Genomic DNA, 72,089 nt, shown 5'->3' with positions numbered 1-72,089 from the left:
ACATGTCCAAAATAACTTCGTCAATGGCCGACTTCAAATTGAATGTGAATGGGAAAGTGTACTTACTTTAATATCCCTCCACGTATGTCGTGATATCTTCATTAAGGTCCGGGATCATGATCTCCGAGGGGTCATATCTCCACTCACTGGCAGGAGGGGGTATCGGACTGACGTCCTAGCTACAATCAGATCGAACCTTAGGTAGGATCGCCTCGGTGATAGCCGTGGGGTAACACCTCCCGTCGTAACCTCGGTCCACATTGTCCCCCTTCGGGGGCTTCTGGGGAGCAAACTCCGAGTTGAAGTTATATGACAACGGTATCAAATCCCTTCCTCGACGTTCATAAGGAACCTCGGTATCTGCCTCGACAGCAGTATCGACGGCACGAGGGGAATCGGCCAGAGTATTCTCACGAGAGGAAGGTCTAGAACTTTAAGCCATTTTTCCAAGAAAAGAAAGGATGAATCTGGGGGAAAGTGAGTGGAAAAACAGAAGATCAAATAAGAAATTGGGCAAAATCTGAAGAAGTTTTATTGAAAGGTTTGAAAACGTTTGAAGATGAAAAGATTTAAAAGATTTGAAGGTTTTTCAAGATTTAAAGATTTGAAGGTTTTGAAAGAGAGAAGGTTTGAAGATTTGAGAGAAAGAAGGAAGCTTTGGAGAATCGGAAAATGGGAAAATGAGCTGAGAATGGAGTATTTATATAGGGGGAGGCACCGCTCCCCATTCGTCGCCTCCTAAACGACTGCTCGGGAACCGACGCATGCCCCGTAGTAGCCAATCGGGAACTAGCGCATGCCCCATAGCAATCAATCAGGAACCGAAGCGTGCCCCTTGTTAGTGTGAAGTGACATGATGGGACGTTCGGGTTTCCCGTGTATTCCCAATGAGATAAGTTTGAACGGGTTGACTTCGAGCCAAATTAAGTTCGGAGAAGACAAATCGAGCTACGAGCCAATTCAGAAACACAACTTTTATTCAATTAAGCATCCGTACAAGATTGACATTGGTCAAAACGGTCGTACAAAGCAAATCAACATAAAAGAAATCCTAAACTTCTGGGCTTTAGACCTCATCATCCTTGTTCTTGTCACCATCTCCGGATAAAGCTGCTTTAAGTCGCTCGTTCTATGCCCGGAGTCGGGCAATCTTCTCGAGAAAGTTCTTCTTTGTTCGGGCCGGAGGAGGAGCACCTTCACGGGACTTGCAACAGCCTCTTCTTCGGGATCGTCATCGATCTCCATGATCGGGGCGGGACCTTCCCAGGAGGATGCTCCCCGAGAGATCCGACGAGATTTGACCCTGGCACCAATTCTCGGTCCAACGGTTGATGCCTCCGGGATGAATCTTCTCTTCGGCGCCTTGGCTGAACCAGTAGCGCTTCTTTCTGCAGCGTCTTCGGGCTTTACTTTTGCAGCCCTCTCCGTTGGTGGCTTCTTCATCGGAAGACCTGATACACGAAAAAATAAGTTAAGTTGGAGAACTGTAAATAATGGTAGCAAAAGAATGGGATTTACCATGACTCTTGCCCCTCCATCCAATCGAGCCCAGGTCTTTCCAAGAACGACCTATGTGTTCAGCAGTGCCCAACACGGTGGTTACCCATTCAATGATCCCGAGTATGAGTTCGGGTTCAACAGCAGTTGGTTCGGAATGCCACTCCTCCGGTAAAGGATCGGGGTTGGTTCGTTGCAATTGGGTTGTTCTCGTCATGACGAACCGATACACCCATCCCCGATCAAAGTCATTCTTGGGGTCGATCAGACCCAGAGGGCCCTGAGGGATCAGATGCACAATGCCCCTATGGATGACCCAGGAATGTAAATAAGGATTAAATGGTCTAAGGTAAATGGGACTCTGGCCATACCGGCCAAAACATGGATGCAACAAACGAGTCACCATATCTGAGGAGCAATTTGCCCTACGCAAATCCAATAACGTCGGCACAGATCTTCGATTATCTGAGAAACCGGAAGCGTGGACCCGATGGCAAATGGATAAGTGTATACGAGAGAATAACCTGGGATGTGGTGATTAATCTGCATACATTGCCCGACGGGGGAAATCTCAACATCGTCGTCTAAATGGCACTCTCTCCTAACCCTGGGAATTGTGGCATCGACAACAAAAGAATTGAAATGCCTCACATGGTCGTAGTGATGGCCAACTTTGCAATCATCCTCATATTTGAACCCAGCCGGAACGATTTCAGCTGCTTGGAGCTCGAGGTCTTTCATGTCAGAAGGTTCAGTAGGAGATGGTGGAGGAGAATTTCGAGGTAGGGCAGTATCGGTCACCAATAATGCAGAAGAAGACATCATAAACAAGGGTATGGAAGGAAAATAAGCGTCAAAAGCTAAGATTTTCAGAATATGTGAAGAACTGATACAGTGCATGGCTTTATATAATGAGAAGGTTGAATTTGAAAAGGTCTCTAGTAACGTTAGAATGCGGAAGGCCAAAGGATTCTGACAAGTGCACGTTTCCAAGGCAGACGACGGCACAACATTAATTAGGCTCAGACTCAGGTTAGTCAGTTACGCGATCGAAATAAAGCACGGTCTTGGGGAAGAACGATGTCTTTTCAATCCATTTCCCGCATCCATTTCTTTACTCCGAAAAATGGAGAGACTATCTGTGTACGGTGAGAACTTGGAAAGTTCACCTCAGTTCATCAAAGGCTCATACGGGGAGATTATCGAGGGTCAGTCCGAGAAGACGGAGGGAATAAATCGAACCTGCACGAAGGGAGTCCGAGAAGATAAATCTGAGTTTATCCTTTTGCTGACTTCTCCGAAACTCACGCCCTCAACGGACGTGTCCGGTATTTCTGGAACTATTTACCCACGTTAAGCTTGAGTCATATAGTTAGTTTAGGACTCTAGCACTATAAATGCACATGTAACAGCCCTATTAGAGGGCGTCTTCATCTCATCTCCATCTCAAGTTAGTAGTTAACATATAAAAATTTCTTTTATAGTAAAGGCCCGATATTAGCTAAGTTTCGTCTATTTTAGTTTATTTTTGGTCCAAGCAAGGAGATAAAACCTTCTCCCACTCGGACCCGTTGCTCACCTTCATTACACAGGCTATCTTCTTTTAATTTTACATTAATTCTTTACTTTTCGATCATTCGTTTTATCTTGTTAACAAGCCCGGTCACATATCCTTTAAACTGCTTACAAATTCAATTGTTGCTCTCTTTTGAGGGGAAACACTTATATTGTATAGTCTATTTATCTCTTCACTCTTCGCTATCTTTACTGCAAAATTCATAGGCATAGTTTATGTTCTGTTAGTTTATTCTTCTTCCTTTTACAAAAAGAAAAAAAATGTAATCTATTTTTTTTTAATTTATTTTATATTTGATCTCTTTACTCAAATTAGAATTATTCTGGAGTGATTTTCATTTCAAAAGATCAAAATATTCTAGAAAATGAATATTACCTTGTTTTTGCTAAAATATGCAAGTTCTATCATTCAAAAATAATAATTTATTTCATCTTAAATTAGTTTATGCTAAGTTAGTTATTTATGTTACTTTGAAATTGTAAGTTTACTTTATAAGCTCTCCTCTTATAGTAAGTACATATTAGTTTTGTTTAAGTGCATATTACTTTATAAGCTCTATTTATGACTCTTCATTTTTACTTTTTTGTTTGGTAACTTAATCTATATCTATATTATTATAAAAGCACGAATACAAATACTGGTTGACCAAAATAGCTTTAACATATTTAACGTCTGTTGTAACCTTATTTGCCTTGAAGTGTGTGTAGACAACGGAATTTAAATTCGTAGGAAATTTGGATTATATTAAATTCAAGATATATTAGTCTAAATAAATTATGGGGTAATGTAATTGGATTAATTGTTTAAGTCCAATAAATATGGATTTAATTAAAAAGGTCCACATGCATTGAGCTATCCAATTAATTGGGCTATAAATGACGAGTCCATTTTGTTAAACCCAAGATGATGTCTTTTCCAGGAGGCCCGGCTTGGTGCCACATGTCAAATGACGTGGCACACCAAGTCAAACGAAGGAGCCAATAGGATCATACCATGTGTCAAAATGATGTAGCATGCCTAGTCAAATCAAAGGCCAATGAAGATACGCCACGTGTACAAATGACATGTTCCGGCCAATCAAATATCGACATGTCAGCTTAATTCTGATTGGTCGAAAGAAGCCTGTCCTTATGACAACTCCTCCATCCTACAACTATAAATAGGGGTCTCATAATTCAGAATAGGGGACAGAAGTTCTAACAAGAAGCCAGAGAGAGCTCGTGGATCAAACGCCGCAGATTTCTCTACAAGCTAAAAACATTCAAGTATTTCTCTAAAAGTTCTAGAGATCAAGACGCAGATTCAAGATCAAGCTCAAAAGCCCTTGAATTCAAGTCCAAGTCAAAAATAAATCCATCAAGTTCAAGATCAAGCTCAAAAGCCGTTGAATTTATTGTTGAAAAGACGAATTAGAGGAATCATAGAGATTGTAACACTCATATTCTGAAATCAAATACAAAGATTGTTGCGATATTTTCCTGTCTCGATTATTATTTTCTCAACGCGAATTTTATTGTCTACAAATTCTGGCACGCCCAGTGGGACAATCTCTACCTCTCATCTCAATTTTTCAATCATCAAAGTTTAACAACATCGAGATGACTTCAGAGAAGATCAACTCCAAATCAGTTTCCTCCAAGGTTGCTAGCTCCAAGTTCTCTGCTGATGTGGAAAGCATCCTCGACATTACCTTTGGTAGCATTAGACCAGTTACGAGGAGCAAAGCAAGTATGTTGGGACAACAAGTACTCCAAGTCTCATCCGTAACAACTCCTGTTTTTGGATCTTCATCTCCAAAAGGAGCGAGATCCTCTACTGATGCATCGGAGGAAGGAAGCAGCATTGCTGAAAAGATTAAGAAGACTCTAGCTCTACTTGATCTCTCTGGATCCAAGAACTCTGCTATGAAGGAAGACGATGATACTTCAAGTGACGGATCCTCTCCACTCACACCACATGAAATGGGCCAGTCAAAGATCAACTTATGCGATAATCCATGCTATTCTCCAACATCCCCAACAATCATGCAAGCAATGGTAACCAACGCTTCGTCAATGGAGGAGACACTGGCAAATTTGGCAAAGGTGATTGATGGCTTGGCCAAGCATGTACAAAATCAAGACGCCTGGATTGAGAAGTTGATGGACAAGATGGATGCATTGATGGAAGGAGAATCCATCCACGCACCTGGGAAGGGTCCAGAAGTACAAGAGACTGAACCTCGTGCAAAGCAAGTACCACCTACTAAGGAAATTCCTGTTTCTTCTGAAGGGATGATTACGCTTGACCGACTAAAGGAGTTCATCGAAGGGACTATCAAGGATAAGTACGAAGTTACTACCAAGTCTTCGTTTACTTACGGAAAGCCGTACACTACAAGAATTGATAGCTTCAAGATGCCCGCCGGTTATCAACCTCCCAAATTTCAACAATTTGAAGGCAAGGGAAATCCAAAGCAACATGTTGCACATTTTGTTGAAACATGTAACAACGCTGGGACTTATGGAGACTATCTTGTCAAGCAGTTCGTCCGCTCTCTCAAGGGGAATGCCTTTGACTGGTACACTAATCTCGAGCCTAATTCTATCGATAGTTGGGAGCAACTAGAGCAGGAGTTCCTCAATCGCTTTTATAGCACAAGGCGTACCGTGAGCATGGTCGAGCTTACAAGCACTCGTCAGAGGAAGGGCGAACCAGTTATTGATTTCATCAACTGATGGAGAAATGCGAGTCTAAACTGCAAAGATAGGCTCAGCGAAGCTTCTGCGATAGAGATGTGTATCCAAGGAATGCATTGGGGGCTTCACTACATATTGCAAGGAATTAAGCCAAAGTCTTTTGAAGAACTAGCTACTCGTGCTCATGACATGGAGTTGAGCATGTCTTCCACTGGGAATGAAGTAATGCATGTCTACGACCCTCGCAAAGGAAAGGACAAGCAGGAACCCAAGAAATGGAGCAAGTTCGTCCCCAAGAGTGATAATAAAGAATCCATGAACGTCAACGTCGCGCCTATAAAGTTTACTATGAAGGTGAGCAAGAAGAAAAGTATGAAAGCAACTTCCTTCCAAGACAACAAAAGCCGAAAGTCTACCTTGAAGGAGATGCAAGAAAGAGAATACCCCTTCCTGGATTCTGATGTCCCTGAAATTTTTGATGAACTACTTGAGTTGAAGCTCATTGAGTTACCAGAGATGAAGCAGCCCAATGAAACTGGAAGAACAAACGACCCGAACTATTGCAAGTATCATCGACTTGTGGGTCACCCTCTTGAGAAGTGCTTTGTCTTCAAGGACAAAGTTATGCAGTTGGCTAACGAAAACAAGATTCTGCTTGATGATGAGAAGGCAAGTTCGAATCAAGTCTCTATCACCTTTCGATCCGGTCCAGATATACAGCTTTGAAGAACATGAGGGAGGACCATTGAAGGAAGATAGAACCCAAGTTGATGAAGCCAATGATGAAGGTTGGATTCTGGTGACTAGGCGGAGACGCTGTAAAACAAGTCCACGAAAAGAATCATCTAAACAACCAACAAGGAAAAGGATGGTTAGAAGACCAACGAAGCAGAAATCAGTTGAGCGTCCAAGGAAAGCAAAAGTGGAGGAGAACTACCACCAAGAATCACGATGTCCTGTGACTTTGGGGGAATTCCTGCGAAGTTGGTTCCACAATAAGACTGCTCGAGACAACATTGAGGCATCATGCTTCAATACTGATAAAAAAGAAGCAAATGATGAAAATCTATCAACATCGTCTCTGTCATCATCTGAAAAGCCTGTTGAATCTTCTTCGAAAGAGGTACACAGATGTGATACAAGAATCAATCAAGGGGGGCAACGAGCCATAGGTGCTATCAAAGTAGATATCACCATCGAAGATTTGCGATCAAGTGCATGGATGCATGTCATCGACGCAAAGACTTCGTATAATATGTTGCTTGGCAGGCCATGGATACACGAGAACAAAGTTGTCCCATCCTCCTACTATCAGTGTTTGAAGTATCTTGAAGGCAGTGTCGAAAAGAAGATAGTTGCTGATGATAAGCCATTTACTGAAACAGAGTCACACTTCGTCGATGCGAAGTTCTACTTGAAAAACTACATGGTAAGAGAAGTAAAAGTCGATGACATCGCAACGACCAAGAGTGATAAGATCGCAACTGAAAGAGCTGATGAGACTATTGGAAAAGTTGAAGTTGGTGCTGAGGTGTCGCACTCCAGTCCCAATAAAGGGAACACCGTGTCTTTAAAAAATAAGAAGACAACTCCCGTGCTCTGCTATGTCCCAAAGTTGAAGAAAAGGGAAGGTCAACCATCTGAAGCTCAAGAAAATACGCTAGGAGGGCTAACTCTTCCCATCAGACGAGTTGATGCGATAAATTTGTCCTCAAAGTTACTTGGAGACTTCGTGGCTCAGAATCCGCCACAAAATATGTCACTCCCTACAAAACGTACAAATGAAGGCTTTAATCCAAATGTTTACAAGTTATTTGTCAAGGCTGGGTACAACCCTAACGAGCCATCAAAGTTAGGGAAACTTCCATCAGAAGCTAGCATGATACAATCACGTGAAGGTCTGGGATACAAAAAACCTCCGCCAGTTCGCATATCCATAAGAAGGGCAAGTATCAACTACATCACTGTGGAAGATGAGTCTGTTGCTTCAGTGTTTGATCGTCTTGGAAAGTCGGCCACAAAAGCTTCTGTATTTGAGAGATTAGGGCCATTAAAACTGAAAAAGAAAAGGAAGAACAAGTTCCACAGAGATTATCAAAGCGTGAAAATGCTTGCTTTGCCTGGAACCCAGAGGGATATACAAAGTTTGATTCCTTCTAGAATGAGACGACAAACAAAGCTTGTGGTTTCATGTGGGGAGGTGCTAAAAGAAAAGTCTCACACTGTAGTGTATACCAAGGAGCGTGACGAAGATGAGGAGAGTATAGGTTCTTCATATTATATTACCGCACAAAGTGATCAAGATACTTCATTTCAGATAGAGGTTGCCGAGAAGTTGGAGGACATTTCCTCGTGTTACCACATATCTTTCAATGATGGAGATCCTCGAGAGGATGAAGATGCCAGAGATGCTCCTCCAGAACTTGAAGAAGGGGTGAAGACCACAGCAGACTCTTTGAAAGAAGTTAATCTTGGTACTGATGAAGACCCAAGGCCCACCTACCTAAGTGCTTTTCTAACAGGTGATGAAGAAGACACTTACATGGAAATACTCAAAGAATATAGGGATGTTTTTTGCTTGGAGTTATAAAGAGATGCCTGGATTAGATCCCAAAGTACCAGTCCATCATCTGGCAGTCAAGAATGGTGCCCGTCCTGTTAAGCAGGCCCAAAGGCATTTCAGACCAGATTTGGTTCCTTCAATCGAAAATGAAGTCAACAAACTCATTGAAGCTGGCTTTATTCGTGAAGTTAAATATCCTACATGGATTTCGAGTATCGTTCCCGTAAAAAAGAAGACTGGCCAAATTCAAGTTTGTGTTGACTTCAGGGATCTTAACAACGCATGCCCTAAAGAGGATTGATGCTACCACTGGTTACGAGGCGATGTCTTTCATGGATGGTTCATCCGGCTATAACCAAATCCGCATGGCACCAAACGATGAAGAGCTTACTGCATTTCGTACACCCAAGGGTATTTATTGTTACAAAGTGATGCCTTTTGGTTTGAAAAATGCTGGTGCCACATATCAAAGGACTATGCAGAATATCTTTGATGATTTGCTCCACAAAAATGTTGAATGTTATGTGGATGACTTTGTGGTAAAATCAAGAAAGAAGAGTGACCACTTGTAAGACCTGAGAATGGTGTTCGAGCAACTTCGGAGATATCAACTTCGAATGAATCCATTGAAATATTCCTTTGGAGTTACTTCTGGAAAATTCCTTGGTTTCATTGTTCGACATCGAGGAATAGAAATTGATCAAGCCAAAGTTGATGCGATTTTGAAAATGCCCGAGCCTCGAAATATTCATGAGTTAAAAAGTCTGCAAGGGAAGCTAGCTTATATTAGGAGATTCATTTCGAATTTAGCTGGGAGGTGCCAACCATTCAGTCGTCTCATGAAGAAGGGCGCCCCTTTCAAGTGGGACGAAGCATGTACTAATGCCTTCGAGAATATCAAGTCATATTTAATGAAGCCTCCAGTTCTAGTAGCCCCTGTACTTGGAAAACCATTGATACTGTACATTTCAGCACAAGAAAGGTCGGTTGGAGCGTTGTTGGCCCAAGAGAATAGCGAAGGGAAAGAAAATTCTCTTTACTACTTGAGCAGAATGATGACACCTAATGAGCTGAATTACACGCCAATTGAAAAGTTGTGTTTCGCACTAGTCTTCTCGATTCAAAAGCTGAAGCACTACTTTCAAGCTCATAGTGTTAACCTCATTTCCAGAGCAAATCCCATCAAGTTTGTGATGTCAAAACCAGTCCTCAGTGATCGACTAGCAAGGTGGTACCTCCAGTTTCAACAATTTGAAATTACATACATCCCTCAAAAGGCTGTAAAAGGATAGGCATTGGCAGACTTCCTAGTAGATCACCCGATACCTGATGACTGGGAGCTAACCGATGAACTTCCCGACGAAGATGCAATGGTCGTTGAAACTCAACCTTCATGGAAAATGTACTTTGATGGTGCTGCACAACGTGATGGAGCTGGTGCTGGTGTGGTGTTTGCTACTCCACAGGGAGAAGTTCTACCATACTCCTTTACTTTGACACAACGTTGCTCCAACAATGTCGATGAATATCAAGCACTAATACTTGGACTCGAAATGGCCGTCGACATGAAGCAGTTGCAGTTGCAAGTCTTTGGTGACTCTCAGTTGGTGATCAATCAACTCTTGGGAAGCTACGAAGTCAAGAAGCCTGAATTACTCCCCTATCATGGTTATGCTCGGAAATTGATCGGATGGCTTGGTGATGTGACTCTTCAGCATGTTCCTAGGAGGGAAAATAAGAAAGTCGATGCTTTAGCTGCTCTAGCTTCCGCGCTTACTCTGCCATATCAAACACAAGTGACTAGCTGTCAAAAATGGGTAGTACCTCCGTCAAATGAGGATGAAGACACGGAAAGTGAGCTTGAGCATCTCGTAGCAGTTTCTGAAGTTGCAAAGGAAGACCGGCGACAACCCATCATTGACTACTTAAGTTATGGGATACTGCCAGAAGACTCAAGAAGAAGAACTGAGATTCGTCGTCGTGCACCTCGATTCCTTTACTATAAGGATACCTTATATAAAAGATCTTTTGACGGGATACTCTTGCGATGTTTGGGGGAGGATGAAGCAGTCCAAGCTTTGTAAGAAGCACATTCAGGAGTATGTGGATCACATCAATCGGGACCAAAGCTCCACTTCCACATAAAAAGGATGGGATATTATTGGCCAACAATGGTGAAAGATTGCTTGGACTATGCTCGAAGATGCAAGGCTTGTCAGTTTCATGCGAATTTTATACTTCAGCCGCCCGAAGCATTACACCCGACCGTCGCATCTTGGACATTTGACGCTTGGGGGTTGGATGTTGTTGGTCTGTTGCCGAAATCTTCTGGTGGACACTTGTACATCTTGGCTGCAACTGATTACTTCTCAAAATGGGCCGAAGCTGTCGCTCTTAAAGAAGTGAAGAAGGAGAATGTTGCGAACTTCATCCGAGTAAACATCATCTACCACTTCGGCATTCCTCGTTACATAATAACGGACAATGGCAAGCCATTTGATAACAAATTGATGAACAAGATTTGTGATCCCTTCGGCTTTAAGCAGCGTAAATCTTCTATGTATCATGCTGCCGCCAACGGTCTAGCTGAAGCGTTCAATAAGACTTTGTGTAACTTGTTGAAGAAGGTTGTCTCCAAGTCCAAAAGGGATTGGCATGAACGAATGGAAGAAGCCTTGTGGGCATATAGGACAACTTACCGCACACCAACGCAAGCAACCCCATACTCGCTTGCTTATGGAGTTGAAGCAGTCCTACCACTTGAGCGCCAAATACCTTCTTTACGACTTGCTATTCAAGAAGGGCTCACCGAAGAGGAAAATGCTCGATTGCGTCTTGCAGAGTTAGAAGCACTTGATGAGAAAAGGCTGGAGGCTCAACAAAATCTTGAATGTTATCAAGCCCATCTATCTCGTGCCTTCAACAAAAAGGTTCTCTTGCGGTCCTTCCAAGTGGGAGATCAAGTCCTTGCAGTAAGAAGACCCATCATCGTTTCCCATAAGTCTGGGGGCAAATTCACCTCAAAATGGGATGGACCATATGTCATACAAGAAGCATATTCAAGTGGCGCTTACAAACTGGTTGATGCGGATGGCTTGAGGATCGGTCCTATCAACGCAAAGTTCTTGAAAAAGTACTATCCTTGAAGCAAGATGACGCTCCTTAAGGCACGAGCATAAACTGCATGCAACTCCTAGCCCGCAAGAGTATAAATTGTGCACGGCCCAAGAAAATGTCCGCTAGGTTGAAAACCCCGCAAGGGGCGGCCTAGGCAAAAGTTAGGAAACAAGAAAAAAAATGTCCGCTAGGTTGAAAACCCCGCAAGGGGCGGCCTAGGTAAAACTTAGGACACAAAAAAAAAAAAAAAAAAAAAAACATTTTTCTGAACTACGGTATGACTTGATCCTCTTCACCGAGGTACGTAGACGCTTAGAGTTTTATTCTAAGTTCAGTCGCATGAGTAAAAAAAAAACGCATCCCCCTATGCGTTGTTCAAAATGAAGTTCGTCTGACCAGGCACATGGAGATCGTACATACAAGTATCCTTTTGCTTCAATTTGGACTTTCACTAAATATCAGTAGTCCAACGAAGGCAACTCTCCATGACAAATGGGTTTCTCCAATGGAATGACTGTAATCTCTTAGCAAGTGGTTAAATCAAGGAGTTAAAGTCTGCAAAATCATTGGTCTCCAAATTGAAGGCCTCAAATCCGGCAACTCTTTGAGTTGAAGTCCAAAGCCATCGTAACTGTAAGGCGAAGCCTTCAAATATGTTAGTCTTCAAGCTAAAGTTTTAAATTCACCATATCTGCAAGTTGAAGTCTTAGAATCCAGCAAGCCTTCAGATTCAATCCTTCAAATCCGTCAAGTTTTCAAGTTGGAATAAACAAATCTAAGGTGGATTTCCCGAATTTATCTGGGATGATCTAGAGGGTTTCCAACTTTGATTTTTGGATACATGTTATATTAGTAAATCTAGTTTCCTGAGAATTTAGAGGGTCATGATTTTGATGTTCCTACATCGAGATATGAATTTTTTCGACGAAACTGCACAAATCTGAAACTATCGACGTTTTAGCATGTATTGTCAACTTCTTAAATTTATTTGGGACTATTCAGATTGTTGTTGGCTTTGATTTTTGGATACATGCTAGATTTATGAGTCTAGTTTCTTGGAAATTTTGCGAATCGTGATTTCAACGCCCCTACGTCAAGATATGAATTTTCTGGCGAGACTGCTCGAATCTGAGAAATATTGGCGTTTTAGCATGTATAGCCAAATTCTTGGCTTTATCTGGGATGATATATATGTTTGTTGACATTGATTTTTGGATACATGCTATATTTATGAGTCTAGTTTCTTAGGAATTTTGCGGCTTGTGATTTCAACCCCCCTACGTCGAGATATGAATTTTCTGGCGAGACTGATCGAATCTGAAAAATATTGGCGTTTCAGCATGCAGAGCCAAATTCTTGGATTTATCTGGGATGATCTATATGTTTGTTGACTTTGATTTTTGGATACATGATATATTCCTAAGTCTAGTTTCTTGATAATTTTGCGGCTCATGGTTTCAACGCTCCTACATCAAGATATGAATTGTTTGGCGAGACTGCTTGAATTTGAGAAATATTGACGTTTCAGCATGTAGAGCCAAATTCTTGGATTTATTTGGGATGAGCTATATGGGATTTTACAACGAGCTAAGCATGGTAGCGCAGACGCAATGTTGGCATGATGATGGTTTGGTGCTTGGAGTGACCACATCTTGGATGATCGATTAGAATTTTGGGTTTTCTCCGACGTCCAATTTTCCATATGAAGCGGATTCCTCAAAGAAGGCCACAGACTCGCATATCGCCTAGCTAGTATGGTATCAATCAAGAATCTAGTTTGGTCCGCGCCATCTTCAGTCTCAACTACGAGATACCTTAGTTTGGTGAATAGGGAAGTGTTGTGTCTGAAGTAAACCATCTCTTCAAGTTGCAAAGGACAAGAGAAGTTATTAGTAGTAGACTTGGACGTATATCCATAGGTACAAAGACCTTGACAAATGAACTCCCTAAGTTCTTAGAGCGGGGACGAGTATCCATCCCTTTGCGCCGTAAGATTACCTTACCGTTCTTAAGGCGGGGACGAGTATCCATCCCTGTGCGCCGTAAGATTACCTTACCGTTCTTAGGGCGGGGACGAGTAACCATCCCTTTGCGCCGTAAGATTACCTTACCGTTCTTAAGGCGGGGACGAGAATCCATCCCTTTGCGCCTCAATATTACCTTCTTCATGCATGGGTCATTCTCTTGAACAAGAACTCATCATTGTCGTTTGGACAAAAAAAAAGGGAGAAACAATGCAATAAAAGTAGACGCTGAAAAAAAACATATTACCTGTCGGACGGCGCAATTGAAGCAAAATAATGGAGAACATGCTCTTATTTATAGATGGGCAACGTCGGTCACTGTAGTACCACTCCTAATCCAATATTAATTGGATATGGAGTCCTAGTTGGTTGGAAAGACAATACTTTATTTCAATTAAGGAAAGGAAAGGGGTTACGTCGGTGCAGCACCGGACGTCAAATATTTGCCATAAAAAATGGGATCTTTCTTTAATTAAAGGAAAGTGGAACCCTTGGTCTAATATGGGGTTCGTATGCCAAGAATTGCATATGTACGTGGTTTACAATTGTTAGTCCTAGCATATATACAAAAATGCATTGGCATTAAATTCTCAAACAGTCTGATGGACCTTCTCTTGACCCGAATTTTGAATTACGCTTCAATAATACTTCAAGACTGATCTTTTGAGGGTCAGCACGTCTATATCTCGATAAGTCTTGAAGTAGGGGGCATTTGTAGACAACGGAATTTAAATTCGTAGGAAATTTGGATTATATTAAATTCAAGATATATTAGTCCAAATAAATTATGAGCTAATGTAATTGGATTAATTGTTTAAGACCAATAAATATGGATTTAATTAAAAAGGTCCACATGCATTGGGCTATCCAATTAATTGGGCTATAAATGACGAGTCTATTTTGTTAAACCCAAGATGATGTCTTTTCCAGGAGGCCCAGCTTGGTGCCACATGTCAAATGACGTGGCACGCCAAGTCAAACGAAGGAGCCAATAGGATCATGCCATGTGTCAAAATGATGCAGCATGCCTAGTCAAATCAAAGGCCAATGAAGATACGCCACGTGTACAAATGACATGTTCCGGCCAATCAAATATCGACATGTCAGCTTAATTCTGATTGGTCGAAAGAAGCCTGTCCTTATCACAACTCCTCCATCCTACAACTATAAATAGGGGTCTCATAATTCAGAAAAGGGGACAGAAGTTCTAACAAGAAGCCAGAGAGAGCTCGTGGATCAAACGCCACAGATGTCTCTACTGTTAGGACTTAAATCCCAAATTCGACCTTTGTAAGCAGGTTCCCAGGAAAGATTGGAGGGTCACAGCTGGATCACTTAAATACCAACCTCCTTAGACAGAACCTACTTACGCCGTGATGTAAGCGAAGAATAAATAGCACACACAGATTTATAGTAGTTCACCCTCAATGTGAGAGCTACGTCCACGTTGCTGCTGCAGATCTTATTAAAGAAGAAATATTACAAGTGTTTACAACACTCAACCTCACAACCCCAATCCCAATTACACTCAAGAATTTTACCACAGAAAATTCTCTCAAAGACCTTCTCTTACTTAGGCCTTTCACTAAGAGTATTTCTCTTAGATTTTTTCTCTCTTGGGATGTGTATAGAAAATGATCTTAATGATATCTTACAAATGAACCATAAGCTATCTATTTATAGGAATGAATTTCCTATGATGAGGTAAGCGCTTACATCACGACTATTATGAGGTAAGCGCTTACATCACGACTATGTGAACAAAAGAATTGACTTGTTTGGCCAATTCCACACCTAACAAATCTCCCACTTGAAGACTAATTTTAATTTGTCTTCACACTTTGATCGATGCAGCAACTCTTTCCTACTTTCATACTTCGTGCAGGCCAACTGAAGTTGAGCATAGCTTCAGTTTGTCTATCGTCACTGCCTTTGTCAGCATGTCTGCTGGATTCTGACTCCCTGCGATCTTCTCAAGCACCAGCGCTCCATCTTCCAAAGCTGATCTAATGAAATGGTACCGGAGTTGTATGTGCTTCGTTCGAGCATGGTAAACCGGGTTCTTTGCCAAATGAATGGCGCTTTGGCTATCACAATATAGCACACTTCCCTCGTGGTCCTGATCCAATTCCCGCAGAAAAGATTGTAGCCACATCGTTTCCTTTGTGGCCTCCTTCACAGCAACGTACTCAGCCTCACAACTAGAGAGAGCTACTATCTTTTGCAACTTGGAAACCCAAGAGATTGCAGTACCTCCGAAGGTGTAAACATACCCGGATGTGCTCTTTCTGCTATCAATATCACCACCGTTGTCAGCATCAACATACCCTTGCAATCCTGTTTTTGATTTTCGGAAATACAGAGCTGAACTCGAGCTGCCTTTCAGATATCTGAATATCCACTTCACAGCCTCCCACTGTTGCTTTCCCGGATTGCTCATAAATCGGCTGACAACTCCCACTGCATGTGCAATGTCTGGCCTTGTACATATCATTGCATACATAAGACTACCGATTGCAGATGCATAAGGTATCTTGTCCATCTGCTTCTTCTCATCCTCGGTTGTCGGCGACTGATCCTTTGACAACCGAAAGTGTCCAGCCAAGGGAGTGCTGACTGGCTTGGCATCATGCATGTTAAACCTTTTGATAACTTTCCTCACATATTCTTCTTGTGAGAGTTTGATGCCCTCCTTGATTCGGTCGATTCTCATCCCAAGGATTTGCTTTGCAGCTCCCAAATCCTTCATTGCAAACTCTTCCGATAACCCTTTTTTCAACCGATCAATCTCCTGTAGGTTTGCTCCTACGATTAGCATGTCGTCGACATAGAGTAGCAGTATCATGTACGAGTCTTCAAATTTTTTGAAGTAACAGCAGTGATCTGCCTCGCACCTTGAAAAATCAGCTTTCTTCATAAAGCTGTCAAACTTTAAATACCACTGTCTTGGAGCCTGTTTTAGTCCGTACAGACTCTTTTGAAGTTTGCACACCAGATTCTCCTTTCCTTTGATTTTGAATCCCTCCGGCTGTCGCATGTAGATTTCCTCGTCTAGATCACCGTGAAGAAATGCAGTTTTCACGTCCATCTGTTGCAGATGTAGATTTTCCTTTGCTACCAGCCCAAGAACAGTTCTGATAGTCACCATCTTGACTACGGGAGAGAAGATCTCCGTATAGTCAATGCCTTCTTTCTGTTGAAATCCCTTTGCAACCAGTCTTGCTTTATAACGCTTGCTTCCATTGGGTTCTTCCTTTATCCGATAAACCCATTTGTTTTGCAATGCCTTTTTATCCTTTGGCAACTCGGATAATTCCCATGTATGATTTGCCGATAGTGAATCAATTTCATCCTTCATTGCCAGCTCCCACTTAGTCGATTCATCGACTTGCATTGCTTCTTCAAAACATTCCGGCTCCCCTCTATCAGTGAGTAGAATGTAGTTGAGGGATGGAGAGTACCTGTGAAGCGGCTTCCTGATCCTGGATGATCTACGCAGCTCTGTGATTGGCGTCTGTTCATTTGTTTCAGAATCAGCACTTTCATCAGCACCTTCTCGGATTGTTTGTTCCTCTGCCTCGGTTGTACCTGGCTGCGGCTCAGGTGCCGGAAAGTCCCTCAAATCGACTATTTCCGATTCCTTGTCCTGACATTCTGAATTCTTTTGCAGCTTGTCTTTGTACAGTACCTCTTCGTTAAAGACAACATTCCTGCTTCGGATGATCTTCCGATTTTGTTCATCCCAAAATCGGTACCCAAGCTCGGTGTCACCATAGCCAATAAAGTAACACTTCTTTGATTTTGGATCAAGCTTGCTTCTAGCCGTATCATCATTATGAACATATGATAAGCAACCGAACACTTTCAGAAATGAAAGATTTACCTTCTTGCCACTCCAGACTTCTTCTGGAATTCTGAAATCCAAGGGAACTGACGGTCCTCGGTTAATTAAGAAGGCCGCGGTATTGACTGCATCTGCCCAGAATGTCTTGGGCAGTCCAGAGTGTATTCTCATACTCCGAGCACGCTCGTTCAACGTTCGGTTCATTCTTTCGGCTATTCCATTTTGTTGCGGCGTTCCAGGAATAGTCTTCATCATCTTGATCCCATTATCGGCACAGTACCGTTTGAAATCACCATCGGTGTATTCTCCGCCGTTGTCGGACCTCAAACACTTCAACTTGAGGTTTGTTTCATTCTCGACCATGGCTTTCCATCTTTTGAATACACTAAACACATCGGATTTATTTTTCATAAAATAAACCCATACCTTCCTGGTTGAATCATCAATGAAGGTCACGTAGTAGTGTGATCCTCCAAGGGAGGGGACAGTGGTAGGTTCCCACACGTCTGTGTGCACCAATTCCAACTTCTCGACCTTCAACTCCCTGCCTGCATTTGAGAAGCTTACTCGCTTTTGTTTTCCGAGAATGCAGCTCTCACACCTATGAAGGTCCACCGTTTTCAGCTCCAGAATTAAGCCATTTGTCACCAACAGCTTCATCCCCTCCTGGCTTATATGCCCCAGCCGACAATGCCACAAATCTGTCTTCTTTGTGTTGTCAACCACAGCAACAGTATCACGACAGCTAGTCGTCATGTAGAGAGTGTCAATCTTCTTTCCTCGGCCAACTACCATAGCACCTTTCGCCACCTTCCAAGACCCATTACCAAAGTTGAGATCATATCCCTCATCATCAAGCTGACCTACTGAGATCAGGTTTCACATCAGCTTTGGAACATGTCTAACTTTTGTAATCTTCCACGAGGATCCATTTGACATCTTCAAATTAATGTCTCCCGTGCCAACAACATCTAGCGGCTCTCCATCGGCTAAATAAACTTTGCCGAGATTCCCAGCCACGTAGTTTGTCATTATATCATGATGTGGGGTCGTATGAAAGGACGCTCCTGAGTCAAGCACCCAAGAGTCTATCGGGCTGTCAACCGATAGCAACAACGCATCGCCAATGTCTTCCGTAGCAGTGTTGATTCCAGCCCCCTTATTGTCCTCCTTCTTTGGCGCCCTGCAGTTCTTCTTGAAGTGACCTGGTTTTCCACAGTTCCAACACTCATGTGTTCGTCCTGGTCTGGATTGACCCCTGCCATTCCTTGACTTCGATCTGCCCCTATTTCGGTTGTAGTTTCTGTCAAAATTTCTGCTTCTGTTTTCAATATTAAAAGCAGAACTCGTCGATGCCTCTCCAGAATCTGTCCTGCGCACCTCCTCAGCAAGGATACGATCCCTAACATCGTTGAACTTTAGTTTGTCACTGCCGACAGAATTACTAACCGCTGCTCTCATTGGCTCCCAACTATTTGGTAGGGATGCCAACAAAATTAGAGCTTGTACTTCATCATCGAAATCAATTTTTACCGATGACAATTGATTTACAATGGTATTGAATTCATTTATGTGTGCAGCAACATGAGCATTTTCCATCATCTTTAGATGAAATAGTTTCTTCATGAGAAATACCTTATTATTTGCCGAAGGTTTCTCATACATGTCAGACAATACCTTCATCATATCTGCGGTGGTCTTCTCCTTTGCCACGTTGTGAGCAACGTTCTTCGACAGCGTCAGTCGAATGACTCCCAGAACTTGTCTGTCGAGGAGATCCCAATCTGCTTGCTTCATCTCCTCTGGTTTCGGACTCAGAGGTTCATGAAGCTTTCTGCCATATAAATAATCTTCAATTTGCATTCTCCAGAACGCAAAATCTGTACCATCGAATTTACCGATGTCGTGCGTCGAACCATCTTCGCCTCCCATCGTTTCTAAATCACAACACAACTTGTTGCTTTGATACCAGTTGTTAGGATTTAAATCCCAAATCCGACCTTTGTAAGCAGGTTCCCAGGAAAGATTGGAGGGTCACAGCTGGACCACTTAAATACCAACCTCCTTAGACAGAACCTACTTACGCCGTGATGTAAGCGAAAAATAAATAGCACACACAGATTTATAGTGGTTCACCCTCAATGTGAGAGCTACGTCCATGTTGCTGCTGCAGATCTTATTAAAGAAGAAATATTACAAGTGTTTACAACACTCAACCTCACAACCCCAATCTCAATTACACTCAAGAATTTTACCACAGAAAATTCTCTCAAAGACATTCTCTTACTTAGGCCTTTTACTAAGAGTATTTCTCTTAGATTGTTTCTCTCTTGGGATGTGTATAGCAAATGATCTTAATGATATCTTACAAATGAACCATAAGCTACCTATTTATAGGAATGAATTTCCTATGATGAGGTAAGCGCTTACATCACGACTATTATGAGGTAAGCGCTTACATCACGACTATGTGAACAAAAGAATTGACTTGTTTGGCCAATTCCACACCTAACATCTACAAGCTAAAAGCATTCAAGTATTTCTCTAAAAGTTCTAGAGATCAAGACGCAGATTCAAGATCAAGCTCAAAAGCCCTTGAATTCAAGTCCAAGTCAAAAATAAATCCATCAAGTTCAAGATCAAGCTCAAAAGCCCTTGAATTTATTGTTGAAAAGACGAATCAGAGGAATCATAGAGATTGTAACACTCATATTCTGAAATCAAATACAAAGATTGTTGCGATATTTTCGTGTCTCGATTATTATTTTCTCGACGCGAATTTTATTGTCTACAGTGTGTTATTAATTAGAAGTTGCTCTGTGGGTATATTTCAATTCCGACATAAAAAACTATTTGGTAATATGAGATCATTTTTTTTTTTAGAGAAACGGAACAATTTATACGTTAGGATAAAATTGTAATATTTGAAAGTTTTATAATATTTGGACGTTGAGTTCAATGAAAATATAGAATCTTAATTCTAAGCATGTGTGGCTTATCTTTTTTAAAGTTAACTTAGTCCCGGACTCTTCCTTATCTTTAAAAGAACTAAAAGGAGGATTTAGGAAGATGAAGATAATTGAGTGCGAACTCTCCGGCGGTTAAGATGGATTTTTCCAAGGTTCTCAATGTAGATTCTTTCATTCTTTATGTTCTATTCATGGAGATAAACATATATTCAAGAGTATATCAAATATCACACTTTTAGACGGTCTATGATAATTTATCATGTTTTGTTTAAAATGGTACTGATTTTATACTTCTGTTAATAAAATGTAGGAGTCTGTTATTTTGAAAATATTGGAGTTATGCACATGCTTATATTATTTTGGTAATTATTCACTTTTTTTTTTGTTTAACGTGGTAATTATTCACTTATTGCTGCTAATACCTCGTAGACTAAGGAGCAAGTATGTGGAGAAGTTTATTTTATTTAAATTATAGGAACAACTCTTAAATAAGGGTATGAATTCTGATTAATTGATGACTCTACGGTCTCAACAAAGTTATACGTTTTAAAGCTTTTATTCTTTCTTTAAAAAGATAATTTTGATAAATTCTTTTAAGCGTTATATATAAACAAAACTAATTCTTTGTCATGTGGTACTCGCTCAACATATTATCAAACGAAGAACAAGTGAGTTTGGATATCCAGCGAGTTAAGAGCCTATTTGGCCAAGTTTTTGAGAGGACAAAAATACTTATTTTAAAAAGCAAGAATTTGACCAAGCTTTTGGAGAAAATGAGTGTTTTTGGGGAGTACATGTTTTTCATAAGCTAAAAAAATATTGGTTTCCCCCAAAAGTATTTTTTTGAAAACTACTTTTGAGAAAGACGCATTTTAAAAGTTTGGTCAAACACTAATTGCTGTTCAAAAATATTTTTTAAATTAATTTACCAAACACAAACTACTTCTTACCAAAAGTAATTTTTTTGAACCACACTTTTCAAAATAAACTGATTTTAAAAGCTTGGCCAAACAAGCTATAATTTATAGAAATTTACTTGTGGGAGACTTAATCTTTTGATGACAATTGAATTCCATTGGTTTGTAATGATATATGGTCTCTTTGACATCTGAATGAGTGAACCAAGGATAATATGAATTCGTCTATATGATGATACTTGCGGTACATATTATTCATCACTTGTGATCTATTTTGAGAGAGATTTTATATCAACCTTTGGATGCATAAGAGATAAATCAAATACCCTTGAACTATTAAATTTAGTGCAAAAATACCCTCCATCCACCTTTGAGGCCTAAAATATCCTTATTTTTAACGGACCCATTTCAAAACTCAATTAACAATTTCATTTATTACGTGGCAGCTTCTCATTGGTTAATAAAATAATTAACTTAAACTAATTAATCCCTCATTTAGCCCGATCCAACTAATAAGCCCTACCCGCCCAATTAAATCCCCTTTTATCCATATCAAAAGAAACCCTCGAACCCATTCAACTAATAAGCCCGACCCTCGAACGGTGCAGACATTTGGGTGGTGATCAACCAATACATGAAACACTGAAAGAAACAGTGAGTTTTTGTTTCATGATTTGTTTCTTACAGTGTTTCATGGTCGTAATTTCAGCTAAAAATGACGTATTTAATTTCCTTTAACAAGAAATCTCCTGTAGTCAAATTCTGGTAAGTCTTCAAGTGTTTCAACGTAAAGGTTTATCAATTTAACGGATCCTTTTTATGTTGAGTTATTTATTGGTGAATCATGAATGTATGAAGCAACATATACATAGCAATGCAAAAAAGAAAATAGAAAAGAATATTACTTTTATAGGGTGGTGTTTGACTAATTCTATTTTGAAAATTTGAACTAAATTAAAATAGAAACAATGTATTTCTGTTTCATGGTTCGTTTCTTTCGGTGTTTCATGTATTGGTTGAATTACAATCCAAATGTCGACACCGTTCGAGGGTCGGGCTTATTAGTTGAATGGGTTTGAGGATTTCTTTTGATATAGATAAAAGAGGATTTAATTGGCCGGGTAGGGCTTATTAGTTGGATCGGGTTAAATGGGAGATTAATTAGTTTAAGTTAATTATTTTATTAACCAATGAGAAGCTACCACGTAATAAATGAAATTGTTAATTGGGTCTTGAAATGGGTCCGTTAAAAATAAGGGTATTTTAGGCCCCAAAGATTAACTCCGGGGTTATTTTAGGCCCCAAAGGTTAACGTCAAGGGTATTTTAGGCCCCAAAGATTAACTCCGGGGTTATTTTAGGATGCAGGGTATTTTTGCACCAAATCTAATAGTTTAAGGGTATTTTAGGCCCTTTTCGTATAAAAAAGGGCTCTTTTTTATTTGTTTCTATTGGAAAATTAAATTCAAAGACAGCTCTTTTGCTTTAAACAAATATCAACTTCGAGGTATGATAACTTTTAAATTTCTAATAAATACCAACTCTTACCCTAGATTTTCTATAAAAAAATTACTTAGCCTGTCTTATTTTGGATGCGACTAGTATTAATATAGAGAAGTAAACAGTTTCTTCTTTGAATCCTTTTAGTTATTATTAAACCTGTTAACCGGTTTGAACCGAACTGGACCGGTAACCGGTTAACAAACCGGCCGGTTTCCGGTTAAAAAACCGGAACCGGCCACCGGTTCCGATTTAACCGGTTCCGGTTTACCGGTTAAAAACCCGAATCCGGAACCGGTCCGGTTCAAACACGTCCAAAACCTTCTTCTTCTTTTTTTGTATAGTATTTATTAGTATATTGTAGGTATATTTACATATGTTATATAAGTTTATAAGTTTATAAGTAAAGTTTATATATTTACTGACTAACAGGCTAACAGCAAGTCAGCAATACAGCATATACGTGTATATATTTATATATATATATATATATATGTTTAAGTTATATGTATACTATATATAGTTATAAGTTATATATATATATATATATATATATGTTTAAGCTATATGTATACTATATATACTTATAACTTATATATTATAACTTAAGTTATTTATAGCTTATTGTTTTTCTAAGTTTATATATATATATGTTTAAGTTATATGTATACTATATATTATAAGTATATTCTTAGTATATTTTAGTTATTTTTCAAGTATATAACTTTCTAGTTTTTAATTTAAGTAGATGTATATTATAAGTATATTCTTAGTATATTTTAGGTATATTCCTAACTTAATATAAGTAAAAATATGAACACAAGTAAATAGAAGAAAGCTCAACGAGCCATATATTTTATTCATTCTTGGATAACATTTATTTGCAAGTTGTAGTTTTTTTTTAACTTGCAAATAATACATGAGTTGCAAAGAAATAGTAGAATAATAAAATCACCAATTCTCAAGCTTCTAAGTTTTGGTTGCGTTGCTCCGATCTAATCCAATAGCAAATGCATACTAGTACTTGCAAGCTAAAGCCGGATAATGAGTGTCTATGGTCTCCAATTTGTTATCTTCCTTGGCTAAATGCACTCTCCGAAGCCACGGTTGATAACCGTAAGGATATCTCGAGCCATTCTTGAGAGTATCGGATGACTTGCCTTGTATTTCTTCCACCATGCTAAGACGTCCAACTCATCTAGTTCCTTGATATCCACATTTGGCTGCATCAAATAAAAGTTATATTCATCAAAATTTGCACTACAAGAAGGAGTTGGCTGTGAATGTAAAACTTTTAAATGCGACAAACCCGACAAGCCCTTTTTGCTACTTTGAGAAGTAGTATGGCGTGGAGCAACGGGTGTAGCATGTTCTTCCAAATTTGAATAATGAGTAAAAACTTTTCTAAACTCGTCATCACTAGCGAGTTCAGCTTCAGCTAAAGATGGTTGACCTCTCTCTTCAATTTCTAAAAATGTATAAATTTGACCAATCAATGCTTTAGTATAAGACACATTTAAACAAGGATTTAAAAGAGAACCCAATATAAATAAAGTTGGGCTGGGAAAAAAATACTTCTTAAATTTTGTTGTCATATCAAAAATAGCCGCTTGATAACCGGGTTTATATTTATACTCTTGTAAAACTCTAGTTATTTCCGCTAAGTAGGTTAAAATTCGGGTTACCGTGGGATAGAATTGTTTAGAAAAAGCAAGAGTTGCATTATAAAAAATTTCTAAGAGTTCAACACATTCCTTAACATCTTCTCAATGCGTAAAATTTAACCAATCATCATTATTAATATTATATTTGTTGTGAACTTGTTGTATGGGAATCCTATACTCATATGCTTGTTGTAGCATAATGTAAGTGTAGTTCCACCTAGTCTCAATTTCTACTTGAATTTTTCTAGGTCTAAGGTTATTTTTCACACAACAATTCTTAAAATCTCTACGTCTTTCCTATTAGCATTACAAAAAAGAAACGCAACTGCATCTCTAACTTTTTGAATAGAATCGTCAAAACACACAAGACCACCTTTAACAATTAAGTTTAAAATGTGACAACTACATCTCAGATGAAAAATATTTATTAGCGGAGGGTTTAATTCTCTTTTTAAAAGACCAATCGCCTTTGTATTATTAGAAGCATTATCTAAAGCAATACAAAGTGTTTTTTCTATAAATGTTAAAAAATCTCATAATAGTAGACATTGAATCCGCTAAAATTTTTCCATCGTGACGACTTTTTCCTTCATCATATAAAAAAGATATAATTTTTTTTTGCATAACCCAATTGTCATCAACCCAATGACATGTAATAGCAAAAAAATCTAACTTTTTAAGACTAAGACCCAAATCAGCGGTAAGAGAAACATTATAATTTAAAGAATTAAATACATGGCGCAAATAAATCTATATTTTTTTATACAAATCTATAACATCCACTCTACAAGTACTTCTAGGAATACCCTCAAATAACGGATTATAACAACGTTGAATGTAAGTAACAAACCCCAAACCCGAAGGAAAGGAAAATGGTAAACTATCACGACCCGGCTAGGGGGCCGCGACGAGCACCCGGTGCTACCCCACCCGGGCACCCCCTTATCATACATAACATAACATCTAGGTGAACCATAAGTCAATTCATGCTTTTCTTATCGTTAATCATACTGATCCCATTAGACGACCATCATCATTTAACATATCATAGGCATCTATGTCACATCATAAGTACAAGGCCGACGATGCCAACAAAAGATATACAAAACATGGGCCGACATGGCCGAACATCTCTACCCACATACACATGACTACGAGCCTCTAAGAGTATGACATATCGTATGAGCGGGACAGGACCCCGCTATGCCCATAATTATATACACAAAAGAATAAGTACCCAAAAGCTACGGCTCCAAAAGAAATGGAGCTCTGCTATGCAATCTCTGAATAAGCAGCTATGGATCAAGTCTGTCTCCCTGTGTACCTGCGGGCATGACGTAGCGTCCACAAACAAAAGGACGTTAGTACGAAGAATGTACTGAGTATGTAAAGCATGATCAACATCAATATAGAAGCATAATAGATATCATATGAAGATAGCATAGGAGGGGAGACAGTAATATCATCATCATCGTGTCGCTTACTTGCATACATCGTCGTTCGTATCCCATAATAATACTCGTACCATACTTGTGCTCATATTCGTATACATGTCCTTATTCGTATTCTTATACATAGTCTTATCACATTCATATTCATATTATATACATAGCCATACACTTATATACATACATAGCGTACCCGACCATAAGGTTCGGTGTTTCATACATACTTGGCCAACCAAGGCTCAATGTTATTTCTACCTGGCCCTACCAAGGCTTCAGGGTTATCCGTACCATCTGCAGACGTGCGCGCGCGTTTCGTAATCGTATACATACTTCATACATATTCATATACATATATTCTACACGGCGTTATAAGCTCGGGGTTCATTATAGCCCTTCATAGGCACATATAAGGATAATAGCCTGTAGGCACCTTTTGCATCATTTTTGATATCATTATCATTACTATTCTCATCGTTATCGTTATATCTACATTATGGACTTACTCGTCATACGAGGAACAAAGTATAATCATAGTACATATCAAGGGTCGTGAGCTTATGAGCTCGGAATGTCAACTATGTGAAGACAACATACTCATATGGAGGAATTAGGAATTTCGCCAAGAACCATGCCTTATGAAAGAAGGGTTAGCCTTACATACCTTTTCGTCGAACTATTCTACACTTGCACGTTCCCTTCCAATGCTAGCTTTTATACCTTCATTAATATCATAACAATGGCCATTAGTCATTCACATTATCCACATTATCTAGATTCCTCAATTTGCCTCTAATTCACCCACATTCATGGTCATAACACCCATCTTCGTCCATTCGTCTAAAGTGTTTAGTTCATGATCTTAATACCATTTATAACACATTCATATCACAACACAACAACATTCATAACTCAATTCAAACTATTTCTCAAAATGTCACTATTCATCATTCATGACCTAGTTGACCACATTTTTCTACAATCCATGTATTTTAATTCTCCAATACCTTAAACATCTTGTAAAAATCATGAATCTTACCTTAGAAGTTGTAGGAACAAGCTTTGGTTGATAATACTCTTCTTTGAGCAAAACCCTAGTTTTTTCTCCATTTGGATTTCTTGACTTGGATGGTCCTTGATGATTCCCTTATCCTTGATTCACTTGTCTTAATGTTATTGATGACTTATAATCCTTGAAAACTCATATAATAAATGTAGAGAGAAGTTCTAGAGAGAAGTGGTGTAATGTGGAAATGAAATAAGACAAGTCTTGATCCTCATATTTAATGAATTGGAAAATCTGTGCTGGGTGAACAGTGGTCGTCCATGGAGGTTTACGGCCCGTATTCCACTTTACGGACCGTCCCTCGTGGTCGTCTTTAAGCTTAAGCAGGACCAGAGACTTTGGCCTGCATGCATGGGATTTACGACCATGGTTTACGGGCCGTAAATCACTTTACGGTCCATCCACCAGGTCGTATTATACCTCTTCCTCAGCTGGCAGAAAGTTGAAGTTGGGCATGCCAGTTTACGACTTCAAGTTTACGAACCGTATTGCACTTTACGGTCCGTATTTTGCACTATACGACCACTGGCAGAAGGCTGAAGCTTTTGCATGGCAGTTTACGACTGCCATTTTACGGACCGTATTGCACTTTACGGTCCGTATTTTGCAATATACGACCACTGGGCAGTTTTGCCAATTTTCAATTTTTTTCTCATTTCTCAACTTTTCATTCTAATCATCCACATCCCTTCACATACATTTACCATGAAACATTATACACTCGCACTCCTCGCACACATCATTAGTCCATTTACTTGCGTACCAACGAAAAATTTCCGAGGTGTAACATAAACAATCATAAGCTACCGTTTTAAATGTTAAAGGCTTGGGGAATTCTATAAAAATATCGCCAGAGTTTCCTCTGTAATGTGGCACTACCACCCTGTCACAACAACCCACAATAACAATGCCTCACAGGGCAATAATACAACAGCACTAGAAATTTGGCCACACACGACCTGAATGTATAAAAGGGAAAACATGCATACTTTATGATTTTGACGTCTCATCTTGGACTTCTTCCAAAGGCTGAAATAAATGTGGGTATTTGGATCGCATATTCTCTTCTGCTTCCCATGTCATTTCCTCTCTATTGTCATTTCTCCACAGAACTTTAATTGAGGCCACTTCTTTGTTTCTAAGCTTCCGTACTTGCCTATCTAATATGGTAATGGGTATTTCATCATAAGTTAACTTTTCTGTCACTTGAATATCATTCACTGGGACGATCCTCGTAGGATCTCCAACACACTTCCGAAGCATCGAGACATGAAATACTGGATGGACTGACTCCAAATATGGAGGTAGATCTAGCTCATAGGCCACTTTGCCTATTTTTTGCACAATTTCGTATGGCCCAATATACCGGGGACTGAGCTTCCCCTTTTTGCCAAATCTCATCACGCCCTTCATTGGCGACACTTTCAAGAATACCCAATCTTTCACTTCGAACTCTAAGTCTCTTCGACGATTATCCGCATAGGACTTCTGATGACTTTGAGCCGCTAGCAACCGATCTTGTATGAGCTTAACTTTCTCTATTGCTTGCTGGACCAAGTCTGGCCCTATCAACTTAGCTTCTCCGGTTTCAAACCACCCAATTGGGGATCTACACTTTCGCCCATATAGAGCTTCATACGGTGCCATTTGAATGCTAGAATGGTAACTGTTATTGTAAGCAACTCAATGAGTGGCAAATGGTCATCCCAATTTCCTCCAAAATCTATCATACATGCCCGTAACATATCTTCAAGAGTCTGAATAGTACGTTCAGCTTGCCCATCGGTCTGTGGGTGAAACGCCGTGCTTAGGCGCACTTGGGTCCCTAAACCTTCTTGGAAAGACCCCCAAAACTTGGCTGTAAACTGAGTCCCTCTATTGGAGATAATAGATAGCGGAACTCCATGGAGTCTCACTATCTCTTTAAGATAAAGCTTGGCATAATCTTCTGCCATATAGGTCGTTCTGACCGGTAAGAAATGCGCTGACTTTGTGAGCCTATCCACGATCACCCATATTTACGTCGAGAACGGGGTAACCCTGTAATGAAATCCATATTAATCACTTCCCACTTCCAAGTTGGGATTTCTATAGCTTGCAATAAGCCACCCGGCTTTTGGTGTTCTATCTTCACTTGTTGGCAATTAGGACACTGGGCTACGAATTCCGCTACGTCTTTCTTCATCCCATTCCACCAATATATAGTCTTAAGATCATGATACATTTTCGTCGCTCCGGGGTGAACGGAGTAACGGGAACAATGAGCTTCTCTCAAAATCTGATGGCGTAGACCTGCCACATCGGGAACACATAACCTGCCTCGACATCGGAGAACTCCGTCTTCCGAAATGTCAAATCATGACTCCTCCTTCTGAGGGAGTGTATCTCTATATTGCATTAGCATGGGATCCTTATATTGTCGCTCTTTTACGTCCGCTACTAACGATGAAACTGCTGAATTCTGAATAGTAGCTCCGATGCTACCTGAGTCCATCACTCGGACTCCTAGGCTAGCTAACTGCTAAAGATCACGGGCCATCTCTTTCTTTTCTGGTCGTACATCACTTAGACTTCCCATCGACCTACGGCTAAGAGCATCAGCCACAACATTTGCCTTTCCGGGGTGGTACAGGATTTCAACATCATAGTCTTTTAGCAACTCTAGCCATCGTCGTTGCCGCAAATTCAACTCTTTCTGCTTGAAGATGTACTGGAGACTCTTATGATCTGTATAAATATCCACGTGGACACCATATAAGTAATGTCTCCATATCTTTAAAGCATGGACCACCGCGGCCAATTCTAAGTCATGGGTAGGATAATTCTGCTCATGTTTCCGTAATTGTCTAGAAGCATACGCAATCACCTTACCATTTTGCATCAATACACAGCCTAGCCCGACGCCTGAAGCATCACAATAAATAACATATCCTTCCAATCCCTCTAGAAGTGTCAAGACTGGGGCTGAAGTCAATTGGTCTTTCAACTCTTGGAAACTACGCTCGCAAGCATCTGTCCATTGAAACTTAACTGACTTCTGAGTCAACTTGGTGAGCGGTGCAGAAATAGAAGAGAAACCCTCAACAAATCTTCTGTAATAACCGGCTAAGCCCAAAAAGCTACGAACCTCCGTAGGGGTCGTAGGCCTTGGCCAAGTCTTCACGACCTCAATCTTTTGGCTATCCACTCGAATACCGTCAGCTGCAACAATGTGGCCCAGAAATGCCACTGAGTTCAACCAAAACTCGCATTTAGAAAACTTCGCGAATAACTCTGGAGCTCGAAGAACTCCAAGGACAATACGCATGTGATCCGCATGTTCTGCCTCAGATCTAGAATACACTAGGATATCATCGACGAATACAATCACGAATAGATCCAGAAAAGGCCTGAATACATTGTTCATTAAGTCCATAAACACTGCCGGTGCATTAGTTAGCCCAAACGACATTACTCGGAACTCGAAATGGCCATATCTTGTTCTGAAAGCTTTCTTAGGGATATCTTTCTCCCTAACTCTTACTTGGTGATACCCGGACCTCAAATCAATCTTTGAAAACCATTTGGCACCTTGCAATTGATCAAATAAATCATCAATCCTCGGGAGGGGATACTTGTTCTTAATTGTCACTTTATTCAATTGCCGATAATCAATGCACATTCTCAAAGAGCCATCCTTCTTCCGGATGAACAATACGGGTGCTCCCCACGGGGATGAACTAGGCCTAATGAAGCCTTTTTCAAGCAAGTCTTTTAATTGCTCCTTCAACTCTTTCAACTCTGCGGGTGTCATCCTATAGGGAGGAATAGATACGGGATTAGTGTCTGGCAACAAGTCAATAGCAAAATCAATCTCCCGCTCGGGAGGAAGGCCTGGAACCTCTTCCGGGAACACATCCGGAAATTCGTTCACTACCGGAACTGACTGAAGAGTCGACGACTCAGCTTCTACATCTTGAACTCGTACTAGGTGATAAATGCACCCTTTCGTGATCATCTTCCTTGCCTTTAGATAGGAAATAAACCTACCTTTTGGTGATGCCGCATTCCCTTTCCATTCTAAGACTGGTTCTCCCGGAAACTGGAAACGAACCATCTTCATTCGGCAATCAACATTGGCATAACAAGAAGCCAACCAATCCATGCCCATAATAACATCAAAATCTACCATTTCTAGCTCATGCAAATCAATCATGGTACGACGATCACAAATCACAATCACACAATTCCTATATACTCGGCTAGCTATTACCGAGTCACCCATGGGTGTAGACACCTCAAAAGGTTTGATAGACTCCAACTCAATTATAAATCGACCCGCAATATATGGAGTAACATATGATAATGTGGAGCCCGGATCAATCAAAGCATATACATCATGAGAGAATACCGATAATATACCTGTGACCACGTCAGGAGAAGACTCAAGATCTTGGCGTCCAGCCAAAGCATAAATACGGTGTTGAGGACCGCTAGTACTGGGAGCTCTGCCTCTACCTCTACCATGGCCGACTGGCGCATGTGAACCTGGCCCCGTAGGGCGTACAGATGCTGATGATCCGGCTGCCGACCCTGCTGGCTGGGTCCTACCTCTACTCTGTACTGAGGGGCAATCACGCATGATATGGCCTGGTTGACCACATGAATAGCAACCATCCGAGCCCAATCGGCATCGACCCCAATGCAACCTCCCACACTGGGAACATCGTGGTACAGGTGGCCTTGGCTGGCCTGAATCACCTCTAAACTGAGACCCCGAATAACCCTGACTCAGCTCGGAACGAGTAGATCTGTCAAATCTCTGCCCCGTGAACTGTGGAGGTATACTGGTCATAGAATAGCCTGAATGGCTGGGAAACTGTTGTCTGTGTCCGCCCCTGGACTAGCTCCTCGAACCCGAAGGTCTGGCCCTCTTGTTATGGCCCCTATCCTGCTCACGTTCATTTCTCCGCTGCTGTAGGTGTTCCTCTAATTCCTGAGCATGTGCCTGAATGCGTGCAATATCCATGCCATCCTGAAGGGACGCAGTTAAACATTTATCCATCAAGTGTGGCCCTAGGCCTTTCACAAACAGGTGCACCCGATCGCCCATATCCGCTACCATGGTCGAAGCATACCTAGCCAAGGAATTGAAGCGGAGACTATACTCTGTAGCACTCATGCTACCTTGCCTCAAATTCAAGAATTTATTGGCCCTAGCTCGCCGAACTTCCGGAGGCATATAATGACGGAGAAAAGCATCAACAAACTCTTGCCATACCGGTGGAGGTGCATTGGCTCCCCGCGAAGCCATCCAAACCGTATACCACTGGATTGAGACATCTCTCAATCTATATGACGCTAGCTCCACCGATTCGGTGTCTGAAGCATGTATCAACCGGAGCGTCCTTAGCATACCATCAATAAAGTCCTGGGGATCCTCCTCCAGTTTCGACCCAAAGAATTCCGAGGGTTTCAAAGCAATGAAGTCATGGGCCCTTGCACTAACAGTCCTGTCACCTTGCCCTGCGCTTGGCCTCTGAGTCTGGGCCGCAACCAACTGAGTCAACAAATTAATGGCCTCTCTCACGTCTTGGCCCGAAGCATTCGGTGGAGGAGCTGGAGCTGGGGCTGAGGCTCCCACGTGCTCCTCAGTAATAGGAACTGTTTGGGAGGACTGAGATTGAGCCGCACTCTGGGACTCATCTTCCTCTACTACCGGTGGCAGTGCTCTTTCAGCCCGCTTTTCTGCCACCGTCTTGCCCTTTTGGGCTGCTGTAGCCTTTTTCTTTTTAGGCATCTCTGAAATACACAACACACGATTTAGGAACAAGAATTTCTTACATCATAGCTCTATCGCACGATTCTTATGAAGAAAGAAGGTCATATATTCCTAAAATGTCTTCAGCTTCTCGTTTATAAGTGTGGCGCGCAACACACCCATAACCAAGACTCTACTAGACACGGCTCGTAGACACATTGGATCAGTATTTCATATACATACTTGGCCAACCAAGGCTCAATGTTACTCATACCTGGCCCTACCAAGGCTTCAGGGTTATCCGTACCATCTGCAGACGTGCGCGCGCGTTTCGTAATCGTATACATACTTCATACATATTCATATACATATATTCTACCCGGCGTTATAAGCTCAGGGTTCATTATAGCCCTTCATAGGCACATATAAGGATAATAGCCCCGTAGGCACCTTTTGCATCATTTTTGATATCATTATCATTACTATTCTCATCGTTATCGTTACATCTACATTATGGACTTACTCGTCATACGAGGAACATAGTATAATCATAGTACATATCAAGGGTCGTGAGCTTATGAGCTCGGAATGTCAACCATGTGAAGACAACATACTCATATGGAGGAATTAGGAATTTGGCCAAGAACCATGCCTTATGAAAGAAGGGTTAGCCTTACATACCTTTCCGTCGAACTATTCTACACTTGCACGTTCCCTTCCAATGCTAGCGTTTATACCTTCATTAATATCATAACAATGGCCATTAGTCATTCACATTATCCACATTATCTAGATTCCTCAATTTGCCTCTAATTCACCCACATTCATGATCATAACACCCATCTTCGTCCATTCGTCTAAAGTGTTTAGTTCATGATCTTAATACCATTTATAACACATTCATATCACAACACAACAACATTCATAACTCAATTCAAACTATTTCTCAAAATGTCACTATTCATCATTCATGACCTAGTTGACCACATTTTTCTACAATCCATGTATTTTAATTCTCCAATACCTTAAACATCTTGTAAAAATCATGAATCTTACCTTAGAAGTTGTAGGAACAAGCTTTGGTTGATAATACTCTTCTTTGAGCAAAACCCTAGTTTTTTCTCCATTTGGATTTCTTGACTTGGATGGTCCTTGATGATTCCCTTATTCTTGATTCACTTGTCTTAATGTTATTGATGACTTATAATCCTTGAAAACTCATATAATAAATGTAGAGAGAAGTTCTAGAGAGAAGTGGTGTAATGTGGAAATGAAATAAGACAAGTCTTGATCCTCATATTTAATGAATTGGAAAATCTGTGCTGGGTGAACAGTGGTCGTCCATGGAGGTTTACGGTCCGTATTCCACTTTACGGACCGTCCTCGTGGTCGTCTTTAAGCTTAAGCAGGACCAGAGACTTTGGCCTGCATGCATGGGATTTACGACCATGGTTTACGGGCCGTAAATCACTTTACGGTCCATCCACCAGGTCGTATTATACCTCTTCCTCAGCTGACAGAAAGTTGAAGTTGGGCATGCCAGTTTACGACTTCAAGTTTACGAACCGTATTGCACTTTACGGTCCGTATTTTGCACTATACGACCACTGGCAGAAGGCTGAAGCTTTTGCATGGCAGTTTACGACTGCCATTTTACGGACCGTATTGCACTTTACGGTCCGTATTTTGCAATATACGACCACTGGGCAGTTTTGCCAATTTTCAATTTTTTTCTCATTTCTCGACTTTTCATTCTAATCATCCACATCCCTTCACATACATTTACCATGAAACATTATACACTCGCACTCCTCGCACACATCATTAGTCCATTTACTTGCGTACCAACGAAAAATTTCCGAGGTGTAACATAAACAATCATAAGCTACCGTTTTAGCAATTTCTACACGCTCTTTTTTCTTGTCATACTTAAAAATTTTACCGGTTCGTGGGTCTATCGTCATTTGAATACTCCCATATTTGAACTCGTTTTCTCTCCCCAAACATCCATATGTTTCTTTCTCATATGATCATTTAGTGTACCTGTTCCACCATCCTTATTAGTTTCTTGCCTAAAAGCAAATACTTGTCCACATAGGGTACATTTAGCTGTTTGACTTTCCCTATCCTTAGTCATAAATTTCCAAATTTTAGCGGTTGGCTTACGAGTTCTAGGCGGTTTGTCTTGTGTATGTGATTGTGCAGGACATGTATCTCCTATGGGATTTTCGAGGGCTTGTGTTTCATCATCATCATCATCATCAATTTCATTAAAAGTGTCGGTATAATGTTGTTGCATTGCCTCATGACCCAAAAGTGTATTATTTCCACCAACATCAATACCTAAATTAGGTGTTTCTTCCACAAATGTTTCCTCATTAAGCCCACCCCTAACAATACTACTACTACCGGCACCACGTCTAAATCTTTTCGCCATTATTAAATAGAATTAATTTAAATCACACTCAAATAAATCACAAGAAAATAAATTGCAACAAATTAAATTGCGTAAATTAAATTGCAAAAAATAAAGATAGAGTTGGAACGAAGGTACCAAATTGCCGGACTAATTTCCAACAAAGTGAAGACGGCTAGAATTGCAAATCCACCAAAGCTACTTCGGATTGTTGCAAAATCACCAACTCCACCAACAATATTATAATTGCAAAATTAATAATTGAAACTATAATAAGACTTTATAATATTTATTTGAGAGAAATTTAAAGTGGCTAATTATTGCAAAGTAACTATAATTGAGAGATTGAGATTTGAGAGAAAGAGAAGAGTGAATTGGTGTGGATTAAAATGAAAATGGAGAGGGGTTTATATAGGTTAAAGTGTTAAAAAAAAAGTTTGGGGGGTTGGGGGGGGGGGGGGGGGAATGGGTTTGGGACCGTTTGGCAACAACCATTTTTGCAAATGGACCGTTGCCCAACGGTCCAAATTAGCATCCAACGACTACAATTTTTTTTTAATTCGACCGGTTTTACCGGTTTAACCGGTTCCAGTTCCAAAAAAATAGAAACCGGACCGGTAGTTAATATATGGTTAATCGAAATCGGTTAACCGGTTCGGTTTTACCGGTCCGGTTACCGATTTGAACCGGTTAACCCGAACCGGTTGACGGGTTTAATTATTATGCATGTTCTTTATGTAATATGGAGCTTTTGAATATTGATATCCATACTTATTACTATAAAAAATTTATGCAATCTGCTTCAAACACCATCATTCTTTTTAAATTAAAAGAAGTTTAGAAATAGATACTTGGTTGCAATACTATGCTGCAAATAAATAAAATTAAATACTAGTTGGGGCATGGTTTCCTTTTCTTACCCAACTAACCTATTGCCATAGTTAAGTCTAACCATAGAAAAGTATTTCATGGTTACCTACTTTTATTGATTTTGTGTATTCCTTGACAGGTAAGCCTTTGGGTTAAATAAAAAGTATATATTTTTTTTACTATTAAATAAATGCAAGGAACATTGAACATAGCATGTCAAGATCATCTATAGATTTGGTTCATTGTATCTGAATGGGATTCCTTTTCTTCTCTCTTTCCTAAATAATATTTAAAAAAAAAAAAAAAACTTTAACCCCACCTCACACAACACAAACACAAGACAAGAAAAGAAAAGATATAGATAGAGAATACCACACCCACACAAACCTCAATTTGGACACATAGTTTTGCACCTCTTCATCCACCCACCCCCTTTTCCCCTCTCTCTTTTCTTTTTGCCCTATTCAATAGGGTTTTCATATGATCTCTTGCTAGCCTTTATTTTCTGATGCAATCAGTTGTTCAAGCTCTATTGATTGTCTTTCTTTTGGTTCATCTCTCAATTTTTGCTCTCTATAGAGGGTTTTTTGGGCTTGAACAGTGCAGATTCTACCTCCCTAGTGTTTTTCAATGTCTAAAATCTTCAATTTTAGTGGTATGTTCTTGATCCTTTTCTTGGTTTTGCTTACAAATTCAATCTTTATGTTAATTCACTGTTTTCTCTCTCTTTTTGGAACTAGTGTTCTAGACTTTACGTTTTGCTTAGAGTTTATGTGGTGTTGTTAATTTGTGTAACTTTCTAGTTGAAACTAGTGGGGTTTCTATATTTAGGTCCATTTTTCCTTTACTTAAAGTTCATATCTTGATAATTTAAGCTTTTTCTCTTTTTGGAACCAGTTGATTTGTAAAGGTTTTGGTTTTCTTGGCTCAAAGTTTATTTCTTGATTTTAATTATACGTTTTTCTGTATTCTTGATGCTGATGGGATTTTAGATTTTGTAGTACAAATTTACTGCTTGCTTACGGTCATTTCTTGATTCCCTTTACATATTCCTTTAGATCTTTGTCACTTTTGGATCCTTAAGCAAATCTATTATGGAAGAGATCTAGTTCTTTTTTGCTACATCACTTGGGATAACAAGATCTGTCAGTAAACAAAAAGATTTGAGCATAAAACAAAGCTTATGGTTCCTTGTGTTTCTATATGTGAATTACTTGTTTTGTAGAGCTTTTTCCTTGATTTTAGCCTAATTGTGATTTCCACTTTGTTCTATCTTGAGGTGATACAATTTAATCTCTAGAGGAGAAACTATACATACGATGAATATTCAGGTTTACAAATTAGCTGTTAGTGATATGCTCATCTGGGAAAAAAATTGTCAATATTGATCAGGAAACTCACTGGTGGATATATGTTATAGATAAATTGGTTTTCTCATGGTTGACTGAAATATTTATCCTTACAGAACTCTTCAAAACTGATTAACCTGACATAAGGAGTATCTTGTATTTCTGCGATATATGCTCTAAATCTGAATCTAGGCGGACTTGTATCTGAAGTGGGTTTGACCTTTTGCAAGATTTGTTTAATCTCTATTTTGATCTTTGGCTGATGTTTCTTACCATCTTTTGGATTTCAGGTGATGATGCTTTTTACCATGGCGGGGCTGCTGTATATCCCAGTCCCAAGGAATCCAGCCTATTTCTGTCCCTTGGGCATCATGTGGATGTCTATTTTCCCACTTGCAAGAGGTCTCGCGTCACTGCCCCCTTCATTTTCACTGAAAAGAAGAAGTTGCCTTCCATCGATGTCCTACCTGATGAATGCCTTTTTGAGGTGTTAAGGCGTCTTTCTGATGGCAAAGAGAGGAGTGCCTGTGCTTGTGTTTCCAAGTGCTGGCTTATGCTTTTAAGCAGCATCCGCGGGGATGAAACAGTCATCTCAGATCCCATTCCATCTTTGGAGACTGAGGAAAGATCTATTCAAAGCACCCCTGTTAAGCCCGTGGACTGTATTAAGAAGGGTGAGGTTGTAGAAGTCGCTGACACTGAAGCTCAAGATATTGAAGGAGGAGGTCATCTTTCCAGGTGCCTTGATGGAAAGAAAGCAACAGATGTCAGACTTGCTGCTATTGCTGTTGGAACTGCAAGCCATGGAGGGTTAGGGAAGCTTGCTATTCGAGGAAGCAACCGAAGCCGTGGTGTGACTGATACCGGGCTCAAGGCTATTGCTCGTGGTTGCCCTTCTCTCAGGGCTCTTTCTCTGTGGAACGTGTCTTCTGTTAGTGATGAAGGTTTATCTGAGATTGCTGAGGGATGTCATCTGTTAGAGAAGCTTGATCTTTGCCAATGTCCTGCAATTACTGATAAGTCTTTGTTGGCTATTGCAAAGAATTGTCCTAGTCTGACCTCTCTAACGATAGAATCTTGTTCAAATATTGGGAATGAAAGTCTTCAAGCTGTAGGTCGTTTTTGCCCTAAATTGAAGTTTGTGTCTCTCAGAAACTGCCCACTCATCGGCGATCGAGGAATTGCAAGTCTCTTTTCATCAGCCGGTCATGTTTTGGAAAAGGTGAAGCTTCACGCACTGAACATTAGTGACATCTCCCTTGCTGTTATCGGACATTATGGCATTGCAGTGACTGACATAGCTCTTATTGGTCTTCAAAACATAAATGAAAGAGGATTCTGGGTCATGGGCAATGGCCAAGGTTTGCAGAAGCTGAGGTCCCTTGCAATAGCTGCTTGCCAAGGAGTTACTGATTTGGGGTTTGAAGCTCTTGGTAAAGGTTGTCCAAACTTGAAGCTGTTTTGCCTCCGAAAATGTACGGTGCTGTCAGATAATGGATTGGTTGCTTTTGCCAAAGGTTCAGGCGCACTGGAGAACCTCCAATTAGAAGAATGCCACAGGATCACCCAGGCTGGGCTTTTTGGTGTTCTTTTGAACTGTGGTGAGAAGTTGAAGGCTCTATCCCTGGTGAACTGCTTTGGTGTTAAAGACTTAGCATGTCGGTTTCCGTCGGTGCTGCCTTGCAACTCACTGCAGTCTTTGGCTATTCGCAACTGTCCTGGAGTTGGTAATGCTACCCTGGCCATAGTGGGTAGGCTGTGCACGAAATTGACTCATCTGGAGCTGAGTGGCCTTCTTGGAGTAACTGATGAGGGTCTTTTCCCTCTTGTGCAGAGCTGTGAAGCTGGTTTGGTCAAGGCGAATCTAAGCGGATGTGTTAATGTTACTGACAAATCAGTTTCAGCAATAATTGAGTTGCATGGGGGAAGTCTTGAGTTTCTGAATGTTGATGGTTGTAAAAATGTTACTGATGCAACTTTGTTAGCAGTCACCAACAACTGCTGGTTGCTCAGTGAACTTGATGTTTCAAAGTGCGGAATCACTGATTCAGGGATTGTATCTTTGGCCGGTGCTGTGCAGCATAATTTGCATATCCTCTCACTGTCGGGTTGCTCTCTTGTTTCAGACAAAAGTGTACCATTCCTGCTGAAGTTGGGCCAGACACTTGTGGGCTTAAACATCCAGCATTGCAATGGGGTCAGTAGCAGCAGTGTTGATCTGCTCTTAGAACAACTCTGGAGGTGTGATATCCTCTCTTAAGAATCAGTGCAGCTTACAAGTTGATGGCCTTTGAAGATGGGGTGTAGAAAGGAAGTTTAACTAGTCTTTTCTTTGCTAGCGTTAGCATAAAGTTTTTTGGTCCACGATCTTGGGTCTTCTAATGGTCCAGTACCTCGGCTGCTTTTTCCAGGGTATGTGGCTGGTCCTCTTTTTTGCAGCTGAAGCTGTTTTTGGGAATTTTTTTCCTGTTCTTCCAGCCATACATCCCTGAGAATACAGATGCTGGGTTTTGGATTTAGAGATTCACGTCTGGTCCTAGTCCTTGCCACTACTTTTTAGCTTCTAGCCTTGCATTGATTTCCAGATCTTGCAACGGTAGAAGCTTTTCCAAGTTGTCCTAGTCTTTTATGTGTGTGCACTTCTAGTTTTACCGAGTCTTACACGTTCTTGAACCTTCGTGTTCAGCTCGTGATGGTTGGGTTTGAGATTGTGTCTTGTACTTCTGGTTGCTTTTGGGTAGTTCTAGGTTTTAAGTGCCTCGCTTTCATGGGCTTTGGCCATGGCAGTAAGTTTCTTTTCTGCCATGACAACCCTCGGGTTGTTTTTTCTTTTCACCAAGCCTTAGTTTTGCAGGCCTCTCTTGTTCATGAACTTGCCATGCAACCTCCTGTTACTTATGGAAATGTTAGTTTGTATTTATGCTTTTTATGAAATAAAAAGAAAAAAAAGTTAGGTTGTGTATCTGTGTGTTTGATCTCCAGAAATTGATTACTACTTGCTTTACTCTCTTACTCTTCTCTTTTATTATTGGAATCCAAATAATCTCCATGATAAGTTTCTTTGGTCTTGAATCCAGTGAATTTGCACATTGAGCTTTAATTGAAGGGGAACTTTCATAAATACAAGATATATAAGAGTTAATTATATACAACAACAACCCAGTGAAATTCCACATCGTGGGGTCTGGGGAGGGTAGAGTGTACGTAGACTTTACTCCTACCAAGGTAGGACGGCTGTTTCCGAAAGATTCTCGGCTCAATAAAAGCATAAAAAGAAGTCAGATAAGGTTAAGAGATTCGGATAAGAGATTCAAAGCGATATGAAAATGAAATAATGCAAGCACACAAATAACACAGGATAATCAAAGCATAAGAAATAACAGATAATAGCAGAAATCGGAGCAGATAACACATGATAATCAAAACACAGGAAATAACAGAAATCGGAGCACAAGAAATTATATTGCAATAATGCGACTACTAATAAGAACGGATAACGAGACTATCTACTAGCCTTCTACCCTAATTTGGGTCCTCCAAACCCTCCTATCTAAGGTCATGTCCTCGGTAAGCTGTAGTTGCGCTGTGTCGTGTCTAATTACCTCTCCTCAATACTTTTTCGGCCTACCCCTACTTCGTGTGAAACCATCCATGGCCAACCTCTCACACCTCCGCACTGGGGCATCTGTGTCTCTCCTCTTCACATGCCCAAACCATCTCAATCTCGTTTCTCGCATCTTGTCTTCCACCGAGGCCACCCCTACCTTATCCCGAATATCCTCATTCCTAATCCTGTCACTCCTGGTGTGGCCACACATCCATCTCAACATTCTCATCTCGGCAATTTTCATCTTTTGAACGTGAGAGATCTTAACTGACCAACACTCCGCCCCATACAGCATAGTCGGTCTAACCACCACTTTGTAGAACTTGCCCTTAAGTTTTGGTGGCACCTTCTTGTCACATAGCACTCCGAAAGCAAGCCTCCATTTCATCCTGCCTCAATACGATGTGTGACATCATCGTCAATCTCCCCGCTGCCTTGCACAATAGACCCAAGATACTTGAAACTACTTTTCTTCTGGATGGCCTGGGTACCAAGCCTTACTTCCAAGTCAGCCTCCTGAGGTGCTTCACTGAACTTACACTCCAAGTACTCTGTCTTGGTCCTACTCAGCTTAAACCCTTTAGACTCCAGAGTATGTCTCCAACACTCCAGTTTAGCGTTAACTCCGCTACGAGTCTCGTCAATCAGGACTATGTCGTCTGCGAAAAGCATACACCATGACACCTCACCTTGAATTTGTCGTGTCAATCCATCCATCACTAAGGCAAATAAAAACGGACTAAGAGCTAATCCTTGATGCAACCCCATCACAACTGGAAAGTGCTCTGAGTCTCCTCCTACTGTCCTCACCCTGGTTTTGGCTCCCTCATACATGTCCTTGATCACCCTAATGTACGCCACAGGTACACTTTTAGCCTCCAAGCATTTCCATAGGATCTGTCTTGGAACTTTGTCATAAGTCTTTTCTAGGTCGATGAATACCATGTGTAAGTCCCTCTTCCTCTCCCTATACTGCTCCACCAACCTTCTCATAAGATGGATGGCTTCTGTAGTTGAACGTCCTGGCATGAATCCGAACTGGTTTTCTGAAATAGACACACCTCTCCTCACCCTCATCTCCACCACCCTTTCCCACACTTTCATAGTATGGCTTAGCAGCTTGATACCTCTATAGTTGTTGAAACTCTAGATATCTCCCTTATTCTTGTATAGAGGGATCATTACACCCGCCCTCCATTCTTCGGGCATCAATGTCGTCTTAAAGATGACATTAAACAACCTAGTCAACCACTCCAAACCTGCCGGGCCCGCGCTCTTCCAGAATTCCCCCGGAATCTCGACAAGTCCGGTCGCTCTTCCCCTGCGCATCCTACGAACAGCACCCTTAACCTCGTCAACCTTAATACTCCTGCAATAGCCAAAATCGCGACGCCTTCCTGTATGTTCTAAATCACCCAACACAATGTCTCTGTCCCCTTCTTCATTCAAGAGTTCGGAGAAGTATGACTGCCATCTCCGTCTAAAGAGGCTCCTCTAGCAATACTTTGCCATGCTCGTCCTTGATGCATTTTACTTGATCCACATCACGTGCCTTTCTCTCCCTCGCCTTGGCTAGCCTGAACAATTTCTGGTCCCCTCCTTTCTCTTCTAGTTCAGCATACATGCGTTCAAAAGCTGCCGTTTTTGCCGTCGAAACCGCCAACTTCGCGTCCTTCCTCGCCATCTTATAAAGTTCTGTATTCGTTCACTTCTCCACCTCATCCTTGCTTTCTATCAACTTCGCATACGCCACCTTCTTTGCTTCCACCTTCCCTTGAACTTCTCCATTCCACCACCAGTCCCCTCGATGCTGACCACGACTACCTGTCGAGACCCCCAATACTTCCCTTGCTACCACCCTAATGCAACTAGCTGTCTTATCCCACATACTGGTCGCATCCCCAGTACTATCCCAGGCCCCCATATCCTTCAATTTCTCTCCCATCTCCAGGGCACTAATAGTGGTCAAACTCCCTCATCTGATCCTAGGTCGGTCCTCCACGACCCTCTTCTTCCTCGTCATCTTGATCGCTAAATCCATCACCAAGAGCTTATGTCGGGTTGTAAGATATTCGCTCGGAATGACCTTACAATCCTTGCACAGACCTTTATCATCCTTCCTAAGGAGTAAAAAGTCTATTTGAGTCTTAGCCACCGAACTACGGAAGGTTACCAAGTGTTCCTCCTTCTTTGGAAAACTCGAATTGGCTATCACCAACCCAAAAGCTCTTGCAACATTCAAAAGTGAGACTCCTCCTCCATTCCTGTCCCCGAAGCCAAAGCCTCCATGCACATCATCATAACCTCCCGAAATAGGTCCGATGTGTCCATTGAAATCACCTTCCACGAATAGCTTCTCAGTAGGCGGTATGCCTCCCACTAATTTGTCCAAATCCTCCCAAAAGCGCCTTTTCTCCTCGTCGCCTAAGCCCGCTTGCGGCGCATATACACTAATAATGTTCAAAGTGAGTCCTTCAACGACCACCTTAATCGACATCATCCTATTAGTGACTCTCCTAACCTCTACCACCTGATCCCTTAATTCATTATCTACTAAAATGCCCACCCCATTTCTATACTTCGACCTACCAGAGAACCACAGCTTATACCCGTCTACCTCTTTAGCTTTAGGACCTACCCATTTGGTCTCTTGGATACAAGCTATATTAATCTTCCTCTTCTTAATAATCTTAACTAGCTCTATGGACTTCCCCGTTAACGTTCCAATGTTCCAAGATCCTACTCTCAACCTAGACGCTCCTTTAACCCACTTACCCCTCCTAACCCTCGCCCCCGTCCCCGAACGAGAACATGACCCTAGTCTACCATCACTAAGCAAAGCCACGAAAATGAGTATGAACTAATAAACTATTCAAAAGTCTAAAGTTAGCAAAAAATGTAACTACAAGTGTATGGACAAATAATGGATATGGCAACCGGAGGTACTAACTCCAGTTGAAATGAACCTGATCGCCGCCGGAAAACACTGTTCAACGTCCGAGTACTGTTCACTGTCGGAGTTACTGTTCACTGCCGGAATTATTCTCACAGAGATCTGAAACAGGAGCAGAGAAGAGGGGGACAAGAAAAGAAAAAAGAAAAAAAAGGAGAGAAAGAGAGGGCTGGCCGGAAAATGGTGCCGGAAAAAGTCTCCGACGATGACGCAGCTGTGTTCTGCCAGCGCCAGGAGCAGCTAAAAAAGGGGAAAAGGAGAAGAGAAGAAGAAGAAAAGGAAAGAGACAAAAAGTAGATCTGGCCGGAAAAGTGACCGGCGTTACCTGGTCGCCGGAGTTACCTGGGTAGTGGTGCGGTCTGGTCGCCTGACGGGGTGGCGGGTGGGGTGGGAGGAGGGAGGGAGGAGATGTTACCGTTGGAGAGTTGGAGATCAGAGGAGAGAGAAAGCAGAGGAGAGAGATAGCAGAGAAAGCAGTGAATTAAAGCTAAGAGGAGAGATAAGAGTTAATTATATAATAGACAACTAATTTAGATATTATAAATTATGCTAAATTAAAGCTAAAAACAAGGAGATTATTGTTATGAATAAAAATTTAAAAATAAGGAGATACCTTATATTATTGATAACATAACTAAATGCATATAAAAATACAATAATTGCTTACTTAAAAAAGCTCCAATACAGTCTACTAGCAAGCTAATTCATGAATTTTAACAAAAAAAAAAAAAGGTTGATTCATGAATAAATATACTACTGTATGTGGGAGGTGGGAGGATTATATTAAAGGTAGTTAAATTACTATTCATGTTAAAGTTTATTTTTTATTGAATTAAAGTTTGATCAATTGATGTTGTATTTTTTAGAAAGGTCTTCTAGTAGTGTATTAATATTGTTATAAAGTCCGACTTGTTTATTTGATAATATTGTATATTAATTGGGAAAGTTTTGATGGTTTTCATAACTTGTGGTGTTTTATGCCTATAAGAAAAAATGCAACTTAAGAAATTCAAATTGCATGTCTAAACATGATTTCATCTCATGAATTCAAATCATGTCCAACCGGCTCCTAAATTTACCAATTTGAATGTACCATATATTGTTTTAGGTATATTTTCATATACTTTTGTTATACAATATACCATATATATTTGTGTACTTTCCTCAATATTAATATATTCAAATAATTTCTTTTAGTCATAAAAAATAATTGCATCTGTTATCAAGTGAAAATAAAAAAAGAAAAATAAAGAGGAGGAAACGAGAGAAAAAATTTCTTTTTAAAACGGTAGATGGAATATGCGATTTGAAATTGATTTTGTTAAGCTATGTCTTCTATGATGTAACTTTTTGCTGATATATTATTGATAATTTAGGAATGTAAAAAGTTGTATTTTTATAATTAAAAAGTTAAAATTTTGAATAAGTTGTATTTATGTAATTTTTTAAAATTAGTTGTAATCTTTTTAATTACCATTAGAAAAAGTTGTATTTGTGTGATTTTAACAAGTATATATATTATTCCATCTATATATTGTATATTGTATACTATACATGTTATTGTATAGTAGAATTGGTTGGCATGTATAGTAATATATTTATATATTAGGTATATTGTAATATTATATACTATATACACAAAAGGTATCATTATATATATACTATATATAATATACAAACTTAAATATACTAACTTCTACTATTATGTCCACAAATATTTTGTTATCATCTTTTCAGTTAAATTACCAATTTAAATATACCATATACTTTTTAGGTATATTTTCATGTACTTTTCTTATACCATGTATCATATCTTTTCATGTACTTTTCTTAATATTAATATATTCAAATAATTCCTTTTAGTCACAAAAAAATAATTGCACGAGTCATCAAGTGAAAATAAAAAAAGAAGAATAAAGAGGAGAAAACGAAAGAAAAAAATAATTTTAAAACGGTAGATGGGATATGAGAATTGAAGCTGATTTTGTTTTGTTTATTTGGAGAATTATATTTTCTCTATCGCCCTTTTCATAGATATTTTTTTGGGGTGGGGTGGGGAGGGGGGAGGGAGAAACAGAAAGTAAAAAGTGGATATGCATTAATGATAGTAACTCCTAAAATTAAGTATTATTGATATTTTAGGAATGTAAAAAGTTATATTTTTGTAATTAAAAATTTGAATAAATTGTATTTATGTAATTTTAAAAAAATAGTTATAATCTTTTTAATTACCATTTCAAAAAATTGTATTTGTGTGACTTCCCTTTAATTGAACTTTGCCAGCCTCCTTGATCTGCTTTGGCCGCTTGAATCTCTTATATACGTGGTGGAATAGGCACCGTAATCATACGTTAAGTTATTTTTTGGTTTTGTTGGCTCTACTCCACTATGTTTGTTTGGAATTGGGCAGAATCCAATGAATGAATATACACACACTTTGAGATGATTGAATCGACCTTTGCCTCCTGGATATATCTTGGGGTCAATTGATGAATTGAGTGTGTATTTGTCCTTTTCTCCAACACGGGAGCCTTCAGGAATAAGGAACGTGATGTCACTGTATGCATACTCAAATTGGATAGTGGAAAGTAGCCTATCTCTTTACGTAACTTTGTATTTTTCCTCTTTCGTAACAAGGAAGCGTTATGAACTTGCCTAACTGTCTTTGGAAATTACGGACCTAAAAACAAGTTATTTACACGAGAAATGCACTCCTATTTTGACTGCTTAAGTTCGAGACCAGATGAAAAGATGGGCAAAGAACGTAGACTTTTTTTTTTTTCATCAAAGAACGTAGACTATTTACCTACTGGTGCTGCTATTTGGCACAACCCAAAATGCCACAATTCTATTAAAAAGTCCTAATTATCCTTAATGAAGATTTGACTCCAATAGGTGACATTTTCCTCCAAGACAAAACAATTATTACAAATAACATGCTTAAGCTTTTCATTCTTCCAATACCTAGAACCCATAAATTTATTTTGGATAAAGATTCACTTCAATTTTTTCCCTCTAATATTTTTATATAATTTATACATACACCTAATTTAGTTATTTGGTCAACCTACATATACGGTCTATCAATACAAACTACAAGTTAATGTACCCTATAAATATCTTTTAAACAATAGGAAAAAAAAATCCTAAATTACATACAAAAATTGTCTAATTTTTTGAGGAAATTACATTTATTTTATATAAAAAATGATTGAATTTAATCAAAACTTAGTAAAAATATGTTCTCAATCCTATATAATATTTAGCTAAATTGAAGTAATTCAACATTTCAATTACAGTCAATCATAGTGTTGATTGCTTGTTTCATCCAGTTTTTTCATTTTTTTTTTAAAAGTGATTGAATTAAATCAAAACTTGCTAATTGTTCCTCAATTTTATCTAATACTTATCTAAATTCTTGCTAGAATAAATCTTTAATTCAAAGTCAACAATAGTGTGACTACTTGTTAAACCCGCTATTTAAAAAAAAAATGATTGACGTAAATCGAAATTAGCTAATTGTTATTCAATTCTATCTAATACTTAGCTAAATTGAGATAATTCAATGTTTTCATTAAAGTCAACTTGGTGTTGACTAATTGTTACATTCACTATTTTTGTATTTTCTTAAACTGATTAAATTAAATCATCACTTACAAAACATTTATTCGATCTAATCTTATCTAATGCTTAACAAATTGAGATGATTCAATGTTTTAATTAAAGTCAATCACAATGTCAACTACTTGTTACATCCATAATTTTTTTTTTTTAAAGTTGATTGAATTCAATTAAAAGCTGATAATTGTTACTCAATCATATCTAATACTTAGCTAATTTGAGATAATTTAATATTTCAATTAGAGCCAACCATAGTGTTGACTGCTTGTTACATCCTTTTAAAAAAAATAATGATGAAATTAAATCAAAACTTGCGAATTGGTACTCAAATTTATCTAACTCTTAGAAAAACTAAGATAATTCAACATTTCAATTAAAGTCAATCATAGTGTTGACTACTTACTATATCCACTTATTTAAAAAAAAAATGATTGAATTGAATCAACACTTCGGAAAACTTTTACTTAATAATGGCTAATGCTTAGCTAAATTGAGATAATTCAACTTCAATCAAAGTCAACTATAGTGTTGACTACTTGTTACGTCTCTTTGTATCGTTTCAATTTTATCGAATGTCTACGAAGAGATACTAATTGTTACATCGTCTATTTTTAGTTTTTTTAATTAAATTAAAACTTGCTAATTGTTATTCAATCCTATCTAATGCTTAACTAAATTGAGATAATTTAATATTGCAATTAAAGTCAACCATAGTGTTGACTACTTGTTACGTCTCTTTGTATCGTTTCAATTTTATCGAATGTCTACGAAGAGACACTACTTGTTACATTGCCTATTTTTTTCCAGAAAAAATTGAATTAAATCAAAACTTGCTAATTATTATTCAATCCTATCTAATGCTGAACTAAATTGAGATAATTTAATATTACAATTAAAGTCAACTATAGTGTTGACTATTTTTACATCCATATTTTTTAAAAATTTTTTGACTTAAATCAAAACTTGTTAATTGTTACTCAATCATATCTAATACTTTCCTAAATTGAGATAATTAAATATTCCAATCAAAGTCAACCATTATCATAGTGTTAACTACTTGTTACATCCACTATTTTTGTTTAAATTGAATGAATTAGATATGAACTTGCTAATTATCACTCAATTCTATTTAATAATTAACTAATTGAGATAACTCATATTTCAATTAAAGTCAAAGATAGTATTGACTACTTGTTACGTCTACTTTTTTTTTTAATTGATTGAATTAAATCAAAAGTTGCTAATTGTTACTCAATCCTATTCTTAATTAAATTGAAGCAATTCAATGTTTCAATTAAAGTCAACCATAGTGTTGACTACTGTTACATCCACTATTTTATTGATTGAATTAGATTTAAACTTACTAATTGCTACTCAATTCTATATAATACTTAGTTAAATTGAGATAATTTTTATGTTTTAATTAAAGTTAATCATAGTGTTAACTACTTGTTACATTCATTATTTTTGTTCAGATTGATTAAATTAGATTAAAACTTGGTAATTGTTACTCAATTTTATTTAATACTTGACTAATTGAGATAATTCAATTTTTCAATTAAAGTAAACCATATATTGACTACTTGTTGCGTCTATTTTTTTATTAAAAAAAATTGATTGAATTGAATCAAGAGTTGCTAATTGTTACTCAATCCTATATAATGCTTATCTAAATTGAAGCAATTTAATATTTCAATTAAAATCAACCATAGTGTTGACTACTTGTTACATCTACATTTTTTGTTTAAATTGATGGACTTAGATCTAAACTTGATCATTGTTACTCAATTCTATCTTACACTCATCTAATTGAGATAATTCAATGTTCTAATTAAAGTCAACTATTGTATTGACTATTTGTTACATCTACTTTTTTTTAATTGATTGAATTAAATCAGAAGTTGTAAATTGTTATTCAATCCTATATAATACATAGATAAATTGAAGTAATTCAATGTTTCAATGAAAGTCGACCACAGTGTTGACTACTTGTTACATCCTTTATTTTTGTTTAAATTGATTGAATTACATCTAAACTTGCTAATTGCTACTCAATTCTATTTAGTACTTAACTAATTGAGATAATTCTATGTTTCAATTAAAGTTAACCATAGTATTGACTACTTGCTACATCTACTTTTAAAAAAATGATTGAATTAAATCAAAAGTTGCTAATTGTTATTCAATCCTATATAATACTTAGCTAAATTGAAGCAATTCAATATTTCAATTAAAGTTAATCGTAATATTAGCTACTTGTTACATCAACTATTTTATTGATTGAATTAGATATAAACTTACTAATTGCTACTCAATTCTATCTAATACTCAGCTAAATTGAGATAATTCATTGTTTCAATTAAAGTCAACCGTAGTGTTGACTACTTGTTACATCCACTTTTTTTTTTTTTTTTTTTTTTTAAAATTGATTGAATTAGATCTAAAGTTGCTCATTGGTATTTTTTTCCATTTAATAATTAACTAATCGAGATAATTCAATATTTCAGTTAAAGTCAACCATAGTACTAACTACTAATTACATATACTTTTTTCTTTTTAAATTGATAGAATTAAATCAAAACCTGCTAATTGTTACTCAATCTTATATAATACTTAGGTGAATTGAAGCAATTCAATGTTTTAATCAAAGTCAATCATAGTGTTGAGTACTTGTTACATCCACTGTTTAATTTATTAAATTAGATCTAAATTTACTAATTGCTATTTAATTCTATCTAATACTTAGCTAAGTTGATATAATTCAATGTTTCAATTAAAGTCAATCATAGTGTTGACAAACTCTTACATCCACTTTTTTTTTTTAATTTTTTTTTTTTTTTTTGATGAAATTGAATCAATAGTTATCAACTTGTTTTACGTTATCTTATATAATACTTAGCTAAATTGAATAAATCCTGTATTTTAATTAAAGTCAACCATAGTGTTGAACACTTGTTACTAGGGGTGGACGTTCGGTTCTTCGGTTCGGTTTTTCAAACTTCGGTTCGATTTTTTGAAAGTGGACACCGAACACCGCACCGAATTAATTCGGTTCGGTTCGGTTTTTTGAAGTTCGGTTCGGTTTTTCTAATTCGGTTTTCTGCTTGTAAAATGGACTTTCTTTTTAATTAAAAATGAGCTATTTTATGTTTTTTTAATTCAAAATGTTCTATTTCAATTCATCGACATGTTTTACGTCTCGCTTCCAGGCTTAACTATGTAGACAACATAAGAGAATGATCACAACATGATATACTTATCTATGTTCATGCTATGTTGGTAGCACCACTGTAACTTCTGGATGATGTAAATGATAGAGTTGAATAACAAATGGATAGAGGAAGTTTGTTCATGGAAATGACATTTAACTACTAGACAATAACATACCTTCTGATGAATAACAAATCCGTTAATCCACTAAAGGTTCTTGAGCATTGCAGGGACACATGTTTACTTCCTGAGCAACCATAAACATTTAACATCAAAATGAGTACATGAAATAATTCCTTTTCTAGTTACATAAAAGATTCAATTTTGTTTGTTATAATTTCTTTTCTTACTAGTTACACTAAAGAGACTTCCAAAACTGTTTTAAGTCCATATCTAAGATCATCTAATTTGCTCTCAAATTTATTAAAAAAAAAGGCTCAATCTGCAAAACCAATTTCGAGTCCAGTACCTGATGCGTGGTACCCAACCCTAGCTGTGTTTACGCTTGCAATTGGACTTGTTGTTACTGCTTCTTTCTTTATCTATGAAGCTACTTCTATGAGGAAATATCGCAGTCTTGCAAAGGAGCTTACAACTGGGGCAGTTGCGTCTGTTTTCTTGGTTTTGGATCCTTGGATATATTAATTTGGGTCAGTTAGGGATGGGCTTGGATAGTTGGATATATTAATTTGGGCCTGAAGAGTGGAGTGGGTTGAGTGATCTGAGGGGTGTAACAAATATTTAGTAAATGTTCGGTTTAATCGAAAAACTGAAGAACCGGTGAACCGGAACCGAACACCGAATTTGTTATTAAAAAAAACCGAAACCGAAAATTGAATTAGTTCGGTTCGGTTCGTTTTTTCGGTTTTCGGTGTTTATGCCATCCCTACTTGTTACATCCACTATTTTTTTTTAAAAAAAGTTATTGAATTAAATCAAAACTTGCTAATTATTACTCAATTATATCTAATCTTAGCTAAATTGCGATAATTTAATGTTTCAGTTAAAGTCAACTAGCTGTAGCAGCAATGGCTAAGCCCTCAGGCCTCCGTGTAGAGAGAGAAGAGAACGTTAGGTTTTAGATTAAATTATGTTCTAGTTGATTCATTTTTTCGTCCCAACCATAGTGTTGACTATTTGTTGCATACATTTTTTTTTTAAATTGACGAAATTAAATCAACACTTAGCAATTTTTTTTACTCAATCCTAATCTAATCTTAGTTAATTTGCACCAATTCAATTTTGAATCGACTCATAAAACAAAACAGGCAAAAACATCAATTTCCAAAACAAAACAAAAAAATAACAAAGACTTTTAATCAGAATAAAAAAAATGAAATCTATACCCTTCTGTTATATTGAAAACCATCAGTCTTATTAGCCGGTACGAAGTTAGTGAGAAGCATCTGATCACCACCACGATTATTATAAGAAGGAAGAAAAATTTCCTTAGCTATTGGATTGAGCTTGAATTTTTTCAACATTTCAACAATATGTTGCATATGATAATTATCTGATTTATCTAATGAAGATATTTTTGAAATCGTATTTAAAAAAAAAATAGGCATGCAAGTATGTACTTGGAATAGGTGTATTGCACGTTTTTTCTTGTTGAATGTTATTGAGAAGAAAAGAGTAATTGTGGTCTTGAAGAAAGAGAGAGTAAAATTTGAATTATTTTGACCGTTCCCTTTAACTTTTCAGAAAGGGTATCAATGGAATAGAAAAAAGAGGAATTTAGTGGTACACCCTCAAAAGCCATGTGAAATTACATTAATACCCCTAAAAAGGTGGAATTGTGTCAAGTTGTGTCATTTGTGATTGTGCCAAACATATTTTTCCTTTACCTAAAACTTTGATGGAATTTTTTGCAGGAAAGTTTCAACCATTACTGTCATCATCTTGGGTTTCCTAATTTGGTTGTATTTTTCATTTTGATACCTCAATTAAGACTTGTTCCTACTTCGAACTTAATTGAAAGTGTACCTCTTAAACCCTCGTAATGAAGCAGCCAAACAGATACAGAGCGTGAACTGCACGCCTGTGATGTGGCAAAATCAACAAATAAAAAAACCAACGTGGCTTTTTTTGTCTGAACATCAAAAAATTCTCCATACCAAGCAGGCACCCAACAGTGCACTCAAAGGCTTTCTGAAATTCATATTTCTCCTTTCACTCTTAAAATCACCATATTCTTCATCTCTCCATTGATCGCATTCATCTTTATTCATCAAAACCTAGAAAACACCAAGTACTAAAATACCAACATTTGAAAATTATTGTTAGGTTGTGTAATCTCGTCCAAAGGTTCTTTAGCTATTCAAATCTAAAGACAAATTGCTGCTCAATTTATGGGTTCGTCCCATATTTTTAGTCGTTATTTTGTAAGAGATTCGTGAACTAAATCGTGATGTATTTGTTTTAAGTTGTTAGATTTTTTTATTCCTTATGTACTATTTATGAGTTCAGAAATATAATCGGGGGAAAAAAGAGTTGAATTTCGACATACGAAGTTTATTTCAGATGAAAAAGGTTAGGAGAAAATTGCAAAGTCATGATTTTCCAATGATTTGGATCTGAATGATGGTGGAGAGGTTTATGTATTTTCGATGATCTAGACCTTAAGTTTTAGTTGCGGCTGGCAGCAGAGAAGCTGAAGGGAAAAGAGAGAAAGAAAAAGTTGGAAAAAGAAGGGAAAAAAAAAAAAAAAAAAAAGAGAAAATTACACTGTATGTTCATTGGGGGCAACAAAGCTATCAAGAATGACTCCTTTTTTTAATTCTTACAAAAAGTGACCCGAACTTTTCTCTCTCTCTCTCTCGCTCCCACTCTCTTTGCCTTTGTATATACGTTTGTATATGTTGGTATATGTTGATATAAATGTCTGTACATGTTTGTATATGTCTGTATATGTTTATATATTTTTATATATTTTGGGCTATTTTTTTTTTTGCAATGTAAGTGACAATTTGTATATTTCAGAAATTTTTCCATCAAATATTATATTAAGTGATTTACGCGCTTACCACCGGGTTGAAAAGCACTCTTTGTGCCACGCCACCTTTTGTGTTTAATAGACAAACTTTCATTCAAGTTGGCGTTATTGACCTGTATTCGAAAAACAACTTAAACTAGAAACTCGATTTTTAAGAAAACAACAGAATCTGGAAAATGTTAGAAAAAACAGTATCTAACAAAAAAGGTCAGAATTAAATCAAGCTCACTGCATGCACAGTGTGTCCTTAAGGAAATTATTCCCCTCAATGTACCTGAGTTTGTGGAATATATCCTCCCAGGATAGAACGATTTACTCACCGTAGTGGTACTGCAAACTTTGGTGAACAACGAACTCACTCGAAGGCTATAAATCATACGAGAATTTTATGAAGTACAAAAGAAGAAGAGAGAAGAATTTCAGAAATTTCGCAAGAAAAAAATCTGAGGATCAACAGATTATAAATAGCCATGGATGTGTTGGTTTAGAAGGTGCGATTTAGAATAATTCGGGAAAGAAAAATGAGTCATCGGGTTAGAAACGGACGGGGTCATAATCCAGATTTCAATTCATCCGGAAAACCAAGTCAGAATTTTGGATAATTAATTACTAACTAAACAATTAAAAATTAAATAAATTTGGTCCAAAAAGATTATCAATCAATCAGATCATTTGACCAAATTCAAATCCAAATCCGAAGCCGAGCCGAGCGAGCGACAACGACGACGGCGCGAGGCTTGCCTTCCTCTCAACCCTTTAACAACTAAAAGGAATTTTTCTATATTTAAGTAGAAGGACTTTTCTTTCCACTACCAATGAGGGAGAAATGCTTCCTCCATAAAGCAAAAGGGAACAATTCATTTTCCCTCCATATTTCTTCCCTCTATTTCCCATTCAACCAATCGTTAAAACCTAACATTCCCCACATGAATGAGGAATGACTATAAGATAAAGTAATGCACGGACAAGTGTGTGATTTACAAGTAAAGATTAATTGCATCTGGATAAATAGGTTTCCCATTGAACTTTCCATAGTGAACTTATATCGGATATAGTCGGTCAATCGGTAGATGTGATATCTTTGAACCGTCGAGCTTTGTTGTATACCTAGACAACATAAGTCACACAATTAACCTTTAATCATCTATGGTTCTCACGGTTGTATTCGTTTCAGCCATGAACACTGCCTAGTTTCATGAGTGCATAGAGAATGAGCCTTTACTATCATTCTCCTTGAAACGGCTTACACTTCACACTCACATAGGTAATTTCTAAACGTGTAATCCTATAGATAAGCTATTTGGTCATATCCTGCCAAACTTAGAAACCATTAAAAAACTTTAATGCTTTATTAACTCATCCAAAAGACTTAAACGCTTTATCCTTATTTCTGAATATTGTTTTCATCACGAGAATGAGTTGAGTTATTTGAAAATGTTGAATCGTCATTCATAGCTTTTTTTAATCTCTTTGAACCTAGTTCTTGGGATCTCCAAACTACTAGGTAGAGTTATCGCCATGATGACTTGTCCTAGGCCTTAAATCCATTCCCTTCGATGATCTTTAAACTGCCTCTCCAGATAGGCCTTTTGTAAATGGATCCGACACATTATCTCTTGATTTTATGTAGTCAATAGTGATAACTCCACTAGAGAGGAGTTGTCTAATAGTATTGTGTCTCCGTCGTATGTGACGAGATTTCTCGTTATACATAATGCTCCCTGCCTTACCTATTGTCGGTTGCTATCACAATGTATACATATCGGTGCCAAAGGTTTGGGCCAAAATGGAATATCTTCCAAAAAAATTAGGAGCCATTCCGCTTCTTCACCGGCCATGTATAAAGCTATAAATTCAGATCCATTGTAGAGCGGGTGATACAAGTCTGTTTGGATGATTTCCAAGACACTGCTCCTCCACCAACAGTGAAAATATATCCACTTGTGGATTTAACTTTAGATGATTCGGTGATCCAGTTTGCATCACTATATCCTTCTATTACTGCGGGATATTTATTATAGTGTAAAGTATACTTTTGGGTGTGTTTTAAATACCCCAAAACTCCTTTCATTGCCATCCAATGAGTTTGACTGGGATTACTTGTGAACCGACTCAGCTTACTAATAGCACATGCTATATCTGGTCATGTACAATTCATAAGATACATCAAACTTCTCAAAACTTGTGCATAGTCCAATTGTGAATCACTTTCACCTTAATTCTTTTGAAGTGCAAAGCTTACGTCAATTGGAGTCTTTGTGATAAGCTCAAGTGCATTCGTGTTTTGATGATTGTCAAACTAACTTAGAACCAGACAGAGACCTGGTCTATAATCTACTCTCTGTTCACCTTACACTGTCGGTAGAGACAGTTGTAAACCGAGCCACTGGGTGCACACAAGTACAATTGTGAGTTGGCCCATGCTTTAGGTCAGAGTGAATAAGTGGTCTCTATCCATCCCACATGCTCCTACTGTGTATACAACATGATGGCAACATATTTGGTAGACTTGAGAACCAAATCTAAATTGTGCAAAGTTGCCGACATAAGTACTCAAGATCTCTCAAGAACAAAGTTACTTTCAAACTGATGAACCAGATCCTGATATGAGTTTAGTCTATGTTCTTTAGGTTGTTGTAAATCTTTGTTCATTTGTGCTTAAAATGAAAACCTACTCTTCTTGTTTAGAAGCTGTTTGTAGGTATCTAAAAGTCTCAAAGTGTACTTGTTGGAAGTGTGTTTCCGCAAGCTTTTGAGTGGTACACTAGGCTAGAGTTAGTCTAGGTGTATTAGTGGTTATTGGCTAGAGTTAGTCAAGTGGAGGTGCTTGCAATCAATAGCCAAGTGGAGGTGCTTGCAATCAGAGTATTGCAAGGGTGGAGGGACTACGGGTTAGTTCCTAGGTTGTATGAGAGTTATTGTAAGGGAGAGGGAATTTTTGAGTTAATTCCTAGCTTACGATAGAGTTGTAACCTGAAGTTGCTCGTGTAGTGGAGTTGAAATCCTACTGGGTTAGGTCGTGATTTTTAATTCCTTGAGTAAGGAGTTTTCCACGGTAACATTGGTAACATTCTCTGTCCCTTACTTACTGCATTGCATAAGGGAACTGGTACTCAACCAGGTCCCTCATATACTGTTTGGTGAGCGCATAGCCTGCAACACTTTGCAACATTGAAATTCAAATACTTGAACTTGTCAAGTACCCTTTCGATATAATGAGACTGTGATAATGCTAGACCTTGTGGAGTTTTATGAATCCTAATTCCTAAGATCAAATCAGCAACTCCTAAGTCTTTCATGTCAAATTTTCTAGCAAGTATACGCTTAGTAGCATTTACATCCGCAATATCTCTACTAATTATCAACATGTCATCAACATATAAACAAACAATGACTTCATGATTTGGAGTGTTTTTTTATGTAAACACATTTGTCACACTCATTGATCTTAAATTCATTTGTCAACATTGTTTGGTCAAATTTCGTATGCCATTGTTTGGGTACTTGGTTTAGTCCATAGAGCGACTTAACAAGTTTGCACACTTTTCTCTCTTTACCAGGAACCGCGAAACCTTCAGGTTGTTCCATGTAAATTTCTTCCTTTAAGTCTCCATTTAATAAAGCTATCTTAACATCCATTTGATGGATTTCAAGACCATATACTACCACTAGTGCTATTAACACCCGAATGGATGTTATCCTTGTCACCGACGAGTATGTGTCAAAATAATCAAGACCTTTTTTTTGTCTATAACCTTTAACAACAAGTCTTGCCTTATATTTGTCAATAGTGCCATCACTTTTCATTTTTCTTTTAAAGATCCATTTCGAACCTAAGGGTTTATTTCTGGGAGAAATATCAACCGATTCTCATGTATAGTTGTTCAAGATTGATTCAATCTCACTATTGACTGCCTCTTTCTCAAATGGAGAATCTGAAGAAGACCAGACTTCTTAAATTTTTGAGGCTCATTTTCTAGCAAAAACGTCACAAAGTCGGTCCAAAGGATGTAGATGTCCTTAGGCGTTTGCTCCGTCTTGGATCCTCATTACTTGGAGTATTTACCTTTGCCTCTTCCTGAGGTCATTTAGATCTTTTGCCAGACGACTCACATTCATTTTTATACGGATAAATGGTTTCAAAGAATTCAACATTATCTGATTCAATTACCTTATTAAAATGGATGTCTGGATTTTCGTATTTGTGAACCAAAAATCGACATGCTTTTCTGTTGGTAGCATATCCAATGAAAACACAATCAATAGTTTTTGGTCCTATTTTGACCCTTTTGGCTATAGGAACTTGTACTTTGGCTAAGCACCCCCCACATTTTGAAATATTTCAAGTTGGGTTTTCTTCCTTTCCATTTTTCATATGGAATAGATTGTGTTTTGCTGTAAGGCACTTTTTTGAGTATTCGGGTAGTTGCAAGGATAGCTTCCTCCCCAAAGGCTCTGCAGCAAACCGGAACTTATTAATAAAGCATTTACCATTTTCTTTAATGTTCGATTTTTTCTTTCCGCAATTCCATTGGATTGTGGTGTGTAAGGGGGCAGTAGTTTGATGGATAATTCCATATTCTAAACACATCTCTGCAAAAGGAGATTCATACTCTCCACCCCTATCACTTTTCATCATTTTTATCTATTTATTCAATTGATTTTCAACTTCAGTTTTGTATTGCTTAAATGCTTCAATGGCTTCATCCTTACTATTAAGCAAATAAACATAGCAATATCGAGTGCAAGCGTCAATAAAAGTTGTGAAATACTTTTTCCCACCGTGAGATGGTATTGACTTCATATTACAAATATCTGTCTGAATTAAGTGTAAAGGATTGGAATTCCTCTCAATAGACTTATAAGGATGTTTAACAAACTTAGATTCAACACATATTTGACATTTTAATCTATTACACTAGAATTTAGGCAATACTTCTAAGTTGATCAATTTCTGCAAGATTTTATAATTGACATTTCCAAAACAAACATGCCATAAATCATTTGACTCCAATATATAAGAAGAAGTTGAAATTTTATTAATACTGTCTCAACAACCATTACATTGAGTTTGAAAAGGCCCTTTGTGAGGTAGCCCTTTCCAACATACATATCATTTTTACTTACAACAACTTTATCAGATACAAAAACACATTTGAATCCATTCTTGACTAGTAGGGAAGTTGAGACTAAGTTCTTCCTAATTGTAGGAAAATGAAGAACGTTGTTGAGCGTCAGCACCTTGCCGGAAGTCATCTTCAGGAATATCTTCCCATATCCTTCAACCTTGGCTGTTGCAATATTATCCATTGAAAGCTAGAGTATATGTAGCAAATGCTTCTTTGACAGCACAAACATGTCGAGTGGCGCCAGAGTCAATCCACCACTCTTTTGGGTTTCCAACTAAGTTGCATTCCGTGAGCACAACACATAGTTCATCAATGTCATCATATTTTCCCACCATGTTTGCTTGATATTTTTTCTTATTTTGCTTAGGGGCCCGACAATCTGGAGCCTTATGTTTAGCTTTCCCACAATTATAGCAGTTGACTTTGAATTTTTTATTATTTTGTTCCTTCCTCTGTCCTGAAGGCTTCTTCCTTTTCTTATTCTTTGGAGCAGCTTCCTCAACGATATTTGCTCCCATAATCGTTGAATTTCCATGCGACTCCCTTTCAGACGCTTTATTGTCCTCATCGATCTTCAAGCGAATCACAAGATCTTCCAGCGATATTTCCTTGCGCTTGTGTTTCAGATAGTTTTTGAAGTCTCTCCATGAAGGAGGAAACTTCTCAATCACAACAGCCACTTGAAATGCCTCATTAATCACAATACCTTCAGCAATAAGATCATGGATAAGGACCTAGAGTTCTTGAACTTGGGTTCCAACAGTCTTACTGTCCACCATTTTGCAGTCTAGAAACTTGGCAACCACAATTTTTTTCAAGCATGCATCTTCGGTTTTATATTTATTTTCAAGTGCAATCCACAATTCCTTTGAAGTCTTCGCAGAACTGTAGACGTTGTACAAATCATCCTCTAAAGCACTGAGGATGTAACCTTTGCACAAAAAAATCCAAATGCTTCCAAGTTTCAACAACCATAAAACGTTGATTTTCAGGCATTCCCTCTTCAGGAACAGGAGGATCGTCATTTGTGAACTTTTGCATACCAAGAGTGGTCAACCAAAAGAACATTCTTTGCTGCCATCCTTTGAAGTTAACTCCAAAAAACTTTCCTGGTTTCTCTGCTGGTGCCATGGCATGTGCAGCAGTTGAACGGCTTGACGATGCAACAGTCATCGCCGCAACAGTCGCCGCTGCATCAGTCTTCATTGGAGTAGAGGCATTGACATCCTTTTCTATTGCCATTTTTCCTTTTCTCTGTCAATAGTTGACAAACGGTTAATCAATGGCAAACAAAAACAGAACAGTAAACAGAGAATAAATTGTTTCACAAGTTAATCGAAGCTTTTATGTTCTTCAAATCGTTTCACTGTTATGAACCTTAATAATCCAACGAAGTTTTTATGTTCTTCAAATTGGACTGAAAAAATTCAAACGGAGTAGAAAACCCGAAAGGTTTTAATCTCCAGAAACAGAATACAGATTACCAAAAAATATATAATTTCCTTAAGATTTTTATGGACATGTATTCGAAAAACAACTTAAACCATAAACTGGAATTTTAAGAAAACAACAAAATGTGGAAAATATTAGAAGAAACAGTATCTAAAAAAAATGTCAGAATTAAATCGAGCCCACTGAATGCACAGTGTGTCCTTAAGGAAATTATTCCCCTCAATGTACCCAAGGTTGTGCAATATATCATCCCAAGATAGAACGATTTACTCACTGTAGTAGCAGTACTGCAAACTTTGGTGAACAGCGAACTCACTCGAAGGCTGTAAATCTCACGAGAATTTTATGAAGTGCACATTCAATCTGGAGCCGAGCAATGACGATGACGGCACGAGGCTTGCCTTCCTCTCAACCCTTTAACAACTAGAAGGAATGCTTTTATATTTAAGTACAAGGACTTTTCTTTCCACTAACAATGAGGGAGAAATGCTTCCTCCATAAAGCAAAAGGGCACAATTCATTTTCCCTCAATATTTCTTCCCTCCATTTCCCATTCAACCAATCATTAAAACCCAACAGTTGGAGTGTCAAATAGGAACAAGCCTTAGTTGAGGCGTCAAAATAAAAAATACAGCCAAGTTTAAGGGGCTGTCTATGTATTTGGCCATTGTTTTTTGTTGTTATTTGTTCTCCCATTCGTGCTGCATTTCTTGAGTAAGCAACCTTCGTTTAAAAGAGTAAATCCGTTTAATGTCCTTTAGCTATTGTTTCTTAATAATACTCATTCTATTCTATCCCTAAGAAACAGGCTTTACTGAAGAAAAGAAAACATAAAAATGAGAAAATACATGGCCCTTTTGCCAAACATGCATCTATATGCTTGTAGGAATGACACATTTTGAAACATAATCGATTTAAAAAAATTATTTCAAGTTGCCCATATTGGCATGCTTCACATCCCTGTTACTTCTTTGCAACTTCATTAGAGACTCACATATATAGATTCTTAATTTTGATGTGTTCTTTTGAGTTATCGGTGCATAATCGAAAAGGAATTTGATTTCTATACTTTTGAATTCAGTTAAATGTATACCATATCTAAAAGTACATGAAGTTTTGATTTCAGTTATTTTCTTTTTCTTATTTATAATACCGAAGAGTCTAACTTCAAGCTGTGAAAAGTGGAACTTCAGATCCGAAATTAGGCTTTGTCAATTTCTACTTCAGATCTCATGTCTGATTTTGGACTGAATTCAAACTAGGTTTAGGGTTTGAGCGTCACGCGATTTCAACTTTACACCTGCATGTCTGAAATTGATTCTAAGACTACTAAATTTTAAAAAAACTTTGTAAATTTGGATTATTCTTTAATAGGAGTCCTAAAATGGATATTTGTGCGCTTGCTCGGATATGTTTCTAGTATAATACTAGGGTAAAAAATTATATGTGTTTACACCAATTCTAGCGTAATGTTACATAGTTCATTTGGTAAATGAGATTATATATATATATATATATATATATATAGGTTGGTGACTTTACTAATACATGTAAATTCAGTGAATTTTACAAGACAAAAAAAGAAGAGAAAATAACACTCTATGTCTATATGTAGAAAATATTTATCCGGTTTAGCCCATATTTCTATTATTACCCGAAGAGGCCCAATTTGTATTGGGAAACACCCACACGGCCTTCACTTTTCATTTTTCTTGACTCTTAACACTAAGTTCTCTCTCTTCACCCATTTCTCTCTTCCTCTCTCTAATTCATCCCAGATCTGAAACAATCCATTTCATACTAAGTCAAAATCTTTAAATTTCTCGTCACTTTTTCCCCTCTCAAGCATAAATGGTGGTCTTGAAGAACAATTTTCACTGTCATCGTCACGATTTGTTCTATCATCAGAGCTACAGTAGTCACCTACGAACATGCACCGACTCCGAATTCATCCGTCGGATATATCTTCTGAGCAGCGACTGTTGGTTGTGCTCTGGCCATGTTTCGAATATGTGCAAGATCTGACTTTTTATTTCTGGTTCATTATTTTTCTCTCATTTGAGATGTTGATTCTGAGAAAAAAAAAGTCTCATGTGCTTGGTTGTGTATAGGCTATAAATTTCTTCTTCTTCTTCTTCTTCTTCTTCTTCTTCTTCTTCTTCTTCTTCTTCTTCTTCTTCTTCTTCTTCTTCTTCTTCTTTTGTGTGTGTGTGGTGATTTTGGTGGTGAAATAAAGATGGATTGGTGGCTGAAAGGTGTTCTCTAGTACAAATGTATCTAATCAATGTTAATACACACTTTTACAGTGTAGATACATTATTTAAACATCATATACATGTGTGTATATATTGTATAATTGTGTCTAATATTGTATAATCGTAAATATATCAGTGTATAAGAAGGTATACACAATGTATCTTAGTGTATAGGCTATAAATTTCTTCTTCTTCGTCTTCCTTTATTTTTTTTTTTGTGGGTATATATGGTGATTTTGGTGTTGAAATAGATATGGAGTGGTGGCTGAAAGATTTTTTTCTAGTACAAATGTATATAATCAATGTTTATACACACTTCTACAGTGTAGATACATTATTTAACATCATATATGTTGACACATAATTTTCACCTCATAAAACGTATATTTTAATTTTCATATTTCCCGAGTCTAAGACGGGGTAAAGATGCCCTTAAAAAATTAAAAAATCCCGAGAAAATTGTGAAGTTGACGTTTAATCATTATTCTGTGAAAATTGACAATTACAAGAAATTACGAGTTATTTGTTTTCATAAATGTAATTCAAAAAATAAATAATACACATCCCGTTCTGTCTAACTCGGGAAAATTGTTAATTAAGACGACGTATGAATTACAATTTACTTTTGACCTTATTTTTCACATTCTTAAATATTATCTAGAACTATATCAATATTGGGCTCATTTTAAAACTTGCATTTTTACTTTACGAGTTTTAATTTTTATTTAGCCTAAATAATTAATATATTTATCTGTATATACATTTATAATATATAGTCTATTAAATTAAAAAAGGGGGGGGGGGGGTTAATTTAATTGTTTTAAAACTTAAAGAGAGAGAGGGGGGGGGGGGTGGTTCTTAAAAAAAAAGGGGTGGAAGTTTATTAAAAATAAACATTCCACCCCCCATCTTAATTTTCAGCACCCCGCACCCCCTCACCTCTTTGAGAGGTGATTTCAGGCGAATTTAGGGTTCCGCCCATGGCAGTCAACCCATGGTGATTTGTAGCCATTTTTAGCCGGTATTTGAGGGGTTTTTTTTCCCTCTATGCGTGCTCTATGGTTTGCTAGGTTTAGTTTGCTTGAATTCGTATTTTTTGGCTCCAAATTGATAAATTTCTAGGGTGTTACTCAGGCTATATTTGTGATAGGGGTTGCCATGGGGAGGACCTCGAGTCCTTGACCATCTTGTGCACCCTACCACACTGGAACATTAGCCTAGGGGAAATTCCCTAGAATCCCTTCCCATTTTAGTACGATTTTAAGGATTCTTATCTGTTTTTAGTAGTATGTTACCGTTTAATTGGTTGTTATTTGTCTTATATGATGACTAGGTGTACTATTTGGTTATTTGTTCCTTAATCTTAGGGATTTTGAATTAGAATAGGTTAGAATTTTGTTTGTTTGTGTGACATGTACAAAATCTAAATTGGGGATAATACTGTTTGTACAATGCAGCAAAATTCTTATCCTATTTTTTATGCCAAAATTCGAAGTCTTTGAGGATTTTTCTTTTGGGGGGGGGGGGGGGGGGGGGGGGGAGGGGGGAATCTGTTTTGGGAATATTTCTTATCATTTCTACCCCTAAGCATATGAATTTACCTATAAATAGAAGGTTTCTATTCATTTATTAGGAGTCCAGAATTTGATAACCAAAAGCACCTATTAAGCCTATTACTCTATATAGCAATATACCTTGCAATATAAACCAATATACTACATATATACAGTACAATATTAGTAACTGATATACATATATATACTACATTTATAACATACTATTTTTTTTAATAAAGTCCACTAGGCATTTTGGTGCCTAGGGCTAATTTTATAAATTTTTCTCAAAACAAATCCAACAGTTTTACAAATGTAGCCAAAGGCTAATAATAAGAGCAAATTAAACTAATGACAAAATTAAGACTTATAGCTTGTCTTAACTTGATACTACAAATTGCTAAAGAATTAATTAAAAGAAGTAAAAGTATCTGTGAAAACTGAAATGAATCTTGACCAGAGGTGCTGCTTGTATTCTTGCCTGCTAAATTACTGAAACCAGTAATTTTGCTGCTGCTACTGGCTGCAATCTCCTGTGAAGGAAACCTTGCCTAAGATCACTACATTCTCCAAATATTGATAATTCCTCAGTAGGATAAGCATCCCGGGGTGCTAATACCACCCACTGAGAAAAAAGCAATAAATAGATCATGAGTGCAACTTTTGTAATTCAAGCAGTCCCAAAATAGCACTGTATACCATGTATACCACTGGTATATCTGTGTATATCAATCTGAAATATCTGTTGTTCATATTCAAACTACAACCTATAGATGTACAGTAAATAACATGTTGTAGTAACTCTTCCTGTAAAATATTTCCCAGCTGTAGTAATGCTACACCAGGTGGTGCACATAGCAGTGCTGTTTTACACCAGCACTTGCAGGACAAAAGGTCTCAAAACCAACTGCATATGAACTGCAGCATATATTGCCTCTTGCTGCATCTGTTCCTTTCTTCCAATACCTTGTGTAGATTGCATAGTCACTGCAACACATCTGTAATCCCAACACTGTTTCATCCCAGGAATGCTGCTGTACAACCTTTTCCAGTTGATGCCACAATGAGCACTGATTCCTTTGAGTTGTCCATGCTAAATCCCAGCACTGTGTCATCCTTAGAAAATTGCTGCTAGCTGCTGCACAGAAATATCCATGTTGATGTACCAAGCCTTGTGTAGTTGCTGCACCAAGCCTTATGTATATGCTACACCACATCATTTCCTCATTTGTGTAAGGATCAGTGATGTAGTTTCAGCTTTCCTGGCCACCTTGAGTACCATGCTAAACCTGCAAAAAAGAGCACATTGTTAGAGTAAAATACCATCATGCTTTCCTCCAAATGGACTTGAGCGTGATGGTTCATTTTCAGTAGGAACATCAGGTCTGAGCACCATGTTTGCTGCTGTTTTTTGCCAACAGCTTCCTCCACACTACTCCTTGTCTCCAAGTTAATTCAAGTCTGCAACCAAGGCCTGCAGATTGTCCCCCCCCCCCTTTATATATATATATATATATATATATATATATATATATATATATATATATATATATGTATTCCCCTCCTGGTGCCCAGCAGCAGCAAAACTGCTGCATTTATGCACACCTCGTGCCTATTAATCTCCATAAAGCACCTTGTTCACCAACAGCAACCAGCAAGGGCTGTTACAAATTAGGAAGCCAAATTTCCACATCAGTGACAAACAGGCTCTTTCCTTGTAATTGCTCCTCTGTAGCAGCTGACTAGAAACCAGCAACCCTTAGGAGCCTGCTCACCAGCAAACATCTCCCATATTTCATTTTTCTAGTGTTTCTAGCCTATAGTGCCAGTGTATCATCACCAACTCCCTTCCCATATGCCTCTTCTTCACACCAGCATATACCAGCTCTGTAGCAGCTGAAAAGAAAAGAGCAACCATCAGGAGTCTGCTCACCAGCAGGCTTCAACTTCCTTGGAAGATGAGCCAACTCCCTTCCCATACTCCTCCTCTTCACACCAGCATCAACAACCACTTACACCACCATATGCAATAACCAATCACCCACACTGTTGCCCCATGATGCACCAAGCATGCACCAATTTATCAGCAACCAACTGTCTAAACTGCTGCTGTTCAAAGTGTCCCAAAACCTGTTTTGCACTGCAGTGTTTGAAACAAACCAAAATTGCCTTCCTATGGCAACTAATCTCCCCCATGGGACCAGCACTTGCATTACAAAACTATATCATGTGTTATACTAACTAGATCAATGAGAGAATACAAGGATTATTGCAACCTAGTAACTGCTTCCATCCCATTTCCAGTGCAAGAATCAATGATATATTGATAGTACACCAGATCATGTCCAATCTCTGAAGCATCATCATGAGTTGGCATTATCCTGAACCAACTCAATTTTGAAAGACTGGATTTCCACCTCTTTTGTTCCCATGCCATATTTCCTGAATTGTCCATGCAAACCAGAAAATTCCTTCCATGACTTCTGGTGTTTATTCCAAACCAACAAACACCTCCAATCTTCTGTGCTTATTTTTTTTATTTTTTTTGTGTGTGTTCCCCTCCTAGTGCACACCAGCAGCAACAAATGTTGCATTCATGCACACCTTGTACCAATTATTTCCATACAGCACCTTGTGTACCAACAACAACTAAACCAAGGCTGCAAAGAGACAGCACCTTGTGCTTTCCATGCTGCTCCTCTGATGGTCTGATAACTCCCATACCTGTTACAAAAAGAAACAGGCCCCTTACCAGCTGTTTCTCCAACTAAGCTGTTGTACACTGCAATCCAAGCACATCTACAGTGCCCTTCAATTCTAACATTCCAGTTGCATCAAATTAGCTACAAAAGGTGAGTTGTTGTTTACCAACTGCTACACATAGCAGTGATGTTTCCAGGCTCTCCACCCAAAACAGTTGTAATTGAATGGTTCCATCAATCTGTATCTTCCCATCAAGCATTTCAACCAAAGAACCCATATTTACCATTTTGCCCCTAATCATGAAAAATCAGTGTTGATATTCCAAACCTTCAGGTTCTCCATACAACATATTTTAAATGATTGTATATATCATTATCCATCATCCTAACAGTCTTTTCGACCTGAAAAAACCATATTTCCCATTTTGCCCCTCATTAAGAAATAATAATGAATTCCACCATCCTCCTACTTATTGTCAAGTTATCAGTATAATGGGAAACTAGTGCCAATCACACACTGATATCCTGTCAATAAGCACTCCAGCATTCATCAATATCTCTTTTGAGTTCTAATTCTCAAATAGGGACACTGCAACTTGTCACTATTGAGAATCTTTCTTCCTATTGGATCCAGATCTATAAAGGAATTCGCAATCACCTCCCCATGATCGAGGGCATAATTAGCCAAGTGATCAGCTAATTGATTGCCCTCTCTCATGATATGCAACACCTGGACATGAGCATTATCAATAATCTCCAATATCTCCTCTACGGCAAAGGCTATATTCCAAGGGGGTTTCCACTGCCTCTCCAAAACGTTTTTCAATAAGAGTGAATCAGTCTCTAATATGAAAGAATACACATGTTGAGAAAGACAGTATCTTGCAGCTTCAAGAAGTGCCATAGCCTCAGATTCAGTGTTAGTACTGTCCTCCATTTCTTTAGCTTTTGCATAAACCAAGTTACCAGTAGCATTCCTTACACAAAATGCATATGAGCTTCTACCAGGGTTGCCCCTAGTAGCACCATCCGTGTTGCATTTCAAGCAACCTTCAAAAGGCAGTTTCCACCACACCTTAGTCACCTGCAACTTTGGAACATAATTTTCCAGAATTCTCAGAATTTCAGGCCACCTGTGAGGGACATTTTTGATACCTGGCTTCCTTAATTTCACAAATTGTTGAATATTAGCTGAGGCCTGATAAATGACTCTACTAATTGACACCTTGTCCCTATGCTTGTCTCCATTTCTCTTCTTCCACAACTCCCAAACAATGATAGAAGGGATGGCATAACAGATTGGTTTTATCCTTGGTATCACATCAGCGGTCCACCACTTTGTAATAACTTGGTGCAAATGCATGCCATCTACATTTATACCTGCAGCACCACAAAAATAAGACCATGCTTTTTTAGAAGTTTCACATCTCAAGAAAATATGGGGGACAATTTCTTCTTTGGGATTAGCACAACACATGCACATAGAAGACATGTGATATCCCCAACTTCTAATAACATCATCCAAAGGCACTTTAAAATGCCACACCCTCCACATTAAGAAAGAAATATTGAATGGAAACCTTTCACCCAAATCTTCTTGTACACATCCCTCTTTTCACATCTGCTTCTTATAAATTCCCATGCTGACTTAACAGTGAAATCACCTTGGGTTTCCAGAATCCACCAAGGTTTGTCAAGTTCATCACCCTTAGCTGGAGGCTGCAATTCTTTAAGAATGTAATCTGCATATTCTTCAGGAAGGTTATTTCTGATTGCTTGTTCATGCCATCTGCCGTGTGTGACTACATCAGACACATTATTAATCGCTTCATTACAATAGAAATCAGACGGTGTTAGAAAATAAAGAGGTCCCAAGCCAGTCCAATTATCAAACAGTTTTTTTTTTTTTTTTGAAAATTCTTGAAAGAAAGGGTTTAAGGACTTGATTGGTGTTGAGACTTGGACTCTAATCTCTCTTTTGGTATTTTGGTTGCCCCAAAAAGAGGTACTAGTCTATCCTAACTATTTTACGCTGTTTTCCTAGCTCTTTAGCACTGTTCTTGTGATATACATGCTTGTTCCTTATCTGTTTGCAACCTTGATTATTCCATACCGTGTTCTATAGTTCCATTATGTTGTCTTATTGTTTTTGCTTGTTTTAAATCCTGCCTAGCCTAGCTTTTGTTCTACACAACTACTGTGTTGTTTCATTATGTTCAGACTTATTTTAGTCTATATTATGCTTACATGACCATGCCATGATGATCATGTTGATATGAGTAGCTTCGAAACTATCTAAGTGTATAAAATGGTATGATGGACTTGTTCATGTGTTTCTAAGTTATATTCAATGAAGTGTAGAGCTTAAAAAAAGGGTTATTTACTTGAAAGAACTTGTTTTGATGACTAAAGTTATTGTTACATTGCTTTCTTCTTTAACTCTGGGGTGACCTGGTTTAGTTAAGGGTCTTGAGGTTTTCTCTATTAGTATCTGGTTGGTTTAAGTTGCTTATATCCAAGTTTGTTTGCCAGCTTAGTGTTCTTTATGATGCCATAGTGACTTGCTTAATCCTTATACTAGTTGTCTTCCCGAAATCTTATGAAAGTTAACCCTTATGATTGGTGTCCCTTGAGTTTGAATTCTTGTTAAGTAATTCCTGAGGTCTTTGTATATTAGATCATTTAGATGTTGAGAATGTAAAAGTCTAAAACTGATTAAAGGTTTTTTTTTAAAAACAAAAATCCAAAGTGTGGATTCTGTTAGTGTGTGACCCCCCCCCCCCCCCCCCCCCCCCCCCCCCCCCCCCCCCTTTTTATTGTTTACTTGTTGTGATCATCTGAAAACTAAAAATGAGTGGTAAAAATTAAAGCTATGTTCATATGAACCTGTTCGTGCATGTCATGCCTAAGAATACCCCCACGTGACCTAGTATCACCTATTTGATCCAAGTTGTGTGCATTGATTATCCATGTACCTTAGACAGTGCCCTGGATTCTTGTTTGAACTTGAATTTCTCAGGACTAGTCATGTAGGAATCTATGTACATCTTAACTTGTTCTAATTAGTTGATTCACATTTTAGAACTTAAGGTGTTACACCTCGTAATTTTGTACATTGAGATTCGCTGGGTATTAGTCGTTCAATTGGGGACACGGGAGTTATTGCCAAAAATATACGAGATTATACATGCTTATCTTATGATTATGAAGGTTTAAGTTCATATAGTAGGTCACGGAAGGGTTGGAGAACAAGTGAATCAAGGGGATTAAGTTCTCAGAACTTTGGAGAAAAGTTGGGTAAGATTTCGTACGATAATTTTTGTCTAACTTGGAGAAAGAAAATATTTAAGTATATTAGGAGTTTTGGAGTGAAACAAAAGCCTGAAATGAAGTTTGGGAAGTCTAGTTTCCAACGCAACAAACCGCACATCGATCTGACATTGGAATCAAGTGTTATGGTCATTTTAAGACAGGCCGCCAGAGCAGGGATTAACTCTACGCAAAATCGCCTGGGGTGGCGTGAACGCGCAGAGGAGCCAGGGGACAACTTAGCACGAACACGCCCCAAGGTGGCGCAAACGTGCTGAGTAATTTTTAGGTCGGTGTAAGCAGACCCTGGAATCTTATAAAAGGAGGCTTACCCCCTTATTTTTCATAAAAGCACCTCAAAACTCTCTCATATATTCTGGAAATTTCCCCCAACTTCCAGACGTCAAATTTTAGCCTAAGAGCCCGTTTGGATTGGCTTATAAGTTACTTATAAGTTGCTTATAAGCTGTTTTTAGTTTTTTTGAGTGTTTGGCTGGCCAGCTTAAAATCATTTTGTGCTTAAAATAAGCTCAAAAACATAATTGGGCCCATTTGACTTAGCTTATCTAAAGCAGCTTATAAGCTGAAAACAGCTTATAAGCCAAAAAAAAAAAGTTAGACTACCCCAACTTATTTTTTTTAGCTTATAAGCTGTTTGCAGCTTATAGACATAAGCTCATCCAAACAGGCTCTAAATCAAGTTTAATCTCCGGATTCGGGTTCGGACAGAGTATAGTTGCGGTTATAAAATCGTATCGCGGTGAGTTTTGGCTTGAACTCAAGGTGGAAAGTGAAGATATTGTGGTTCTAGCGGAAGTAAGGTATGAATCTTCCTTTATTGATATTAATTTAGGTTTATTTACGGAGGTAAAGTTATTAAATAATCGTATAACGAGTTGGTTAGCTGAGAAATTTGGAAAACATCGTGAGGGATGTTTTATGGAGCATATTGGTATTGATAATGTTGTTGCTGATGTTGGTATTATTGTTGTTGTTGTAAGTTGTTGGATTGTGATTTTGGGATAGGCATATAAACAGGGGAGATGCTGCCCGATTTTCGGCAGGATATGAAGTAGTTTAATTTGAAAACTTAATATAAGTATACGACGATAAGTCTAATGATAATATGAATTCTCTCAAATGTAGATTTGCGAGCCCGAGAGGATAAGCGTAAGTAGTAGGAGACAAAAAGTATGTTAAGGCTAGTCCCTTTCTTCCTAAAGGCATGATTCCTACGTTATGATTCCTTACATGTTTTCCATAACATCCTTGTTCCCGAAAAGCTAGAAGTTCCTGGTTCTCAAGGTTTTTATGATATTCATGACATAATGTTTTCTATGATGACCATGATGAAAATGATGACTCCTTTCTTGTGAACTCATACATATTTTCCATGATGTCCTTATTCTCACAAGCTAGCGATTCATGATTCTTAAAGTTTCTTATGACGCTAAAGATGATTATGTTTTCATGATGATGATGATCCTATTTCTAGAAGTTTCAAAGCTTATGATTTTAATGCTATTATAAGATTATTGAGCTTATTTCATGATTTTCTCGATTTTATTCCTTGTTGTTGATCTCACCTTATAATAATTGTTCCCTTAAGGTGAGATATAGCAATTATGATTTTTCCATAATAAAAATCGGAGGTTACCGACCTTACGTCACTCCGATAAAGTGGTAACTTTTATTTGGGCTCTCATGCATGCTACATATATATACATGTATGTATATATATACTTATATATATACATACAATGTATGTATACATATATACAAATGTACATATGTGTATATATATATATAGGGGATATGGGAAAAGGTGAGGCATTATATACGCATAACCACTTAATCAGTTGGTATATTATGACATTGTTCATATATATATATATATATATATATATATATATATATATATATATATATATATATATATATATATATATGTATATATATATATATATGTATATATATAGGGGATATGGGAAAAGGTGAGGCGTTATATACGCATAACCACTTAATCAGTTGGTGTATTATGACATCGTTCTGGACGCGGGATATATGGG

General features: G+C 38.1%; 1 protein-coding gene across 1 annotated transcript; it reads left to right on the top strand.

Moving 5' to 3' along the window:
- The first annotated feature begins 36,218 nt into the window (after positions 1-36,218).
- LOC132636210 (EIN3-binding F-box protein 1-like) lies at positions 36,219-40,194 on the top strand. Its single transcript, XM_060352939.1, has 2 exons — positions 36,219-36,540; positions 37,525-40,194. Exons 1-2 carry the CDS (start codon positions 36,516-36,518, stop codon positions 39,492-39,494), a joined length of 1,995 nt encoding a protein of 664 aa, XP_060208922.1. The 5' UTR covers positions 36,219-36,515; the 3' UTR covers positions 39,495-40,194.
- The last annotated feature ends 31,895 nt before the right edge of the window (positions 40,195-72,089 follow it).

The sequence above is a fragment of the Lycium barbarum genome, chromosome 4 (genome assembly GCF_019175385.1).
Source record: "Lycium barbarum isolate Lr01 chromosome 4, ASM1917538v2, whole genome shotgun sequence".
NCBI classification, from domain to species: Eukaryota; Viridiplantae; Streptophyta; class Magnoliopsida; order Solanales; family Solanaceae; genus Lycium; species Lycium barbarum.
This window is presented reverse-complemented; position numbering and strand designations above follow the sequence as displayed.

What these genes read in the sequence shown, in the direction of transcription:
- LOC132636210 (XM_060352939.1), top strand. Translation starts at nt 36,516, where the DNA reads ATGTCTAAAATCTTCAATTTTAGTG. An exon ending in TAAAATCTTCAATTTTAGTG is followed by an intron (nt 36,541 to 37,524) that starts GTATGTTCTTGA and finishes TTTGGATTTCAG; the next exon opens with GTGATGATGCTTTTTACCAT.